The sequence below is a fragment of the Pseudorasbora parva genome, chromosome 9 (assembly GCF_024679245.1).
Source record: "Pseudorasbora parva isolate DD20220531a chromosome 9, ASM2467924v1, whole genome shotgun sequence".
Taxonomy (NCBI): domain Eukaryota; kingdom Metazoa; phylum Chordata; class Actinopteri; order Cypriniformes; family Gobionidae; genus Pseudorasbora; species Pseudorasbora parva.
The window spans coordinates 1,235,574-1,296,521 of NC_090180.1; the positions used below are offsets into that span (position 1 = coordinate 1,235,574).

The 60,948-nt window shown below is 37.4% G+C and overlaps 4 protein-coding genes across 4 annotated transcripts; 1 reads left to right on the plus strand and 3 right to left on the minus strand.

Moving 5' to 3' along the window:
• The first annotated feature begins 20,724 nt into the window (after positions 1 to 20,724).
• LOC137089412 (dynein light chain Tctex-type 5) lies at positions 20,725 to 28,503 on the plus strand. The gene is made up of 2 exons (XM_067452985.1): positions 20,725 to 20,849; positions 26,765 to 28,503. Exon 2 carries the CDS (start codon positions 26,776 to 26,778, stop codon positions 27,448 to 27,450), a length of 675 nt encoding a protein of 224 aa, XP_067309086.1. The 5' UTR covers positions 20,725 to 20,849; positions 26,765 to 26,775; the 3' UTR covers positions 27,451 to 28,503.
• Positions 28,504 to 29,777: 1,274 nt separating this feature from the next.
• plk3 (polo-like kinase 3 (Drosophila)) lies at positions 29,778 to 43,247 on the minus strand. The gene is made up of 15 exons (XM_067453464.1): positions 42,937 to 43,247; positions 39,920 to 40,027; positions 39,444 to 39,560; positions 39,237 to 39,366; positions 38,679 to 38,766; positions 38,505 to 38,600; positions 37,430 to 37,628; positions 37,205 to 37,331; positions 36,611 to 36,723; positions 35,731 to 35,848; positions 34,604 to 34,687; positions 33,962 to 34,124; positions 33,691 to 33,820; positions 32,667 to 32,780; positions 29,778 to 30,943 (listed from the first exon to the last, which is right to left on the minus strand). The coding sequence occupies exons 1-15, from the start codon at positions 43,135 to 43,137 to the stop codon at positions 30,746 to 30,748; spliced, it is 1,986 nt and encodes a 661-aa protein (XP_067309565.1). The 5' UTR covers positions 43,138 to 43,247; the 3' UTR covers positions 29,778 to 30,745.
• A 3,073-nt stretch (positions 43,248 to 46,320) lies between these two features.
• Positions 46,321 to 55,052, minus strand: cacybp (calcyclin binding protein). The gene is made up of 6 exons (XM_067452986.1): positions 54,894 to 55,052; positions 52,708 to 52,921; positions 50,244 to 50,340; positions 48,322 to 48,421; positions 47,746 to 47,840; positions 46,321 to 46,674 (listed from the first exon to the last, which is right to left on the minus strand). Exons 1-6 carry the CDS (start codon positions 54,909 to 54,911, stop codon positions 46,515 to 46,517), a joined length of 684 nt encoding a protein of 227 aa, XP_067309087.1. The 5' UTR covers positions 54,912 to 55,052; the 3' UTR covers positions 46,321 to 46,514.
• A 729-nt stretch (positions 55,053 to 55,781) lies between these two features.
• mrps14 (mitochondrial ribosomal protein S14) lies at positions 55,782 to 58,890 on the minus strand. Its single transcript, XM_067452987.1, has 3 exons — positions 58,752 to 58,890; positions 58,053 to 58,217; positions 55,782 to 56,263 (listed from the first exon to the last, which is right to left on the minus strand). Exons 1-3 carry the CDS (start codon positions 58,818 to 58,820, stop codon positions 56,081 to 56,083), a joined length of 417 nt encoding a protein of 138 aa, XP_067309088.1. The 5' UTR covers positions 58,821 to 58,890; the 3' UTR covers positions 55,782 to 56,080.
• Between the last annotated feature and the right edge of the window lie 2,058 nt (positions 58,891 to 60,948).

Below are 60,948 nucleotides of genomic sequence, written 5' to 3' on the forward strand. Positions count from 1 at the left end.
TATGACTATTCTTTCAAACTAACTTTCATTTTAAAGTGAACTAATCCTTTAAGCATAAAAAAAACCATGTTTGCAAAGATTTCGGAAGCATGCAAATTCTTGCTTCTCTGAAAAAGAAAAAAAAAAACAATTCTACAGCCAGTTATTTTACTTTGAAATTCACGTTCTGTGTCAGAATGTCTGTTGTTGTTTTGGTCTGTGATCCACCCGCTGCCAGTTTACCCAATAGTCCTTCCCCACCCAGGGTTGCCAGTTTACCCAATAGTACTTCCACACACAGGGTTGCCAGTTTACCCAATAGTGCTTCGACTCCCAGGGTTGCCAGTTTAACCAAAAGTGCTTCGACTCCCAGGGTTGCCAGTTTACCCAATAGTACTTCCACACCCAGGGTTGCCAGTTTACCCAATAGTCCTTCCCCACCCAGGGTTGCCAGTTTACCCAATAGTCCTTCCACACCCAGGGTTGCCAGTTTAGCCAATAGTCCTTCCACACCCAGGGTTGCCAGTTCACCCAATAGTACTTCCACACCCAGGGTTGCCAGTTTACCCAATAGTCCTTCCCCACCCAGGGTTGCCAGTTTACCCAATAGTCCTTCCCCACCCAGGGTTGCCAGTTTACCCAAAAGTGCTTCGACTCCCAGGGTTGCCAGTTTACCCAATAGTCCTTCCCCACCCAGGGTTGCCAGTTTACCCAATAGTACTTCCACACCCAGGGTTGCCAGTTTACCCAATAGTGCTTCGACTCCCAGGGTTGCCAGTTTACCCAATAGTGCTTCGACTCCCAGGGTTGCCAGTTTACCCAATAGTACTTCCCCACCCAGGGTTGCCAGTTTACCCAATAGTGCTTCGACTCCCAGGGTTGCCAGTTTACCCAATAGTACTTCCACACCCAGGGTTGCCAGTTTACCCAATAGTGCTTCGACTCCCAGGGTTGCCAGTTTACCCAATAGTGCTTCGACTCCCAGGGTTGCCAGTTTTCTCCATTAGTACTTCCACACCCAGGGTTGCCAGTTTGCCCAATAGTCCTTCCACACCCAGGGTTGCCAGTTTACCCAATAGTCCTTCCACACCCAGGGTTGCCAGTTTACCCAATAGTACTTCGACTCCCAGGGTTGCCAGTTTAGCCAATAGTACTTCGACTCCCAGGGTTGCCAGTTTACCCAATAGTCCTTCCACACCCAGGGTTGCCAGTTTACCCAATAGTCCTTCCACACCCAGGGTTGCCAGTTTACCCAATAGTCCTTCCACACCCAGGGTTGCCAGTTTACCCAATAGTACTTCGACTCCCAGGGTTGCCAGTTTAGCCAATAGTACTTCCACCCCCAGGTTGCCAGTTTACCCAATAGTACTTCCACACCCAGAGTTGCCAGTTGGTGGAAAACAGTGCAGCCATGGAATCCAGCAAAAAAACTGGGTCAGAGATCACAGATTCTACCCGACCGAAAAAGCCTTGGCAATAAAAACATATACATTCCTACAGTAATCTGGCAACCCGCGTGAGCATCGAGTCTGAGGACGAAGGGGCGAAGGAAACGAGTCTCCAATATTTTGAATAATAGTACCCATTACACCTGCCAGCTGGCAATATTACATACTGCAACTTTAATGAAATCGTGAGGAAAACATTCTTAGAACATTTTTGTTCGCTAGGATGACGGTGCAGTCCTTTGACCTGTGTGTTCTTTGACCTATGATACTATTAACCACAAACATATTTTTTTCTCAGGTGTTGTTAAACAAGTATAACAAGAAGAAACGTTCTTGGTATCTCTGGAACTCGCCACTGGGCTGACAGTTCTCTGCCATTTAAATAATTGACCTCACGGCCTAACAGGATAGCAAAGCATCCACTGGTGGCACAACGGAAGGCAGTACATCATCTGTATATTTGTCACTGTATCATAATGAAAATTCATACATACTTCTCATTTGTCCTTTCACATACTGTGTAGCAGGGAGTATGCATACTCACATACAGGGCTTTAAAAACCTGCACATTTGAGATGCTTTGATAATCGTCTAACTCACCTCATTATATTAGCACAGAGTTCTTCAGAGGCTTGAATGTTGTGTTTCAAATAAGAGAGACAACAAGAGCCGAATGCCTGGTGCCCGAGGGCGCTTAACGCTGTGCAATTAATAAAACACATGCAAATTAAGATAACATCATCTGATCACACTCACTCACAACACAACCAAACACACACAACACAACACAACACAACAAATACAGAAACGCACCGGAAAATACTCACAACGCAACCAAATACAGAAACACACCGGAAAATACTCACAACGCAACCAAATACAGAAACGCACCGGAAAATACTCACAACGCAACCAAATACAGAAACACACTGAAAATACTCACAACGCAACCAAATACAGAAACGCACCGGAAAATACTCACAACGCAACCAAATACAGAAACACACTGAAAATACTCACAACGCAACCAAATACAGAAACACACTGAAAATACTCACAACGCAACCAAATGCAGAAACACACTGAAAATACTCACAACGCAACCAAATGCAGAAACACACTGAAAATACTCACAACGCAACCAAATACAGAAACACACTGAAAATACTCACAACGCAACCAAATACAGAAACACACTGGAAATACTCACAACTCACCCAAATACAGAAACACACTGAAAATACTCACAACGCAACCAAATGCAGAAACACACTGAAAATACTCACAACGCAACCAAATGCAGAAACACACTGAAAATACTCACAACGCAACCAAATACAGAAACACACTGAAAATACTCACAACGCAACCAAATGCAGAAACACACTGAAAATACTCACAACGCAACCAAATGCAGAAACACACTGAAAATACTCACAACGCAACCAAATACAGAAACACACTGGAAATACTCACAACGCAACCAAATGCAGAAACACACTGGAAATACTCACAACTCACCCAAATGCAGAAACACACTGAAAATACTCACAACGCAACCAAATGCAGAAACACACTGGAAATACTCACAACTCACCCAAATACAGAAACACACTGAAAATACTCACAACGCAACCAAATGCAGAAACACACTGAAAATACTCACAACGCAACCAAATGCAGAAACACACTGAAAATACTCACAACTCACCCAAATACAGAAACACACTGAAAATACTCACAACGCAACCAAATGCAGAAACACACTGAAAATACTCACAACGCAACCAAATGCAGAAACACACTGAAAATACTCACAACGCAACCAAATACAGAAACACACTGAAAATACTCACAACGCAACCAAATACAGAAACGCACCGGAAAATACTCACAACGCAACCAAATACAGAAACACACTGAAAATACTCACAACGCAACCAAATGCAGAAACACACTGAAAATACTCACAACGCAACCAAATGCAGAAACACACTGAAAATACTCACAACGCAACCAAATGCAGAAACACACTGAAAATACTCACAACGCAACCAAATACAGAAACACACTGAAAATACTCACAACGCAACCAAATGCAGAAACACACTGAAAATACTCACAACTCACCCAAATACAGAAACACACTGAAAATACTCACAACGCAACCAAATGCAGAAACACACTGAAAATACTCACAACGCAACCAAATGCAGAAACACACTGAAAATACTCACAACGCAACCAAATACAGAAACACACTGAAAATACTCACAACACAACCAAATACAGAAACACACTGGAAATACTCACAACGCAACCAAATGCAGAAACACACCGAAAATACTCACAACGCAACCAAATGCAGAAACACACTGGAAATACTCACAACGCAACCAAATACAGAAACGCACCGGAAAATACTCACAACGCAACCAAATACAGAAACACACTGAAAATACTCACAACGCAACCAAATACAGAAACACACTGGAAATACTCACAACGCAACCAAGTACAGAAACACACTGGAAATACTCACATGGATCCCAGCATTAATTGCAGTATTAAGTCTGTCACCATTGTTGAGATTCATATGCTGATTCTTGATATATGTCCAAACTTTCCCCCTTTAGTATATTTTTAAAAAATCAATATTTAAAACGTCTGATCTGTGACAAGCAAGTTTTGTTGGTGAATATTATTTAGTGATGAGTTTAGTCAAACATTATTCTTCCTGATACAGTTTGTTTTGTTTACACTGTAACAAAAAACACAACTTACTTAATATTCCAAGTCAAATTGCCTAGCTAAAGGAAACACTGATCTCCATAATGGTGACCAAACTTTTTCAAAAACATTAAAATCTAAACCTGTTCATTCTCAATAAGAGCTTCTATAGATGTCTTTCAAAATCTGCAAGACAGCGGCTCACTAGGACCGAAATGAGGAAAACAATGGTATGATTGTACCCTAAGGACCAATTGTGTACCTTTAAAGGTACATTTATTTGTTTTGCTGCCCAAAGAACAACATTGTACCTCCACTGTACCTTTTTTTCTAAGAGTGATTAGCACCCTGTCATTTTGAAGCTCACGATAAGCTCTGGTTTGCACAGAGCCATGAATTATCTTGTTGTTGATGATTCCCTGCAAAGACATGACTCAATCTAATCATTCACACGTCATGTGTCTTATGTAGTCTCTGCATTTTGAACCGATAAGATCCTCCTTTTATCAGGGTGCAATCCTAAGGAGGAACGGTGTTAGAAATCTAGCTGGTTTCGACAGCAGAATTTGGGCTGTTTGGCTGGCTCAGATACTCTCTTGAGGGAGTTTGGACTCATTTATTTCCTTCCCATCAGCAGAGGGCTCATACAAATGCTAGATGAATACAATCGCAGCTCACATATCACAGCACGTACCCTGCCTCTCATGGACTAGGCAAAAAAAAGCACACGGTGTACATAATACATTAGCTTTATAAAGGTGCAGTGCAACAATGGAATGGCTCCTAAACGCGGAGACTCCAGACTTATCTGAGCTATTATTCAGATATATTTTGACTGATAAGTTGAATTCCTGCTGTATCTTTCCTCCTATAAAACATTCTCTCGCAAGGCAAGCCGCCAATTTTTATGTTTTTACAACAGACAGACATTAGGGAGTTTCACTTGTCACTCCCATAAAAACTAATTTTATCTTTTGGCCAGATTTAAGAGCTCTTGTATTTCAAAGATAATCCCCTGAAGTTATATCTCTCACTGCACACCGCCTGAGAACTTTGAAAATAACCTAAAAAACACACCAAGAGCATCCTTGTTGTTCAGTTGACCCTTAGTGGTAAGAGTCTATTCTCAACCTCAGAGCATCCTCACGCTGTGTTAATCTACTCAAAAAGGACACGGACACACACACACACACACACCCTGCCTCCTACTCAAATGAACTTAAACCACTAGTGTTATTGTGTAGGCATAGACAGTCACACACTCACTAACATAATCTGTTCCTAAACCTAAAGTCTAGACAGCAAAAAGCATTAGGCAGCAAAATTATGCTTCTTTACAAGATACCTAATTTTCACCTAATAATCACAGACTTATGTTAGATGTGATTAATCGATTTGACAGCACTAATATTTATCATTTATAGTTTAAAAAGTACAGTAGGCCTTTGTAAATATATACTATATTACCAAAAGTATTGGTCCGCTCCTCCAGATCTCTGAGTTCAGGTGTTCAATTTCTTCATGGCCACAGGTGTATAACTCCAGCTCTCGGCCTGCAGACGCTTCTACACACATTAGTGAAAGAATGGGTCGCTCTCAGGAGCTCAGTGAACTCAAGTGTGGGGTTGTTTTTCAGGGCTTGGCTCCTTATTTCCAGTAAAAGGAACTATTAATGCTTCACCAAGACATTTTGGACAATTTCATGCTCCCATCTTTGTGGGATCAGTTTGTGGACGGCCCCTTCCTGTCCCAGCATGACTGCGCTCCAGTGCACAAAGCGTCGGTCCATAAAGACATGGATGAGGAGTTTGGTGTGGAGGAACTGGACTGGCCTGCACAGAGTCCTGAGCTCAACCCGATAGAACAGCTTTGGGATGAATTAGAGCGGAGACTGAGAGCCAGGCCTTCTCGTCCAACATCAGTGCCTGACCTCACAAATGAGCTTCTAGAAGAATGGGCAAAAATCCCCATAAACACACTCCTAAACCTTGAGGAAAGCCTTCCCAGAAGAGCTGGAGCTGTTAGAGAGGGTGGGCCGACTCCAGATTAAACCCCACGGGTTAACACTGGGATGGCATTAAAGTTTATCTGATAAGTTTTGGCAAAGTGTTGTTAGTGTAACAATGCTACCATCAAACTCTGAAGGAAGTAACAGATAAATTATAAGGTCAGGAGACACAAATGTCACAACTCATCTGTAACTGGTGACAGTACGGTTTGTGGATGGACATTTCCACTGTGAAACTGAGGGGTTGTACTCGTTTCAGTATTAGTTTACTGTGGGCATGTTTATTTGTGTTATAAATAACCCTCAGGGTTAGAGTTGTGATTCTTATCAGCTTGATACCATTACGCAGGTCTTTGCACTTACACACACTCGTGAGAAAAACAGCCTATACAAACATTTGTACTCATAATATGGGAGTAGAATTAACAATGGGTAAATAGACACATGGAAAGCCAGATTGAGTACGCTGTGTTCATGGAAAATACATCCAATAATCAGCAAGACTGACAGCACAACAGCAGTATTTTCCTTTTTAAAGCTTTAATGCTATACATGACACAAACAACCGAGCATTGTATTGCTTCATTCATAACAGCAGAAAGTACAAGAAATTCCCCAGTAGATTTCTTGTTCTCTTTTGTTGTTGTTGTTTTTACTCCCCCTTTTTTACTCTAGAAAAATGAGCAGAAGATAGTTGAGAGAGGTCTGGTTTATGAGTCTGAAGAACAGGGGAGTTTTTGGAGAGATGGCACGGGGCTGTCCCGGTCTGACAGACGAACGGAGACGTCTCTTACATTCCATGCTTTTGACAATCTTTATTTGTTAATTTATTTATTTGCATCACTATAAATTATCACTGCTTTTCAAATACATTTTAACCAGACATTATTTTAATTTATTTATTACAAAACATTTTATAGATTGACTGTACTCTTATTAAAGTGCACATTCTCCTTCATCACATCTACAAACAAATGCTCTTCTTCCTCAGTCATTCTGTCTCGTTTCCAGTCTAAATATCTAATAATTCTTAAATCAAGATGCATTTACTAGATCAGTAAAACGACACAAGATATTTTTTCTTGTTTTCCTAAAAATAAAATCAAAATGAAGTGAGTTTTTGCTTAAAACAGGCAAAATGATCTGCCATTGGGGTGAGAAAAATAATCTTATTTCTGATTGAAATCTTGTTTCCGTCCCAATCAGAAATAAGATTATTTCTCTCACCCCATTGGCAGATCATTTTGCCTGTTTTAAGCAAAAACTCTCTCTTCATTTAGATATTTTCCCCCAATGCATTAAAAGATTTTTTTTTCAGCCACTTTGTTTTTATTGTTTATGCCAAAACAGTGATGTTTACAACTTGTTATACAGTAGAAATGGATTCAACACCTAATAATCATATAGAAACAATACCAAGTACTTTTCCTCAAAAATGCCTGCCTCTTATCCAGGGCTATTCATCTATTTTGGGACTCGATTGCCAGAAAACAAGAACAAATATCTTTTGACTCATCGAGTGAATGCTTCTTGATTTAAGAATTTAATTTAAGAACTTAAGAATTTTTTGATATTTGGACTGGGAAAAAAGATTCTTAATAAGAAGAGCATTTTTTGCAGTGTATGTTCTCTTTATTATTATTGTCAGGAAAGGCCCCTGTTGGGTTTTCCTCTGACTGAGTAGAGCTCTTGTCCTCCACCCACAGTCTCGCCTCCTTCATTCTCTTTCTGTTTCAGCTTTTGGCCTGAAGTGTGTGAGGCTCTCGTCTCCCTCGATTACATTATCATCCCTGCTGCACACCTTTAAAACCACAACCACCCACTCTTCTGAATGTCACCTCTGAAATACCCCGTCAACGAGTCAAGCATAAACACCCACATCTCTGTTAAATCAAAAGTTCAGTTCTGGGCATCTCAGCTTTGTGTGAGTGTGTATAGTTAATAACAGTAATGTGTCACTATGGGCCGATCAATGGCCTTCAGAATGAGGAAGAATTTGGGAAACACCTCAGAATCTTTCCTAAACCGGCTGAATTTATTCTGAATACACTTCTCTCTTCTTGTTAGCCAAGAAGGTTCTCAACTTGAAAAATTTGATTATAATTTTTTCGGAAGGGCGATTTTGTTTTTAAATCGTGTGTGTGTGTGTGTGTGAATTCAGCCTTAATAAATAAATAAAAAACATCCATCTGATCCTCTTCATTTAGAGGCGTGATCAACGGGCATAGTTCAAATGAGTCTACGCAACTGGATAGTCCTTCAGCCAATCAGAGCACAAGAGGAGTGATCAACGGGCATAGTTCAAATGACTCTACGCAATTGGATAGTCCTTCAACCAATCAGAGCACAAGAGGAGTGATCAACCCATCGCTTCTCAATCCGTCATAGTGTTAAACCAGCCATTAGCACGTCAGGTGGATGAGCCAATCTGTGATTGGTTCCCACAAATGTGCAACATAAGCAGTAGAAATCAATGTACAGGTTCATGCGCCAAATTAGTTTTACAGAAATCAGCCGATTTAACAGTTCATTATTAAAAATGCATCTGTTAAAATAACTGGAACAATGTTATCATTTCAGACGTCAGTGATTCTGATTAGAGAAATGATGTGATTATTCCCAAAATTTCAATATGATAATCTTGGCTTTGAGACACCTAGTAAAGACATCATTCTTTTTTCTGATAAAATGTGTCAAACAAAAACTTTGTACTTTGAGGGAAAGTACAAAGTGGTGTCTAACAGAAGTAAATCTCTTTGTCTAAACATGTAGGAGAGCCATAAATCCGCTGATGTTTTTATCCTTTAGTGCTGCTGTGAGGTGCATCTGGGACCCAGGCTGCCAGAACCAGCAGGGAATGCTGTGGGAATTCCCCCTATCTGTTACTTTGGAATGTCTTATTGGTCTGGCGTAATATTTGGGCCTGTAAAAAGACAACGTTCAACGAGAGAGAAAGAGAGAAAGAGAGTCAAAGCCAAGGACAGATGGTGTCTGACACCGTTCAAAGCTGTTTGTTTGTCCCCTTTCATTTTTATTAACCCATCTTAGACTTTCGATCGTTTGCGTAGTACACGGAAAAAGCAAACCCATACATTTTTAAAAAGCACTTTGTATGTATTACTTCCATTCTAATTTCCATTTGCATTACAATGACATATTTCCAGTCCAGATGGGGAACGAGCAGGTCATACTGACAATAAGTTATTAATAATACAGTTTGAGCAAAGATCAGCCATCCACGTGTCATGTTACACGTGATTATTAATGGACAGACTGCTTACGAGAAATCAGTTTTCCCTCTATACTGAGCGTTAATAAGTCATGTAAAATAAACAAAAAGGTTGTACAACAACATAGATTAGAAGAAAATGTGTTTTAGTTGCTTTAAATGTTCTTATACTGTATGTATGTTTCGTATAAATGCACACACTGCCGTTCAAAAGTTTGATCAGTAAGATTTCTTCATATTTTTAGAAGAAGCCTCTTATGCTTTGAATAGATTTTAAAATGTAATTTATTTCTGTGATGCAAAGCTGAATTTCCAGCATCACTACTCCTGTCTTCAGTGTCACAATATCCTTTAGAAATCATGCATGTATATAGACCAATCAGGCATTACATTATGACCACAAGAACACGTGACTCCTCAGACCAGGCCACCTTCTTCCATTGCTCCGTGGTCCAGTTCTGAAGCTCACGTGCCACTGTTGGTGCTTTCGGCGGGGTCAGGGGTCAGAGGTCACCCTGACTGGTCCAAACGCCTCAAACTGAGCTGCTCTGTGTATTCTGACAGCTTTCTATCAGAACCAGCATTAACTTCTGGAGCAGTTTGAGCTCCAGTAGCTCGTCTGTTTGATCGGACCCCACGGGCCAGCCTTCGCTCCCCACGGTCATCAATGAGCCTTGGCCGCCCATGACCCTGTGGCCGGTTCTCCACTGGTCCTTCCTTGGAGCACTTTTGATAGATACTGACCACTGCAGACCGGGAACAGCCCACAAGAGCTGCAGTTTTGGAGATGCTCTGACCCAGTCGTCTAGCCGTCACAATCTGGCCAAACTCGCTCAAATCCTTACGCTTGCCCATTTCTCCTGCTTCACACACATCAACTCTGAGGACTAAATGTTCACTTGCTGCCTAATATACCCCACTCACTAACAGGATGAAGAGATCAGTGTTATTCACTTCACATGTCAGTGGTTATAATGTTATGCCCGACTGGTGTTTCATACATTACATTTTTGCTGGAACTAACGCCTTAAATGAACACCAGACATATGACTGATTACTTTTTACCCTTTAGTGTTGAATTGAAAGTGTGGCAAACAACAGAATCTGCTCTGAATACGGCGTAGAGTAAACTCTGGCAGTAACTGACACAGTCCACATCCGGTGCTGCTGTAGAACGAGCTTTCCTGCGATATTGATCCTATTAGTTAATGCTTTCATCAAATGAGCTGCTGACGCATCAGATCTCGAAAGCCGAAGCCAAACGTTGCAGTGAGACAGCGCTCTTTAGGCTGGAAGCATTGACCCACAAACTGAGAAAATGGTGTTAGAAGTCAAACAACCCTCTGACTTACAACAGTGTGACTCTCATCACATGTGCAATAAAGGAAGTTGGTGTTCTACACTTCACCAATCGTGCATGAATCAGTTCATTCAAACGCTGTTCATGTTTCTGGTTTAATGGAAGACTCCTTTCACAAACAAATGCACACTCATTATTTTTTGCTGAGACAAACTAGGGGGCTTTCCCTGGAAATACTTCAACACACAAAGCTGTGCTTATCTAGCCCTGCCCTGGGCCGGTCCAGAGGAAGTCCACAATATTCTCCCATACAATCCCGGCTTTTGTCAGGAAATGTGGAACAAGGCACCAGACAGGGCCTGTCATGAGTCAGGGCCTTCAGAGTTGCCATGTGGTGGACGGAGGAAGTTAATAATTAAATCCAGTCACTAAACATCAGCGATTGCTCTGTTTGACCACTTCCTCTGTGTTGATTACCACCAGACTTTCCTTAAATACAACATAAAATCCCAAATGGAGCCTCAAATCTTATACCAGCGGTTCTCAACCAGGCTTCAGCAAATCTATATTTTAATTGATTGTATTAACATATGATCTTTCAATTCAAATGATAAAAGAACAAAAATAATAAAGATTGCATGCATTTGTTCAAAAATTATCTTAGATTAGTTGCAGTCAAAAAGGAAACCCACTGATTTTTATGCTCCAAAAGCTGCATTTAATATTACAGACCCTATTTTACCGATCAGGTGCTCTCGGGTGTGTCTGAATAAGGGTTGCCAACTTCTGGAAAATAAAATAAAAGGACAATCGTGGTTCTTTAAAAGGAAAATAAGGGACACTCAAAATATTTGTACTTGAACACTAAAATTAAAGATGCTCAACACGTTATACACTGTAAAAAAATATTAAGAAAAAAAGTTACCTGGTTGCCTTAAAATTGAGTTCATTTAAATCAAAATTGAGTTAATACAATAAACATTTTAAGACAGTTGACAACCTTTTTAAAATATTATTAAAAGATTTTGTAAGCATATTGGGTAATTGTGTGTGTGTTTTATTTCTGATGACGCAGTGAAACATGCCAAATTGTGCCATTTTCATGATTTATCCGTTTTTTTACGTGGTTCAGATATAATGATATTTTGAGTTTCTATTTATTCAACTAATTTCCTTCATTGTATCAACTCAAATTTTTAATTTCAATAAACTCAATTTTAAAGCAAGCAGGTTACTTACTTTTTTAAGTTAAACCAACAAAAACCAACAATTTTTTTTTTTACAGTGTACATGCACTTAGTCTTTGGTCTTAGACATTAGTCAAAAAAGAAAACCCCTGATTTTTATGCTCCAAAAGCTGCATTTAATTACAGACATATTACAGACCCGATTTAACCGATCTGAGCTCATTGCCAGGTGCTCTCGGACAGTCGTGGTTCTTTAAAGGAAAATAAAGGGACATCAAATATTTGTACTGTACCACACAGTGTGTCATTTCAGTATCTGCTGTGTATATACTTTAATTCAGTATATTAACATAAGTGTTCTTTTAGAATTTGAATTAAAAGATTAACACAAAGATGCACGACATTTTATACATTTATTAGTTCTAAAATAGTTTTAGACATTAATTGGAGTCAAAAAGGAAAAGCTGTATTTAATATTAGACATATATTACAGACCCTATTTGACTGATCTGAGCTCATTTCAGGTGCTCTCCGGTGTGTCCGAATTAGGGCTGCCAACTTCTGGAATATAATAAAGGACAATTGTGGTTCTCTAAAGGAAAATAAGGACACTCAGAATATTTGTACTGGAACACACAGTGTGTCATTTCAGTATCTGCAGCGGTGTGCATAAAAGGTTCTCAGTTTAAACACATTTGGGTCATTCCGTGTCAAAATCAAAACCAAATTTCAGAAACTTTCCCGGCTAAGTTTTTTGCTCGTTAATTTTGTTTCTGAAGAAAGACAAACGAAGAAAAGACAAAATATTAAATGTGATGGTTGCATATTTACAGAGGAATTCAATATTTTGTAGTGGGGTTTAGAATGACAATTTCCCCAGGGGTGTAGAAAAGGCTTTAGAAAGATGGCAGCATCATTATTGTAGTTTTACACAGAGATTGGCCGGTCTGTTAGGTAAATCAGATGACTTTAGCAATTGACTTGCTTCTTGACTGATCAACAATGGGAAAAAGCACTTGTGTTTTTTTTTAATCAAAGTTTGCACGCCTGTAACTCATTTTTAACCTTCATATCGTGTTCGATTCTAATTCTTAAAACACTTTTTACTTTTGGGTTCTTAAGTAGTAAAACGCATTGCGCCGGGTGTATGATAGGGCCCATTATTTCTCTTATAGGATAAGACCAAAAGTATTGATGACTCATCCTGCACTGCATAGATTTGGTCCAATCAAATGCTCTCCAGCATGAGAATGCCCCGCCCACTGACACAGAGTGCAACAGTAAGCATAAAATCATGGTTAGAGTTAATTCACCCACAAATGGACAATGTTATTGCAAAACTGTATGAATTTGTTCTGACATTTTTAATAATTTAACTAATTCACACATTCTAAGTCAGTGGAGTTTAAAGGTGCAGCATGTAATATTTATGAGGCTCTATTAACAGAAACTATAATATCTATAACCATGTCTTCAGTGGAGTATAAAGACCTCACATAACGAGCCATTCTGTTTTTATTACCTTAGAATGAGCCATTTCTATCGACACACGCCGTGGGTCCCTTACAGTGAAGCCGCCATTTTGTGCTGCCATGTCTCTACGGTGGCCCTAAAGGGACAAACTTCTCTAAAGAGCTCTAACTACTCTGCTTTCTCACACCATATGTGTCCTGTGTGGGCCACCGTAGCTTCTCTGTGCGTCAGAAGGGAGGAGTGAGCGGGTGCAGTTCATAACCTCACCACTAGATGCCGATAAAACTTACACACTGCACCTTTAAAACATTGTTTTTTTATTGTATGAACAAAATGAGGGAAGTCATACAGGTGTGGAACGACTATTTTTATGCTTCGGCTGAACTTTCCCTTTAATAATTTTGCCGTAACTAAAGCAGGTTCAACAATAAGGGATGAGCCCTTGATTCACAAGCAGTGTTTCTATATAAGGGTCTCTGGGTTTATTTACACTGCATATGAGTGATAGCATCTGGCCAACAGGGTCACAGTTTATGTTACTCAGCAGAGGTAGGTGTGTGTGTGGAAAGGAAACGAAACTCCTGTCTGACGCCATTTTTTTGTTGTGGTTCCCAAACGTGATTCACTGGTTCTAAGACTAGCTCTGGAAACACTAAGTGGGTGACTCTGGATTACTTACTCAGAGTGAGAAATGCACCCCAGCTTTTTACTGTTAATTTTTACTCACGCAGGCTTACTCAAAACATCAAACGGTTACACCGTCAGGCTAGGAAAGCTGTGGGATATTTATGAGACAAACTCAGATGTTTACGTTTAAAATTAAACTTTCGTTTCATACTTTCGTCACAGTTAACAAGTTAGTGAAAAGGTGACATTGATTAGAAATTTTTTGATTCATGTTTTTACATTATATACTCACAACGGCTGCATTTATTAAAAAACAAAAAGAAAAAGAAAACAAGTTACACTGGCATCATTGAGTACTTGTGTATATAATTGGACTGTAACACTGATATTGACTACATGTACTTACTATAGGGGTAGGTTGAGGGATAATTGAATTTAATTATGCATAATTTACTGTTATTATTATAGTAAGTACATGTAATATGTAACAAAGACACTGTAAAATAAAGGGTTACCAAAAACTGTAATATTTTGAAATTCTACTACAATTTAGCACAACTGTTTTCTATATTAAAACAGTGCCTGTCAAAAGTTTGGAATCACAATAAAATAAAAAACGTTTTTTGAAAGTGATAACCAAGGCTTTGTTTATTTAATTACAAAAAAAAAAATAACTTCTGTGCGAATATACAATAAAGCGTAATATATTCCTGTGATCAAAGCTGAATTTATCATCATTACTCCAGTCTTCAGTGTCACATGATCCTTCACTAATCACTCATTTGAGACTCAAGAATCTTAATAATTAAATTAATAATTTCTTACCAATGTTGAAAACAGTTGTGCTACCTAAAGGTGCCCTAGAATGAAACTATGTTAAATTGTTTTCCAGGTACATTTACAACCCTATACATTGTGCCTAGGATGTAATGCTCTGTTTTTGCCTTATTTGGAAGAGTCATGAATATTAATGTTGAGCTCTGCTCTGATTGGCTTATTTCAGCAGCTCACAGCAGTTCAGCGAATCAGCTCGTGAGTCCTGACAGAACACAGACTGACTGAACGACACTTTAAGCAGAACATCTCAAATGGAGATTAATCAAATGCAGCTTACTTGTTTATTGGTGTTTTCAGATCATCCGTGCGAGAGAGAGAGAGAGAGAGCTCGCGTTCGTGCGGTTGCCAGATTTCAGTAATTAAATCCCCCAAACAGAGCTTTTCTGTGAAAATAACTTTATTATCCGGTGTTTTAACTAAACATGTCCAATCTGGCAACCATATGCACACGAGCTCTCACTCTTGTGCACGGACGATCTGAAAACACCAAAAAACAAGTACGCTGCATTTCATCAATCGTAATTGACTGTCGGGTGGAAAAGGTGACGTTTGCTAGACGCATCGAGTGAATTATCTAAGCAAAGTATCTACGGTTGTATTTTGTAATACAAAATAATATTACCCTTTGTCATTAGACACACTATTTAGTTTGGTATGGTACTGTGAGTTTCCTATTGTTACTCTACTAGCATCTCGCGTTATCTAGACAATGCGGTCTCTCGAAGAAACTTTCAATTTAATCAGAAATTGTTTAAACAGTCAATAAGTGGATAAATCGCTGCTCACTGCTTGCAGGAATATAGTCGCCCCTTTCTCCAGTGAAGACGCGGAGCGAAGCTTGCTTGAAATGGGCCGAACAAACGAACGATTTGTTGTGTTATCCGATTATATTAAACCTCAACCGTGTGTCCTGAGAGGCGTTTTTGCAATCTTCGAGTGTCTTGTTGACCATCAGTAGATTCGGCTTGTTGGACAGATGCACATGTTGGGGCGTGCATATAAATGATCCCCAACGCTTACGTCACGGTTGGGTTTATGTTGAGGAGCACTTTTTTCCGTGGTGTTCTTGATTTATGAGATTTACATCAGAAGGAGGAGGCGATGGTGTTTGAGACTCACAGTATGTGATGTGTATGTTCTGAACTCTTATTATTTCACCATGGCAAGGTTAATTACATTAACCTTTAATATTTTCTTTATGATTATATGCCTAATTCGTTGATGATTAGAAACTTCAAAAGAGCAATTAAAATACATTTGAAATGTTTTTAGAGTCACTTTTGATCAGTTTAATCTACCTTTACCTAATACAATTAATTTATTTATGCATGCATAAAAAAAAATAAAAAAAAAGTGGCATTTTCGTGCCATGCACACCCACCCGTTCTGTGTATGAAACATGGTGCATTTAACTGTGATTCAGAAAGTTAATCTGATACCATGATTAAAGTCAATGAAAAATGCATCAGCGTAGCTCTCGATGAATAATGCAGAGACACAGAATACTTTGATATGATAATAGTTCAAAATGTCATTTCGGGTATGAATCGGTCCTTTTTAAACTATGGATTAAACTTCAAAGCCTTTCCGATGGAGAACGTTTTGTCTGATGTTTCGTAGTTTTCCCTCTTCTGTGGAACAAAAAAGGTAGACATTTCAATTCAATAGCAGTTTATACTGACGGTGAATATAAAGCTTTAAAAAAGGCAGAAAATTCTCGATTCTGAAAGAAATCGGTCGCAAATCTTTTGTGTTCTGACATTTACATAAGGGTGAATAAATGACGACGTGTCCCTTTAAAACAGCGTATTGTGAAGTAAAAGGTCTGCATTAATAGATTTTCTCAAGACTGACAAGGTTATCTCCGTTCCAGTTTGAGCACAGGCTGATCCCTTGCTCTGCCAAATCTCTCATTAGGCCTGAAGAACATGGCATTTCATTGTGTAACTCTAGAGCCCTCAGGCCCGTCGAGTACAGATACAAGTTAACCTTGGTGTTGAATTACGGATTGATTTGTTAATGAGCGCTTCGAACTCCTCGTGCATCAAAACCACGTTAAACTAGATCAACCACATAGCAACACCCTAGCAACCACCCACACTGCAAAAATGCTCTTCTTACTCAGTATTTGTGTCTTGTTTCTCGTCCAAACATCTAAAAAGTCTTAAAGCAAGAAGTATTTACTAGACAAGCAAAAGTAATTGTCTTGTTTTTGGGGAAAATAACTCAAAATGAAGAGAGTTTTTGCTTAAAATAAGATAAATAATCTGCCAATGGGGTGAGAAAAATAATGACAGATTATTTCTCTCACCCCATTGACAGATTACTTAGCTTATTTTAAGCAAAAACTCATGATTTTGAGTATTTTTGTCCGCAAAACAAGAGAATAATTTTTACTTCTCTAGTAAATGTTTCTTAATGTAAGAATTTTTTGACATTTTGACCAGAAACAAGACAAAAATACTGAGTAAGAAAAGCGTTTTTTTAATGCAAAACACCAGAGTAAAACTTTGGTAATGATCTGATGGTAAACACTGTACTTTTTCTTCAGAAAAATTAAAGTTTTAGTTGTGTACTGTGACAGAGAGCTCTCCATCTCTATGAAACACGGTTTATTTATGCATTCCCATCTCAAAGGTCTTGCCTTTTCTAACTCCACTAGTTTATTGATACATCTCCAGACATGCCCAGGCACGCTTTAACTTGCTGACCTGTACGCGTCTGTCATTTATTTCCTCACAATGTTCCTGTTTCGCATGACTAACAAGAAGATTACAGAGGTAAATTTGGGGTGGAAGGTCTGTTTGACATTAGGCATATGATCATGATTATGACATTAGATGAGTATTTGTCAGTGATGTTCTCTGAGATAAAGCAGGGATGGGTTCAGTGAGTCTGAATGTGACCGCATCCTTCTTTTCCTCTGGATTGCAGTGGAAACAGATGGTTCTGCTGATACCACCCACTGTTAAAGGGATAGTGCACTTTAAAATAAAAATGCGGTCATCCTTTACTCACCCTCAAGTTGTTTCAAACCTGTATGAGTTTCTTTCTTCAGCTGAACACAAGGGAAGATATTTTGAAGAATGTCAGTAACCAAACAGTAAACTGGAGCCATTGACTTCCATAATAGGAAAAAAAAATACTATGGAAGTCAATGGCTCCAGTTTACTGTTTGGTTACTGACATTCTTCAAAATATCTTCCCTTGTGTTCAGCTGAAGAAAGACACTCATACAGGTTTGAAACAACTTGAGGGGGAGTAAAGGATGACCTTACCTCTCTCAAATACAAGAGATTAATCTGGCATTAGTCTCTCTGCCATGCAGCTAAAGCCCTATACTGGAAATACAAAAATATCACTAGCACTTCACAATAAGGTTTTAATACTGTACAGCCAAATCAAATTTTGTTGCAATATTGTCCTGTTTTACACTGAAGCTGCTTTGATACAATCGTCATTGTAAAAGCGCGATATAAAAAAAAAGTTGATTGATAGTTAAAGGGTTAGTTCACCCAAAAAGAAAAATTCTATCAATAATTTCTTACCCTCCTGTGGTTGGCCAGCCGTCAGACCTCCGCTCATCTTCACACACAGATGAAGATATTAGTGTTGAAATCCGATGGCTCAGAAAGGCGTAGAATAGAAAAGACGATAATTGTTGAGCACTAAAAAAAACAACAACTAAATAACGACTTATATAGTGATGGCTGATTTCAAAACAATGCTTCGAACTGTTATGAGTCAGTGAATCGATTCATGATTCGGATCTCGTGTCAAACTGCTGAAATCACGAGACTTTGGCGTTATTTCAGTCGTTATTTAGTTGTTTAGGTCTATTCTGGCCTCTTCATCAATGATTGTAGAGCCGCTGTAGTGAGATGGGCTTTGTAACGACGTCTTTAGTGCCTTTATGGGTCTTGAGAGAGGAAATGACATTGGTGTCAATGAAGGCCTTTCTGAGCCATCGGATTTCAACACTAATATCTTCATCTGTGTGTGAAGATGAGCGGAGGTCTGACGGCTGGACAACCACATTACGGTAAGAAATTATTGATAGAATTTACCTTTTTGGGTGAGCTAACCCTTTAACAGTAGTGAATGCATTATAGTCTAATCTATACTCACACATATGTTGATGCATCAACTCATGCTAAGAGTGCACTTAGTTAATGCATTATTTAACATAACCAATGCCTGTAGCTTTACTGTTTTTGTAAGGTTCTTACTGTACATATTTACATTAGCAGTTGACACTGACTAAAGATGATCATTTCTAACTCACTATAAAAAGGTTAAAAGGCTGTTGTGTGCTTTATTTAATAATAAGGCATTGATTTGGGCTGTTGCTAAACATAACCCTACAGTAGAAACCATCTGATTGTTAATGGATAGGTATCAATAATACGAGTGTGCAATGTCGCGGAACGTATATAGTATGCCGTTTTTCACATGCATATGATACATAGCGTGTAGAAGATATGCTATTGGGTAGGATGGGGGGTTATATAGTTAATATAATGCCAGTTTTGAGGAGAAAAAAAGAGAAAGAAAAAAAATGCACAAGAAATATAAAGTATTGAGAAAAAAAATAAGTTTTCCAAAAGAAGAAAAAAATAAATTTCTCAAAAACAAATATTCTGCTTATGCATCTACACTAAATCATCCATTTTGTGTATTTCCGAGAAATCTGTGTCAACTGTGTTACTCCTATAAAATCCCTAAAAATCCACAATGGTTTGTTCCAAAGTCGCAAGTCCAGCATCACATTTTGAACACAGTGTGGTACTGGTCATAACTTATCCTCTTCAATATATGATCTTTATTATGGTCTGCACAGAGTTGAGAGTAGATTAATTGACTGTCAACTGTGTTATCAACATGTTTTGGTGAACTTGGATCACTTTATAAATGTGTAGAAAGAAAAAAAACACAAGTTAATCAAGGTCAACTACTAAATAGTCCAAGGCCAGCAGTTTACACAAGACCCTAAAATGTCTGAAATGTCAACAGTGTTACCCATCAACTGAAACGGTTGACACGGATTCACATGCTTCACAATGTTGGCAGTTCAATTCAATTAATTGCTTGTACTTACATTTGTTGAATAAAAATAAAGTTATTATTTTAAAGAGTTTCTCTTTTCCTTTTAAGGTGTCCAGTCAGTCAGGTTACTCCGGTGTCAACTGTGTTACTTTGTTAACTGTGTCACGTGTGGTTTTTAGGTCATAAATCTTTTAAATGTGATCTAAACCATCAGGAAAATAGATATCTCTGGAGATTAAATGATGGGGAATAATACTAAATTCAGCACACTGTGGATTTATGTCACAGCATTTGTCCGTAACACAGTTGACAAAATAATGAATCAAAAGTTAAAGTTTCATTAACATATTTAAAAAGTCATTAGCGCTTAAGATTGCCAAATAACTAATGAGCACTTTAGGGCACATATTCAACAACCTAGTTTATTGATCAAGAATGACTTTAATGTTGATAAAGTACACAACAGCACGTGTGTGCGTGCACATGTGTGTGTGTTCATGTAAATGCATACAGTAAGATAACCTTGCAAAAAACAGTGAAGCTACAGGGATTGTTCACGGTTAGTTCATGTTAACTAATGCATTACAATAAGGTTGTATTAGTTAAAGTGTTACCAAAATATCCATAAAGCAAAATCTATACCAAACAAAAGTAATATGCTACTGGTCAAATAAACGTGATTACCCATGACTAGACCGGACCTCAGCCACAGTTGTTGATCAGGCTTCATGGAGGGCTGAAATAAAAGGCTTTCCATGACTACAAGCAGAGATGCAGTTCTTCAGAGCATGGTGTGAATGATTGCCTGGCCGGCTTTGTTTGGCGTGTCTGCCTATGCAGCCCGTTCTGACAATAATTTACAGGATTGCTCTTTACTTAGAGAAGCAGTCGCAGCAGCGAGCTTAGACTGCTTAGTGCCAACATTAGCGGAGAAGAGTCCATCACTGGAATACCACAATAAGCTGATTTTTCTCCAGCTAAACGGGTAAGGACATTTAGTGTAACCCATCATCGTGGCGATACTGAATACTGCTAACATTGGTCATTATTTTTTAGATGGTTTTGCAATCATATTATGACTTGAGAGATTGACTGTTTTTATATGTTGTGGGTCCCTGAGACGCAAAAGTGTTCAATCTGTTTCTCGAACTCATTTTGACATCTGTTTTTGAAGCTTTAACCCTCACGAAGCAGGCATGCACTTATTTAGAAATGGCGTTTCATAGATTGCCATTGTTTCTGTTTGACCAAAACACATACAACTTTATTTTTTATTGTTTTTTTTATTTTTCATGTTTCTTGTCTGGGGTTTCTGAGATCCCAAAGATATGTAATATTTTTCATGGAGAAAGATCAAACTATATTTGTTATCCCTTCTGACAACATTAGAAATGTCAGGAAAATCAACCGAATATACACTAAAAACTGCTGGGTCAAAAACAACCCAAGTTGGTTTCAAGTTGGGTTGAAAATGGACAAACCCAGTGATTGGGTTGTTTTAACCCAGCAGTTGTTAAATGTTTGCCTAATGTGCTGGGCAGTTTTATTTAACCCAACTATTGTTTAATAATGACTACATTGCTGGTTTAAAATGAAGCCAAAATAGGCTGGAAATTAAATCAGACAATAACTAGAAGCAACAATAATCAAAAGGCGAACATTTAATAAAAAGCAATTTATCATCATTTAATTATTAATCATTAAATTTATGAAAAATATCAATTTATTAGACATACTTTACGTTTATTTTAAGCAAGCAGTCGTAATTTCTACACAATAGTAAAAAAAACAAAAACTACCCAGTAGGTTGGGAAAACATTTAACCCAACCACGGAGCCAAAACCACTGCCGTTAAACAACCCAACCGGTGCGTTAAAAACCGCTGGGTTAAGACCACCCAACCTCTGGCTTAAAAACCGCTGGGCTAAAACAACCCAACCGCTGGGTTTAAACTGCTGGGCTAAGACCACCCAACTTCTGGGTTTAAACTGCTGGGCTAAATCAACCACCACTGGGTTAAAACCGCTGGGCTAAAACAACCCAACCGCTGGGTTTAAACTGCTGGGCTAAGACCACCCAACTTCTGGGTTTAAACTGCTGGGCTAAATCAACCACCACTGGGTTAAAACCGCTGGGCTAAAACAACCCAACCGCTGGGTTTAAACTGCTGGGCTAAGACCACCCAACTTCTGGGTTTAAACTGCTGGGCTAAATCAACCACCACTGGGTTAAAACCGCAGAGCTAAAAACCGCTGGGTTTAAAACAACCCAACCTCTGGGTTAAAACCACCAAGCTAAAAACACTGGAATAAAACAACACAATTGCTGGGTTTAAACTGCTGGGCTAAAACCACACACACTAAAAAATGCTGGGTTGTTTTAACACAATGTTGGGTCAAATATGGACTAACCCAGCAATTGGGTTGCTTTAATCCTGCAGTTGGGTTAAATATTAGCTTAAGACAACCCAATCGCTGGGTTAGTCCATATTTGATCCAAGATTGGTTTTTTTTTACCCAGAATTTAAAAGTGCAACCTCTGGGTTAGAACTGCTAGGCTATAACACAACCGTTGGGTTAAAACTGCTGAGCTAAAACAACCCAACCGCTGGGTTTTTCCATCTTGAACCAAACCTTGGTTGTTTTTAAACGCAGCATTTTTCAGAGTGTACGATATTTATATGAATTAACACTGTGTTTGTGGAGCCTCTGACTGGAGTCCCATTGCCTGTTCACTCTTGCGGCGCTGAGTTTGCTCACCGATGCTGATGGTAAAGATGTGCTCATCTCCTGTACTGACTCATTTGTGCTCTCTCCACACCTGTACTTTCACACGTCTCATGCCCGCTCATTATTGTAACTCTTCCACATGAATGTAGAGCGGTAAGCTGTGGAGTATATACTGTAGATTATGATCTAAAAGAGGCCGAAGAGCTCGACTGAACCTGAGGTGTGGTAAAGGTTGACTAACATCAGCTCACGGTGGGACACAGGTGGGAACTTCCCTGACAGCGCTGATCAAAACCGGCCTCTTCGCATTCTCTTAAAGAAGCTCTTCGGGCTGGCTTCCATGAAGCGGATCAAACTGGCACAATTCTAACGGTTTTCAATTATCATCATCCGCATTTGGGCACATGCTGGGTCTCAAACTATTCCTTTGAGTCATGGGCGAAGAAACCCGTCACACTGAAATCTATATCATCATCATCATGATTATAAAATATTACCATAATTATAGAAACCTCAGCAAAGAGGTGTTTGTGTTTTTTTAAATTAACATCTTAAGGGCCTTTTTTCAGTCAGGAAATGTCATATTCGACATAGCTAATATGCCAATGGGGTGACAAAAATTATCTTAAGCAAAAAACTTAATTTTTAGTTATTTTTCCCAAAACAAGACTACTTTAGCTTGTTTCGTAAATTCTTCTCAATGTAAGATTTTTGATGTTTGGACTTAAAACAGGACAGAAATACTTTTTTTTTTTGCAGTGTAGGAGGAAGATGGATAATTTTGACCCCTATAAAAGGTATTGTTGGCTATCGCCACAGATAAAAATAAAAAAACATTTTTTGCCGTGTTGAGCTATTAAAATCTCCATTAAATCTGACCCATGTGAATGTTATGCAGCAAACAAAGTGATTTCCTTCAGAAACTCGTGTCATTGAGAAAGCAATAGTAAACTTTCATTTCGTGTTACTGGGAAAGGCCCTTAGTCTCTCACTGTAAGATTACACCATTTATTTTGCATGACCTCTTTTGCAGAGTTGACCTTCCTGTAAGTTTACAATTTCTCAACAAATACATAATTCTCCAGAACTGATGTCTTTTGTGCCTCAGTGACTCTCGGCAGATATAATGACACACTGAACGTTACACGTCAATGCACGAGAATGCTGGCAGGAAATAATGTGTATGTGTGGGGTGTGCATAGATGTACACACCGAATATATTAATCTTATTTAAATAATAAAAATATTAAATCATATACATACAAATATGTATAAATATTATAATGTGTGCTTTGTTTGTTTAATGGTTTCTTTACAACAATTTAGGTCAAAATAAATGTTTGGCTATCACGGATTCTTGAGAAAGGACAAAACATGTCGTAGATGAAAAAAAAAATTGGTATTTTTTGTAGACAAAAGTCTCAGATTATGAAACAGGCTTATGTCTAAAAATGTACATTCACGCTATAAATTCATTTGTCTCCACTCCAGATGCACTAAAAGCATGCAAATGTCATTTTGTCCATTCAAAAACAGTGTAAAGTCTTCAGTTCTGTAATATTGGTATTCAGTAAAAGGAGTGAAATCATAGAATAATGTCCAAAACATAAGGTACAGCCGAGGCCAAATATAAAGTATGAATATATAAAATCTTGAAATTGCATTAGAAGAATTCCCCATATGGAAAAAAAAGGGTCACATTATACAGATGTTTTGGTTTGTCAACCATCACACATAAAACCTGCTGAAGTTGACAAAATGAAAAAAAAAAAAACATTTGGATTTGTGCATTTGTGTTGTACATTTTTCCTCAGTTGTAGCAGCACACGCGCACACAGAGTTGGAATGGCTGTGAACGCAGAGATTTCAATATTGTTTAAAATATTAAAAATAACAATATAAATAACAGACGTTAGAGCTGCTGTAATGTTAGTCCACAGCAGGCAGGATGACAGAACCCAAGGCAGTTTGTTTACAACGGTTCAGACATGACCAAACATAGATCAGACACTTCTGTGAAGATGACTTAAACTGGACTCACCAACTGCAGTTCACAGGAAACTATCACAATACCAGACAAACACGCAAGCATGAGCTCAAACACACAGAGACTACTGACTAACAAGACACAGCTGTGAACAATCAAAACAATGAACCAATGAGAGAACTGAACTGAGAACCCACATGACTAAATCGGCCAATGACAACATGACATGACGAATGAAACAGAACCTACAGACACTGCCTGATTTATTCAGGATTATTCAAAAAATACACAAGGTGACACAACTTTTATAGCCATTTTTACTTAATGGAAATATAATTCAAGATTTGCTTTTTTTGTATGGTTCGATATCATAAACATCTCCGTCTTTTATTATAACAGTGTGTTTTTATTTATTTGTTGCATTAAACAATTTGTACATTGTGGCGTATGTTAAATTACATGTGTGTATAGAGGGTGCTTTTAAAATAATACTAATGAAGAATAAGCAATGAATGTCCTGAGTATACAAATTTACCTTAGATGTAACTTTTTATGTATTTTTATCGTGTTGATATTCTTACTTTATAACATAAATCGAGCTTTTGTGCTTGGGACAGGTTTTGTCCCACAAGAATCAGTGCTATATATGATTCTTCATGCAAAATGTGACCCTGGAGCCCAAACCCAGTCATAAGGGTCAATGTTGAGATGTGTAGATGATCTGAAAGCTGAATTAATAATCTCTCCATTGATGTATGGTTTGTTAGGATAGGACAATATTTGAAAATCTGGAATCTGAGGGTGCAAAAACATCTAAATATTGAGAAAATCTCCTTTAAAGTTGTCCAAATGAAGTCCTTAGCAATGCATATTACTACTAATAATACATTTATGATATGAACATGTGCTAAATATCTTCATGGAGCATGATCTTAATATCCTGATGATTTTTTGGCATAAAAGAACCCTTATAATGTATTGTTGGCCACAGATATCCCTGTGAGACGCCTGATTTGGGCTCCAGGGTCACAAATGTTTATGAAATAAACATTTTATTTTTCTGCGAATGTGCTAGATTATCAATAAATAACTAACAGAGCGCTCTAAACTGTAAAACAATGTTTAGGATTGAGATAATACACTGCAAAAATGCTCTTCTTCCTCAGTCATTCTGTCTTGTTTCCAGTCTAAATATCTAACAATTCTTAAATCAAGATGCATTTACTAGATCAGTAAAACGACATTAGATATTTTTTCTTGTTTTGTTGAAAAAAAAATCTAAATGAAGAGAGTTTTTGCTTAAAACAGGCAAAATGATCTGCCAATGGGGTGAGAAAAATAATCTTGTTTCTTGTTTCCATCCCAAACAGAAATAAGATTATTTTTATGATTAAGCAAAACATATATTATGTCATTTTACTTATCTAGTAAATGAATCTTGATTTAAGAGTTTTTAGTTTGGGCTGAAAACAAGAAAACAATACTAAATACACTCAAAAAAATGATACGTTGGATTTACTTATTTTACTTATTTCAACTGGTTCCACGTACTTGGGTTATGTTGAATTTAATTAACATTAATTATTTCGATAAACATAATTTTTTATTTTCCCCCAAGCTGACCCCGAGCACACACTCTACACTTCACCACAATGACACTAAAAAACACTAACATAACACACACTTTTAAATACCAACATAACAAAACATTAAACATTAAAAAGTCTCTCCATTCTCTTATCTCATTAGAAATGCATAAAATAGCACTTTATTTAAACATTTACTCTCTAAATTCAGCCCAATTGCAAAGCATGATGGGAAGTGAACGGTCTGTTTGATTGGGTTACTGGATTGAATCATGTTATTTGAAAATAAAAGTTATGTCAAAGCGTAACGGTTTTAAGTCAGTTTAACATGAATCAATTACATTTGAACCAGAAACCTGATATCAAGATGATTTGCTTAAATAAAGTGAACAGCATCATAAGTTCATTTTTTTTGAGTGTAAGAAGAGCATTTTTTTGCAGTGTAAATTAAACGAATATGATAACAATAACCAGTTCGTTATATCAAGTAGCTAAAATAAATGTACGACATGCACATTCACCCACTCTTATATTAGCAATAATGTGGATTGTAAGAAATGATAATAATCACATTCGGATGTGATTTGTCTCCGCACAGATTTCTTCCTGATGGCCAATCAGCCTCTCCCCCTCTCACAGGAGACTTTAGCTCAGTTCAATCGCTCCCTGGCCACAGATCCTGGAGCTCCGAGGCGACGTTTGGGCTCCATTTCCACCCACAGGAGCTCCAAAGACCAATCTAAGGACCATCCGCACCACAGAGCCCTATTCCTCAGGCATCCCTCATCCGAGTCCTCGTTCCTGAGCCCCAACCTCAGCTCTTCCCACATCTCCATCGGGAAACGCTTCTCTTTCGCCGGATGGCATCAGGGAGGAAGAGTGAGCTTTTCGGGACTCTACCTTCCCCAACCCATCCAAGAAGTCTATGTGGAGAACACCTACAGAATCGAACCAGAACCAGAGGCCCGTTTCAGCGCCGGCAGAACCCTGCAGATCCTCCAGGACACTTTGGATAGCTATTTGGAAGGTGTGAGCTACAGTCCTGACGCTTGTAGCCAGCTGTGCCAGATGTTAGCCGATCTCGTTCTCAGTAAGCTGAAAGATGTCACTCCGCCGCGATATAAACTGGTGTGCCAGGTGTTGGTCGGGCAGAATGATAAACAAGGTGTAAAGCTGGCCAGCCGTAGCCTAATCAACCCCAACACTGACATACACACATCTGCTGCTTTCCAGAATCACTCACTGTTTGCTGTGGCTATAGTGCATGCTATCTACTTTGAATGAACATTAAAGAGTGAGTTCACCCAAAAAATAAAAATGTGCCCATGATTTACTCACCCTCAAGTCATCCTAGGGGTGTGTGACATTCTTCTTTCCGATGAATAAAAGTTGAGTTATATAAAAATCCTTGTTAATCGAAGCTTTATACTGGCAGGGATGGTTGCTCTGTCTTTGAAGTCCATAAAAATGCATCTAACCGTCATATAACCGCTCCACACGGCTCCGGGAGGTAAATAAAGGCCTTCTGAAGTGACTGGATGGGTTTGTGTAAGAAAAATATCTATATTTAAAACTTTATAAAGTAATGTTTCAGCCGATCGCCGTCCGTATTCAGTTCATGGGAAAAGTGTTGAAAGTGCCTCTGCAGTTCAATTGCTTACGTACGAATCTTGAACTTCGACAAGGCACTCTCAACACTTTTCCACGGGCAGGGATCAGTCGCAACTTTAATTCAGAAAGTTTTAAATTTGGATATTTTTCTCACACAAACGCAATGATTTGCTTCAGAAGGCATTTTCCCCGGAGCCATGTGGAGCGGTTATATGACAGAGAGATGCATTTTTATGGACTTCAAAAACAGAGAAACAATCCCTGCCATTATAAAGCTTGGATTAACCAGGACTTTTATAATATAAATCAACTTTTATTTGTCTGAAAGAAGAATGTCATACAGACCTAGGATGACTTGTGATTCATTTTTGGGTAAAATATCCCTTTAAATGAACAGCCCTTATTATGTGTGTACAATATTCATATATTAAAAACATCCAGTTATATAAAATACTGGTGAACTGGTTTGGAATATTATGTTTTTGAAAGAAGTCTCTAATGCTCACCAATGCTGCATTCATTTGACCAAAAAACACAGTAAAAACAGTATACTTTGCAATATTACTATAGTTATAGTTTGAAATGTATATTATGTGATGGCACAGGTGGATTTTTAGCCATTTCTTCAGTGTCACATGATCTTTAAGAAATCATTCTAAAATGAGGTTAGTGTAATCTTTACACAAGTTTTTATGCCTTAAGAAAATGAAATACAAAAAACATTTATCTTTTACCTTCAAAAATAGAAATTATATATATATATATATATATATATATATATAGGGTTTAGGGTCAGTGAGATTTGTAAATGTTTTTTAAGCAAGTCTCTTATGCTCACTTGATCAATTTAATGGGACTTGCTGAGGGAACATACACTATATAGCCAAAAGTTGTGTGACAAGTTGTGAGGTCAGGCACTGATGTTGGACGAGAAGGCCTGGCTCTCAGTCTCCGCTCTAATTCATCCCAAAGCTGTTCTATCGGGTTGAGCTCAGGACTCTGTGCAGGCCAGTCCAGTTCCTCCACACCAAACTCCTCATCCATGTCTTTATGGAGCGACGCTTGGACAGGGACGTCATGCTGGGACAGGAAGGGGCCGTCCACAAACTGATCCCACAAAGATGGGAGCATGAAATTGTCCAAAATGTCTTGCGGAAGCATTAAGAGTTCCTTTCACTGGAACTAAGGGGCCAAAACCTGAAAAACAACCCACCCCATAATCCCCCCTCCACCAAACTTTACACCTGGCACACTGCAGTCAGGCAAGTCCGGTTCTCCTGGCGATCGCCAAACCCAGACTCGTCCATGGGATTGTCAGACTGAAGCGTGATTGGTCGCTCAGAGAACACGTCTCACTGCTCTAGAGTCCAGTGGCGGCTGCTTTACTCCACTGCATCCCACGCTTTGCATTGCTCTTGGTGATGTAAGGCTTGGATGAGCTGCTCGGCCATGGAAACCCATTCCATGAAGCTCTCTCCGCTGTTCTTGAGCTCATCTGAAGGCCACAGAAGTCTGGAGGTCTGGAGCTGTTGACTCTGCAGAAAGTTGGTGACTTCTGCGCACTGTGACCCTCAGCATGCGCTGACCCCGCTCTGGGATTGAACACTTCGTGGCTGAGTTGCTGTTGTTCCCAATGGCTTCCACTTTGTTATAATCGCACTAACAGCTGAGATAGAAATGTCAGGAATGGACTTATTGCACAGGTGGCAGCCTATCACGGCCCCACGCTTGAGTTCACTGAGCTCCTGAGAGCGACCCATTCTTTCACTAATGTGTGTAGAAGCGTCTGCAGGCCGAGAGCTGGAGTTATACACCTGTGGCCATGAAGAGACTGAACACCTGAACTCGGAGATCCGGAGGAGCGGCACAATACTTTGCCAATATAGTATAGATATAAACTGCATTTCGTTGCCTTGTACCTGTACTTGTGTAATGACAATAAAGTTGAATCTAATCTAAACATTGTTTTTCAACTAAATCATGAGAGACACTGAACACAGTTATATTTTCAATAAACTTTAATCCCCCCACTCTCCCAATACATAAAAAGTGATCATACTGAACATTTCCCAGTGTTGACACCGTACAATTATGTTACATCAATAAATAAAAAACTATAAATAAAAAAATAAATAGAACACGTGCCACAATTAATTAATAATACTAGTTAGGATTTGTCTGAGAGGGTAATGGCTTTCACAATGTTGGTATTCTAAACACATCACTTACAGCCATGGTCACAGTTTTGAGGACATTATGATTACTTATGATGGTAAACAAAGCTGGAGGCACACTGAATACAGTCTTTTCCCCTCTCAAGTACAGACATTAAGGATATAATAACTTTTAAGAGCAAAAAGCTTATATCAGGTGTGCATTTTGTAGTGTTTCTTCCCCCACTCCTGCCTAATTTGCTTGGAAAACTGAATATGAAGACTCAATATAAAGCCCGTCTCATTCCCTTTGTGACTTAAGCTTGAGATTCAGGGCTATTATTGCACAGAGGAATCCATCAGAAAGGCACTTTAGTCACTCCGAACTGCTCCTCCATGAATTACGGTTCCACCTCAGCCATCTTTAAAACCATCTCTTTAAAAGAATAACCATTTGGTGTGCGTAGCTCTTCTTATTTGTGTACTATTTAGTGAAATAAAAGTCTTCTTTTAAAATAAAAAAAAAAAGTCATCTGCACTTCAGTCCAGCTAAAAATTGAAATAATAAAAAGAACAGGCTCAAATGTTGGTTGTGCACACTGTGAATGAAGCTGGTAGTGTGATACTGTCGGTGTAGGCTCAGTCGCAAGAATAAAAAAAGAAAACGAAACAAAAAAATAGTGCACCATAGTTCAAAGAGGCAATGACCAAAGACAGGAGATCTTCGTGGCAACTTCTCCTGATTTCTCTTCATCATAGTCCTTTGCTTCCCAAATGGAAGCGTAAGCAGCAAACTGAAGCAGAGCATCGGGTCATTAAGCGTTGGTGTAGTGCTGGAGAAGCTGGACCACATAATGAAGCCGATTTTTGAGCTCCGATGAACAGCCCCATTCGGAAAGCACGCTCAGAGGATAGGAGCAGGAAACGCGCTCCTTACTGATGTAGGTCAGGAGATACGACGAGTCTGAGGCCTTGCACAGGATGATCTTTGTGTGGTCTGTGTAAAAGTTAACCTGGGAAAAGAGCAGAGGGAGACGTTACGAAACGGCATTAGGCCTGTCAACAAAACTACTTTTTGTGTTGCGAGAATCGTCCCAGAAATAATTGCGATAAACGATATTATCATTTTATGCCACTGAATATATAATCCTAATATAACAAGTAAGTAGACCTACACACTTTCAAATGACAACCTTTTAATTCTTTAGATCATCAAAATTAAGGGTAAAAAAATATATTATCCTTTTAAAAAAAAATAAAAACGGAATAACTAGAAAATAACCATTTTATCCTCGTGAAAGGGCTTTAAAAGGAACACTCCACTTTTTTTTAAAAAATGGCTCATTTTCCAAGACCCTCAGGGTTAAACATCAACGTTTTTGAATCCATTCAGCCGATCTCTGTATCTGGAGCTTTTAGCAGAGCTTAGCATACATCATTGAATCGGATTAGACCGTTAGCGTCGCACTCCAAAAAATTACCAGAGACTGTCAATATTTTCCTATTTAAAACTTGACTCTTCTGTAGTTACATCGTGTACCAAGACCAACGGAAAATGAAAAGTTGCGTGTTTTTTTTTTTAGACCGATATAACCAGATATTATTTTCTGCGTAATATCACTGCGCCGCTGCACTCATGGTACGGCCGCAAAGTTCCCTGATTATTACGCAGGATTGAGAGAATAGATCCTCTCTATAATCGCTCTAAAAATCTACTTTTCTTTTTCCGTTAGTCTTAGTACACGATGTAACTACAGAATAGTCAAGTTTTAAATAGGACAAATATTATCTTTGCACAAAGTCTTTGGTAATGTTTGAGCCTGATGCTAACGGTCTAATCTGATTCAATGATCTATGCTAAGCTATGCTAAAAGTGCTAACGCCAGATACAGACATCGGCTGTATCCGCGACTGTTTAATGCTAAGGAACTTGGAAAATGAGCCTATTTTCAAAAAGTGGAGCATTCCTTTAAGACTCGTCATTCTGCGGTGACGTTTATCGTGCATCGGAACGAGTCCATTTGGGTTTATTCTTCCAGACTGTCAATTATACACCATAACGCCTCGAATGAGTCTTTTCACCTGTGGATAAACGCTCTGTGTGTGAAGGAAATGAGAACCGCTTTCGCCTCAGTCACGGAAAACATACAGAATGGCCGCACAACCCAGTGAAATGTTGGTGACATTCATTATCATGTAAACTTAATGGCCGATATATTGCATCACAAAAAAATATTGAGGTCATGTACACATATTGTGCGATAAAGCGATTATTGTGATAGGCCTACACTGCAAAAAATGCTTTTCCTACTTAGTATTTTTGTCTTGTTTCTAGTCCAAATACCTAAAAATTCTTACATTAAGAAACATTTACTAGACAAGCACGAATTATTGTCTTGCTTTGGGGGGAAAACACTTAAAACTAAGTTTTTACTTAAAATAAGCAAAAAAATCAGTGGGGCAAGTAAAGTAATCTTGTTTTCTGTTTGAATTAAGATTATTTTTCTCACCCCATTGGCAGATTATTTATCTTATTTTAAGCTAAAACTCTCTTCATTGAGTTATTTTTCCCAAAACAAGACAATTACTTTCGCTTGTCTAGTAAATACTTCTTGTTTTAACAGTTTTTAGATATTTGGACTAGAAACTAGACAAAAATACTGAGGAAGAAGAGCATTTTTTGCGGTGTAAACGGCATCGGCCAAACATGAATCTGTGGTTCCAGGTGAGACGCACCTGTAGGGTCCGGTTGTCGAAGAGCATGAGTAAGGCATGATCTGTTTTAATCCACTGCAGCAGTAATGGAGACGAGCTCGCAGACGGCTGCTTCTCACACTGCACATCTCCACCCTACAACACACAACACAACACAACTTTAGGACAAATGAAAAAACTACACAACCATCTAAACTTACAAAGTAGTTTAATTTTATTCAGATTGGTTATTGAATATTAATCATTTAAATATTAATCTAAAATATTTTTATATAATACAATTTAAAAGACTAGTGCCAAACATCAGTTTAATTTATTTTAGAAAAAGCCATTTCAAATATCATTTAAAAAATATGGTTATAGAAATATTTAAATATATATATATATATATATATATATATATATATATATATATATATATATATATATATATATATATATATATATATATATATATATATATATATATATATATATATATATATATATATATATATATATATATAAAATACAATCTGTAAAAGGTTAGAGCTGTTTAATTTATTTTACAAAACAAACTTCAAATAACATTATCATGCAAAATATGTTATCTTGGATTATCTTCCACTTTAAATGTTTAAATTATCGATTTGAAGCAAAAAAAAAGGTATACAAATTATACTAATATAAATACTATACATTTTTTTAGAACTAGTTGTATTTTATAAACTTAAACATGCTTGTATAAATATTACATTTATTAGATTTGAGGACCAAAAAAATAATAATCATGTAATATTATAAATATAATATTATAAAATAAATGTATACATCTACATATTTAGAAAGAGTTGTATTTTACAATTTATTTATAAATTATGGTTATGTAAATATTTATATTTAATTATTTAAATACTATTTTAAAATATTATAATACAATTTAAAAGGTTAGTGCCAAACTTAAGTTTAAATTATTTTAGAAAAGCTATTTAATATGATCATTTTTAAATGTTATCTTTGATGTTCCACTTTAAGTGTTTAAATTATGGCCAGTTTGGGGACTCGCCTCCATCAGATTTTGCTCCATATAATTGGCCATCAGATCCACGATGTGTTTCTGATTCTGCAGCTTTTCTGGTAAAGCGTCCGCCGGAAAGCTAAAGTGCTTGTTGTTTGTCAGACAGTAATGTACAGTCCTGCGGAAAAACAGGAATAAAGGACAGTTAGCATTTCACAAATAAAGCATTGTGGGGACTTTATAAAGGGTAAAGCACTCTGCGGGTCAATCAGAGCTCAAAGCGGAGGCGAATTAGAGGACAGAAAGCAGGCGGACGAACCTCCTCTGGTCAGACAGGCTCAGATGAGTTCCTTCATTGAAGAGGACACCAACATTATGATTGGACAGCTGGTAACCAAAGCCGTATTTGTTGGAGTAGTCGACCCACTTGGTTACCCAGATAAAAGGCTTGGTTTTAGAAAGGCAGGGCGGGTTTCGTGAAGCTGGAAGAGGGAAGCACAATATTTGAGCACATGATCAATGGCTTTAGAGTAAACCTTAAACGGCCAAAAAATGCTTTTCTTACTTCCTATTTTTGTCTTGCTTCTAGTCTAAATATCTAAAAATGATTACATTAGGAAACTTTACTAGACAAGTAAAAAATGACATCTTGTTTTGGGGAAAAATAACTCAAAATGAAGAGTTTTTGCTTAAAATAAGCTAAATAATCTGCCGATGGGGTGAGAAAAATAATGTTGTTTTAAGATTATTTTTCTCACCCCATTGGCAGATTATTTATCTTATTTTAAGCAAAAACTCTCTTCATTTTGAGTTATTTTTTCCAAAACAAGACAATTACTTTTGCTTGTCTAGTAAATACTTCTTGTTTTAAGAATTTTTAGATGTTTGGACTAGAAACAAGACAAAAATACTGAGGAAGAAGAGCATTTTTAGCAGTGTGAACACCTCGGTGTGAACAAACCTGTTGGCATGGAAGACAAGCATCCGTTCAGAACCTTCATGGCCGATTCGGCTACAGCCGCAGGGGTCGGGATATCATCACAAGCTGAGGGGAAATGGGAAGAAGAAATCAATTATTAATGGCCAGAAATGCAATCTTATGGCAAAACTAAATTCAGCATTGTTACTGTGTGACAATCCTTCAGAAATCCTTTCACAGGTCATATTGCATGGATTTTTTTATTTTATTATTTCATAATGTTTCCTGAGGTGTACTTTTATAGTTAGTATGGTTTTTACATCAAATTTTATTTCATAATTTAGAAATAAAAGGCTTTTTTTCTATACTGATATTAGCCCTCTGGCTGGAATGCTCTGCTAAAGGGGCGTGTCTGCTGCGAGTCTCCAGTGAAAACACCCACTGTTGTGATTGGCTGACATATTTGAATTTGAAATGAGATTATGTGGCGGAGGGGGCGTGGCTTAGTGAGGGGGCGTGACTTAGTGAGGCATTTTCTCAAAGGCAGACAAAGACAGCCAGAACTCTCTTTACGCCAATCAACATTTCTAGCCGCTTGGTGACAATATTCAGGCACGGAGAACTCATAATAATGTTGAAAACCCTCATAAGATTAAAATGTCATGCCAACCTTTAATATGCTAACTCGATGCATTCATTATCAATGGGGGCACTAAAATTATGATCCAAGTTATTCAACTAAATATACAAATAAAATTAATTCATTTGGTCATATTTAATATAATAAACTATAATATTGATCTGCCATCATTGTCTCTCTATGATAAATTAAAATAAGCTGATAACATCACTGTTTACTCCAGAACGACTGTACAGCCAAATCTAATTCTGCTGCAGTATTGTCCTGTTTAACACTGAAGCTGCTCTGACACAATCGGCACTGGAGAAGAGCGATAGAAATAAAGATGATTGATTGAATGTTGAAAACTATTTTGCTAAATTTTTTTAAATACTGAACTTTAGGTAACTAGACAAGTGTAAAAATGACACATTGCTACTAAAAATTGAATTAGGCCAGGATGTTTTTGGACAAACTTCTTTTGGAAAGCTGGCTCTGAAAACCCGAGGGGTCGAGTCTGAAATAGACCCAAAGCTGGGACTGAGCTTACCATCAGTGCTGCTGGCCACGGTGCCTTTAAAGGAGCGCGATGCAGACTTCCGGGACTCCTCCTCAGCCGGAGTATCCAGAGGACCAGAACTCGCCAGCTGAACCGTGGGAGAAGTGGCCTAAATATACCAAAGAGGAAAACCACAATCATAAGGGCTTCCTTTATCCTCGGTTATAGCGTTAGATCAGCCAAAAGTGTACATTGTGTGATTAATTCCTCCTGTGGTTGGCCAGCCGTCAGACCTCCGTTCATCTACACACACAGATGAAGATGTTAGTGTTGAAATCCGATTCAAGACAAAGCTTCAAACCGTTATGAGTCAGTGAATCGATTCACTGACTCATAACGGTTCGAAGCGTTGTTCTGAAATCGGCCATCACTATATAAGTCGTTATTTAGTTGTTTAGGGCTATTCTGGCGTCTTCATCAATGATTGTAGAGCCGCTGTAGTGAGATGGGCTTTGTAACGACGTCTTTAGTGCCTTTATGGGTCTTGAGAGAGGAAATGACATTGGTGTCAATGAAGGCCTTTCTGAGCCATCGGATTTCAACACTAATATCTTCATCTGTGTGTGAAGATGAGCGGAGGGCTGACGGCTGGCCAACCACAGGAGGAATTAATCACACAATGTACACTTTTGGCTGATCTAACCCTTCACAGTGGACAATCGTCTGTTTGTCATGCGATTCATGTGCGAGGTATTATAAGACATTCAGCACAATAGCTGGACAACTGCACTGCATTATTCATCCCCGCCTTTTCAAAACACGTCCCCAGAGCCTATTTTTTCTATACTGCATGCACAGTGACGCAGCGACCATCATGAGTCACACACACTATTAATACACACCAATGCATATATAACTGTAAATGCATTACCTCATTGACTCCCATTGTCTTGTAGCTCATCTGCCGACCGATGGAGTGCTTCACCATGCCCGAAACCAGTTTGGAAATGTCATCTTTCTCCTCACAAGGGGTCTTCTCAACCGCTGCAATGATAGGCGTGGGTCAATAACAGTAGTGTTAACTTAGCTCACACTTGTCATGTCTGGTTGGATTAAAACGATTGCTCTGTTAGTGCGTCACAAAACGCGACGCTACAAGTCAGCTGATCTGATGACGCGGAAAGATCGGTGTATCCAAAACGAGTAGAGGGCAAAAGTGAAGCAACGAGGAGGTAAAGTGCCTCATCAATATTTGGTCCAAACACTACATGTTTCCAAAATGCTAGACCAAATGCACCAAACAAACTAAACTACAAGTGTGAACCCTAAAACTGATGTTTTAATTACTGATAAAGCGGAAATTAAAGTATTTGATGACACACTTACACCTCAATTAGAAAGGTGGCTTGGTAACTAGATTACTTTTAATGAAATACAAATAAATGAATGCTATATAGAAAATAACATTGAAATAACATTGTTCCAAACATCTCAAATAGAAAGAGTGGTTTGAATGGGTACATACCTTTAGATTTCTTCTTGCCAAAGAAGCTTTTAGCCATCTTGGTGAAGAACTTCTTGGCAGGGCTGGGAGGATTGAGCTCCGGCACCATCACACAGCTGCTGGGAGGGAGTTTCTCTGGAGTGAAGCCCTGAGGATTAGACGACTGGTTAAACAACAAACCAAGCGGCTCTTCATAATTCAGCTAAAAGTTTCACTGCATTTGGACACCGATTAAGGATGACCAACCTTTGTGAAGTACTCGTGGGCCAGGATCTGGTCCAGTGTAAGGCGGTCACAGGGGTTCTTCTGGAGGACTGCAGAGATCAGCTTCTGGGCCGCTGGAGCGAGGGATGGAGGAAGGCTGTAGCGCACTTCCTTAATACACTTGTAGGTTTCTTTCAAGTCTAAGGTTTCAAAGGGTGGATTCCCACATAGGAGTGTGTACCTAAATAGACAAGAAAAGAGCTTGTCATTAGTACTGTCACATCTGATGCAACATAAATCAAGCAGGGATTTTCCACTATAGAAATAAAGTCACTACAGAGAATTCCAATCTTTTTGGACAGACCTAAAACATGTATTCATTCATGCGTGCATGCATGCATTTATTTATTCATGCGTGCATGCATGCATTTATTTATTCATGCGTGCATGCGTGCATTTATTTATTCATGCGTGCATGCATGCATGTATGTATTTATTTATGAGTGCATGCATGCATGTATGTATTTATTTATGCGTGCATGCATGCATGCATGTATTTATTTATGCGTGCATGCATGCATGCATGCATGCATTTATGCATGCATGTATTTATTTACTTATGCGTGCATGCATGTATTTATTTCAAATTATTAGTAAAAATCCTTAAGGCTATTTCTGGTGAAGCAGTTTTACAAACATCCATTAAAGAACTTAAATGTTGCTCAGTGAAAAATATATTCCAAGAGAATCTGTTTTATAGACTAAGGGGTTTGACAAATTACATATTAGTTGAACATAATCGTTCAATAAAAACGAGTTAGTCTGGAATGAGCGATTCGGCATCTCGTGTGAACAGTCTGATCATGTCTACGCTCAAATATAAAATTCGCAAAACTTTATGGATTGGATTAACTTTGCATGCACGCTTTAAGAACATATTCAGATGTTCAAGGATCTCTGATCACAGTTAATAGTCATGTGACATGCAAGTAAACAAATACAAATTTGTATTTTTTGTAAGCGTTTTATTTAAGATCACAAACCCGCTGCAATAAAAGATAGGAAAACCCTAAGATAGGAAAACGCTAAGCAACAAAATAGTGTAGAGTAGACTTACATCACACAACCTAGCGACCAAACGTCCGACTCAGTGCCGTGTCCCTGTCGGTTTAAGACCTCTGGGGCCAGATAGTTCGGAGTGCCACAGATGGTCCTACAAAAAAAAGAGCATTTTACGTCAATCATCTGCATTTCTACAAAAGTTATTGAGGATAAAGGCAAGCAAACTCACTTCTTCCTCTGCTCGACGGTCTCCAGCTTTGCTGCCAGCCCGAAATCTCCTAATCTCAAATCCATGTTTTCATTCACAAAAAAGTTACCTGCCAAAATAAATTAAAGTATTGTTAAAATGAGCTTCATGGGCGTCATGACACACTACAAAAAAAATGCATTTCTTACTTAGTATTTTTGTTGTTTCTAGGGTAAATATCTAAAAATTCTTACATTAAGAAACATTTACTAGACAAGTTAAAACTATTGTCTTGTTTTGGGAAAAATTTACTCAAATTAAGAGAGTTTTTGCTTAAATTAGGCAGGAAGTAAAATAATCTTGTTTTCTGGTTGAATTAAGAATATTTTTCTCACCCCATTGGCAGATTATTCATCTTATTTTAAGCAAAATCTCTTAATTTAGATTTATTTTTTCCTAAAACAAGACAACTACTTTTGCTTGTCTAGTAAATACTTCTTGTTTTAAGACTTTTTAGATGTTTGTACTAGAAACAAGACAAAAATACTGAGTAAGAAGAGCATTTTTAAAGAGTAGGATTCAAGCGGTCAAACACAATACCTAGTTTGAGGTCTCTGTGGAGGATGCCTTTATTATGGAGGTATTTGAGCGCAGATATGATCTGTCTGAGGTAGTAACGTACTTCTGGATCCGTCAACGTATGTCTGGCTTTCCAAATGTGTGCCAGAGACTGAAAACACAGAGCATGGGATTAGAAGCACAGCCAAATGTGACCATTAGAGGTTCGTTCTTGGTAAAGCAACGCACCTTTCTGCTGCAGAGCTCAAGGAAGATGTAAATGTTGTCTTGGTCCTCAAAATGATGGGAGAACTTCACCACGTGCTTGTGTTGGAGGCTTTTGTGGAGCTCGATTTCATTAGTGATCTGTGGGACAGAAACGAGTAAACATTAGAGAGGAAGCTAGAGATGCACTGCAAAAAATGCGCGCGCACACACACACACACACACACACACACACACACACACACACACACACACACACACACACACACACACACACACACACACACACACACACACACACACACACACACACACACACACACACACACACACACACACACACACACACACACACACACACACACACACACACACACACACACACACACACACACACACACACACACACACACACACACACACACACACACACACACACACACACACACACACACACACACACACACACACACACACACACACACACACGGTATCTTTACCTTCTCTCTCTGGTGTGGCTTCGAGACTCTGCTTTGAGGAATGACTTTTACTGCATACATCTTGTTGTTGGCAAGATCCGTCATCTCATAACATCGTGCAAATCCACCCTAAAAACACAAAGCAAAGCCATCATATACACGCGAGCTCAACCTCCACATGATGATTATCTTCAGTGTTTGGTCTCAAAACTCAACGACTGTTGGAAAAACAACCGAGACAACATCTTTTGGAGATAACCAGCGTGTTTGATTCATATTTTCCACATGACTGATGTCAGCCATCTTATATATGGAGTTTAATTTGGTATTTTCAACCTGGAACTGATTTTAATTTAATTTAAAATACATTTCTACCAACCTCCTGGATATTCAGAGAAAATAAAATAAATACATTTCACTTTGGGAATTAAAAGAACAGGTCTTAATGATAGTGTAGCCAATGATGTGCCGTTTTTAAGTCACATGACATTTGAACGTCTCTTTCCCACCGTCCAGACGTTGCTCTAATAAACTCATCTCATCTCAAGAGGGATTTATTGCAGCATCTTTGATAAGTACATTACATATTTTAAATCACAAATCAACTTTGTCGAACATAGTTTTCCTGTAAATTGAGAAAATATCAATGTTTCTATATGGCGACGATGTGTACGCTAAAAATGCTGGGTTAAAAACAACCCAAGTTGGGTTGAAAATGGACAAACCCAGCGATTGGGTTATTTTAGCCTAGCAGGTTGGGTTAAATGTTTGACCCAACCTGCAGGAAGTTTTATTTATCCCAACTATTGTTTAAAAGTTACTGTATGGCTGGCTTAAAATGAACCCAAAATATGTTGGAAATTAAACGTCAGACAATTATAGAGGGTATACATATATTAATAAGCAATTTAATAAATGTTTATTGTTTAATTATTATTCATTTATCTTATTAATAATGTTCATTTGTTAAACATATGTTAATTCCCAACATACTTAATATCAAGCCAGCCAAACAGTAACTTCTAAACATTAGTTGGGTTAAATTAAACCACCCAGCAGGTTGGGTAAAACATTTAACCCAACTGTTGGGCTAAAACAACCCAATTGCTGGGTTTGTCCAGTTTCAACCCAACTTGGGTTGTTTTTAACCCAGCATTTTTTTTGCATTAAGTGGAACTGCAGTCATGTGTTCTCCATTGTGGTCTCCAGTTATTAATTTAAGGTGGATTTTTTTAATAAGATCTTGGGTAATTAATTTCTTCTTTTCAGAAGATGAAGTGATATTTTACAGAAAGGGCGATGAGTGATGAGAGTAAGGATGAGTTAGCCAAATTATAGGGATTCAAATCATAGGAATCTATTTATTTGTGGTTTCCAAGAGTCCTGAGTATATAAATATATCAATTTCTAAAAGAAACGTGCATTTAAATAAAAAAGAAAATCATAATTTTATAGAAAAACAACTTTTAACCATTTCCCATTGTGGTATAGCATAGACATTTGGCAACTTTTCCCTACGTGTTTTTCAGTTTGCATTTTAATGTAATAAAACCTAATTTGAACAAGTGTCTTTAATGGCCATCTTTACCCTTGGCACCACATATAAACGGTCATCCATTGTGCAAATGCTTTAATCAGAACAGAATTATGGCTGTTACCAAAAAAAGCAACATTCTTTGCTAGATAAATGTAAAACGAGCTGGTTTAGGTTACACACACCTCTCTCCTATCAAGGTCAACAAGTGCAGAAGCTGCTTTTCCATTTATCAGGAGACCAATAATGTAGGAAGGCAAAAAGGTTCATCAAAAATCTGCGTTATCGTTTACAATTATCTAACATGCAAAAAGGGCTTCTCCTCCACATATCTCAGGTCATTTTTGTCCCAATCTCTAGTCATTTCTGACCCTGGTCCAAACACATGTACAAAGGAATGACGCATTCTTTTCCCACTCGACCGACCCCTCCTTCCTTACAGCATCGCACAATGATGCGGCACTTTATGAACCGGGACTGATGAGGAGACTCCTAATCATTCATCTGATTAAACCAGCGGAAGGAAACCGTGCTCATTGGTTCCAGTGATCATGAGCAACGCAGCATCATTTCCACAGATGCCATGGCTCAGTCATTCCCCTTTTCCTGATCAATCGTGTTACACATCTAGTCTATCACAAAAATCCCAAAGATTGTCTTTGCATACAATCATAGTGACGACAACACTATGGGTTCTGGAAACGCAGACAGGGCGGACTGCGGTCTGGTGCACCCATGCATATCTCACAGCACTATGGCAAGCCAAACCTCACCGTTATCCACAAATTCTTGATATTAACAAGTAAATACTTGATATCTGTAAATACATTTTCACTAGTGAAATGTCACCATAGGCTGGCATTCAAATTCACTTCTTGAGATCAACAATTCAATTTTTACTGGTTAAAATATTAATTATTGATAACAATTGAATTGCTACTAGCAAAACAAATCTCATTTTTGATAACATGAATGTGATTGCTACTAGAAAGAAAGCAGTTCTAGATATCAGAAGTTATATTAATATCAGAAATGCTCATTTTTAATTTGAATGGCAGACTATGGAGAAATGTCATTAGTTGAAATGCAATTGTTGATATCAAGAAGTAGTATTTAACTAGTAAAAATGCCATTGTTGATATCACAAATTAAATTCTTAACATCAGAAATGCTATTTTTTTATTTGAATGGCAGACTATGGAGACATTCCACAAGTTGATAATAATAAATACATTTTATTTATTATGAACTTTATATTAAACAAAATCTCAATGTGCTAGTTGAAAGAATTCATTTTTTTACTTGTAAAAGTGTAATTATTGATATCAAGAATTCATATTTTAACTTGTAAAAGCGTAATTTTTACATCAAGAATTCGTAAACCGAATTAGTGATTGTGAAGCCGGCTTGCCATCGCGCAAGCCCCGATTCGATCCACGTTTGAGCCGCACATCAGGAAACAAATGCCATGATTCATTCAAACGTACACCTAAAAGAGTGTTACCTTTCCCAAAAGCTTTCCTTTACAGTACGACCTGCCCGTCTTTGCGTCCACCACCACCGGCGCGACCTCCGTCTTAACGTGCTCTGCTTTACTCCGGTTCGGTTTGGCGGCCGGTTGGACCGCTTGAGACGGTTTGAACAAATCCGGATTCATCGCTTCACAGCAAAGACGTTGCGCTGTGGTGAAACAAGCAGGATCCATTCATCAATATAGATCCTTTGCCCTAGAAAATAACCTCCGTATGTTAAGTCCCAAAGTCTGGCCAAGTTCTCTAACGGTAGTCCTGTGAATCAAACATACCCGCAGACCGGAGACCGACGGTATATAAACGGTTCGTGACGTCATGGGCAAAGGCGGGGCGAACGGCGGCGACGAATATGGCAAGCCCAAATCACATTTAATCCTTAAAACGAACTAGTGTCTGTTTTCATGCTACTAGTAGGCTACTTTTTTTTTTTTTAAATAGATCTTTTCTTTAGATACTAGTACATTTTTAAAAGATAATACCCAGCTAACACACGACGTAACAATTACGTAATTTATTCATACTTTTTGGTAATTTCATGACTTACCAACTGACAACGTAGTCTCAACGTCGCATGCCTGTAATTTCCTTACCATAAAATTACCTTCTCACAGCGTTGTCAGTACGATCTCTGAACTTCACAATATTACCAACAACGTTCCAGATACATACTCTACACGTAATATTTTGGTAATTTTATGACTACGTAACTACGTTGCATGCCTGTAATATTATTACCATTAAATTACCAAAACACAACATCGCCAGTAGTTATTCATTAGACACTAGTTCTTATTTTTTTAGACACTGGTACTTATTCAATAGACACCAGTAGCTACTTATTAATTAACTACGTATTATTAGAAAAATAGACACTATTAGGCCTACTTATCAATCAACGACTAGTACTTATTAGATAGACACTAGTACTTATTCAGTTGATACCTATTTATTAGATGCTAGTATTTATTCCTAATGTTACTAGTAATATATTCATAACATAAGATGAGTAAAAAAGCAGTTGCAACTAGTAAGATAAGAAATGTTACTATGGTTACAATTAAAAAATGAATGAGTACTAGTATCTAATAACTACTATCTAATTAATATGTACTATAGTCACCATTGGAATACATACTGATCAGAACTGAATAGTTGATATCTGAGTGACAGATCCCCATAGAAGTCATTGGCAAAACTTTAAAATGTATTACTAGTAACAAAAGAATAGTTAATAGTCACTATCGAAATAAGTAGTAAATAATGAATGAGTATTAGTATCTAAAAAATGTGTAAACTAGTGTCTAATGAATAAGTACTAGCCTTTTTCAAAAAGCTACTATCTAAAGAATAGGCACTACACTGTAAACAATATTATTGGTTTAACTTAAAAAAGTGTGTAGCCTGGTTGCCTGAAATTTAACTTAAAAATTTACCCTAAAGTTTATTGAACTTAAAAATTTGGGTTGATACAATGAAGGAAATTGGTTTGATAAATATAAACTCAAAATATTATTGTATCTGAACGACTAAAAAAATGATAAATCATTTGGCCTGTTTCGCTGAGTCATCACAAATAAAACACACAATTACCCAATATGCTTACAAAATCTTTTAATAATATTTCAATACAGGTTGTTGATTCTTAAAAATGTTCATTGTATTAACTCAAATTCTTAATTTCAATGAACTCAAAATTTTAAGGCAACCAGGTAACTTATACACACACACACACACACACACACACACACACACACACACACACACACACACACACACACACACACACACACACACACACACACACACACACACACACAATGTAGTAAGTACTTAGCATGAAAATAGATTAAAAAAATTTTAAGGATTAAATGTGAATACGGCTTGCCATAGACGTCTGGACAAACTCTACATCATTGGCTGGTGGAGATTCAATCAGAGATCAGAGACATGCGAAAGTGCTGAGGAAAAGTGAATGAAAGCCCACACGATCATCCAATCAAGGCGGACGCGATTATGCATCTCAGGATGACTTGCACTGGATGGGCTATTGACAGTTTCTGTTGTCCTCGCTTTAGGGGTTTTGTGCAAAACGACATGAAGTTTTCATATATGAACACGTATTTAGCATTATCAATTCAGCTTTGCATAATTTAACACTGGTCAAGTGTAAAATCATGCAATTCTGTGAGAGGTTTATTTCATAATTTCGTGTTATACTGCGTGCAAACAAAAAAAGAGTGTTTTACATTGTATCGTATTGCATCATAATGTGACATTCAGAGTTGAAAGCAGACATAGTAAAAATTGTATTGCATCTACACAGACTGTATTTACCATAGACTGTAATATATATATCTTAAGGAAGGTAGCCAAATTACGTCATTGTGGAATATACTGGAGTTAACTTTATAAAAACTCTTGGTTTCATGCGCCCCCTTGTGTCTTGATGAGTAAACTACAATGTTTTTTGCACATTATGTTCTCTAGAAAAGCTCCAGTGTCTGCCTTTTATTCAGGGACAGTCATAGATGAATGCCTTTGTCCATATAAGGGAGTTCCTGTAACGTCATAAATCATAAGGGGACTAATTTGGAAGCAAATTCCAGGTTTGGGCCCAAACACACAAACTATGTGCTCTTTTACTCTTTTAATCCTTATTTACCGTCTCATAGTTTGGAGTTTATTTAACATATGAGACCCTGGACCAAAATATAAGGGTCAATGTTGTGAAATTGAGATGTGTAGATGATCTGAAAGCTGAATTAATAATCTCTCCATTGATGTATGGTTTGTTAGGATAGGACAATATTTGAAAATCTGGAATCTGAGGGTGCAAAAACATCTAAATATTGAGAAAATCTCCTTTAAAGTTGTCCAAATGAAGTCCTTAGCAATGCATATTACTACTAATAATACATTTATGATATGAACATGTGCTAAATATCTTCATGGAGCATGATCTTAATATCCTGATGATTTTTTTTATAATAGAAAATTGAATACTTTTGGTTATTGCCACAAATGTACTCATGAGTTATGACTGGTTTTGTGCTCCAGGGTCATAACTTTCAATTTCTTAATGGAATTTATAGCCGAAAGCATCAGAACTGGACCACGGAGCAATGGAAGAAGGTGGCCTGGTCTGAGGAATCACGTGGTTCTTTTACATCACGTGGATGGCCGGGTGTGTGTGTGTGTATGTTTATAAATTCATTTACATTGTGTTTTACTATCCTTATGGGGACATTTGGCCCCCACAATGTAATATAAACAAGGACACACACACTGCCACTAAACCTACCCATCTCACACACACACACACACACGCGCGCGCACGCACACACACACGACAGAAGTGATAAATTATAGTTTTTATTTGATTTTCCACTTTTAGGCACAAGTGCATGAATAACATGGAATGAAAATCCGCTGAACATTTGCTGACATGGATTTCAGCGAGGAGGAAAACAGCTTCCTTTAACATTTGCTGCATTCAACTTAAACTTAAAGAATAAGCCTAAAGTGTGCAGTAAGGGCCAGTGTGAGCGCGTCAGAAGTGGAGCGGGTCGGCTGTGGTCTTCTTGTCCTGAGACTCGGCCCAGGCCTTGTTGATGGTGCGCTTCATCTCATCGTCTCCATCAGAATAGATCTTCTTCAGGACGCTCATCAGGCCCTCACTCGGGTCAGCGCTCTCACTCACGCCGGGTTTGCTGGAACACATTCATCATAAACATAATGTGCAGAACCGAACGTTTGATGATAACTTTGATAATAGTGCAGACTGCAAAAAAGCTCTTCTTAGTCATTTTGTCTTGTTTCCAGTCTAAATATCTAAATATTCTTAAATCAAGATGCACTAGATCAGTAAAACGACAGAAGATATTTTTTCTTGTTTTCTTGAAAATGAAATCTAAATGAAGTGAGTTTTTGCTTAAAACGATCTGCCAATGGGGTGAGGAGAAAAATAATATAATTTTTATATAATAAAATAATCTATACCTTAGCAGGTTGCTTAAGGTAACCCTTCTGAAGTGTGATGTTAGCGGGTGCTGTTTGTGGCGGTGATGCTGAATTGGCTTACATCGATGGCAGGTGTTTAGAGTTCATTAGTTGATTCAGATGATTAGGTTAATAGCTCGTTTAGAGAACCGCTTCATGATATGCTCATTTTTTGAGATAGGAATTTTGGGTTTTCATGAGCTGTATGCCAAAATCATCATTATTAAAACAATAAAAGACCTGAAATATTTCAGTTACTGTGCAATGAATCTAAAATATATGAAAGTTTAATTTTTATCATTACATTATGGAAAATAATGAACTTTATCACAATATGCTATTTTTTTTTGAAGGACCTGTTTATAAATATGTGAAGTGTTTCATTCAACAAAAGTCATTCATCAAGTGTATTTTATCTGGTAATTATGACATGTAACCGATATTTGAGATGTGTGAAACACTATTTGCCTGAAATGGTATTAGAAATAATCTCAGAAATAATTCATGTAAAAAAAGACTAAAATGTTTTAACTAAAACTTGACTAAGATACCTTGAGTTGTCTTTTGACTAAAACTTGACTAAATAAAAAAGATACGTGAATGACTAAATATGACTAAAACTAACAAGGACATTTAGCTCAAGACTAAGACAAAATTAAAAATAGGTGACAAAATTAACACACACACGCACGCACTCACACACACATTCTGAAGCCCATGTATTTACATTATAATATGCATTAATCTGCACCTGAACATTTAAAAGGAAATGAAGGACTCACTCTTTCTCCTTCGTCTGTTTTTCTGTTTGTGTCAAGCATTCCCATTTTTTAGCTGACTTCTTCTTGCACATTATAAGGACCATATCTGTTTTTATCTGTGAACAAACATTTCACAACAGCCTTTTAATCTATTCAACTATAACTTTATATATAACTCTATTAAGAAAGTGCACAGCAAAAATGCTCTTCTTACTTAGTATTTTTGTCTTGTTTCTAGTCTAAGCATCTAAAAATTCTTACATTAAGAAACATTTACTAGACAAGTCTTGTTTTGGGAAAAAATAACTCTAAATGAAGAGAGTTTTTGCTTAAAATAAGATAAATAATCTGCCAATGGGGTGAGAAAAATAATCTTGTTTTCTGTTTGAATTAAGATTATTTTTCTCACCCCATTGGCAGATTATTTATCTTATTTTAAGCAAAAACTCTCTTCATTTTGAGTTATTTTCCCCAAAACAAGACAATTACTTTTGCTTGTCTAGTAAATACTTCTTGTTTTAAGAATTTTTAGATGTTTGGACTCGAAACAAGACAAAAATACTGAGTAAGAAGAGCATTTTCTGCAGTGTAACAAACCTTTTTAGTACTCTCTGCTACAACAATAGGGAACAGAAGGCTGTTGACTGTCATCTGATGGTTCTTCCCATCCAGATCTCTGACTAGAACATGAAACCCTCTGCAAAACACACACTTATTGATCATCCTATAGAGCACTGGTCACACATATTGATCATCATATAGAGCACCACGATCACCCCTTAAGCCGGTAAATCATTTTAGTGTCATACATGTTTAATATAATATCAGGGATTCTGCAGGATATATGAAGGTACATTTAAGACCTTTTAACTTTAAATTGAAGGAAAAACACGTAGGGACCACTCTAATGTAAATATCTAAGCACACAATGAGCATTAGTGACATTTCAGAGTTTGAAAATACAATTTCCAATACATTTCATTACTTAATTTGACAAAAAATAGCTTAAAGTTTAAGATAAGGATTATTGTGAAAGTGATTTTGTAATTAAAACAAAAGTAAATATCTACTGACGTGTTCATAAAGATGAACTTTATTCAAAAGCAAGTCATGTTCATCCCAAATGACAGATATTTGCTCATTTTAATCATAAACTCACTTAATGTTCAGTTTCTCAGAAAATAAGACTTGATTTCTTCATTGTGCGGTCATTAATGTCTCCTGATTTGAGGATGTTTAGAGTTTGTGCTGGAGAACAGAAATCCTGAGGAAGAACATCAGTTATGCAGCGCATGTGATTTATTTTGCTGTATAAATGAGGGTGATTTGACTTAATTTTGCAATTAAGGCCTTATGAAATCTGTTTTATATATGTATTAATGTCTCTGGCCTCTGCTTTAACGGTCAGATTAAATGTTCTGACTCTCGCTGATCTTCTGAACTCAAATGAAGATGTTTGTAATGAAATGAACAGATTTCTGTCCTCCATTGACAGGCTAAGCAACTTCCACCGCCGCTTCAGAAAGCTCATAAAGAGATCCTAAAGCTGCTCCATACGGATCGAGCGGATTATGCCAAGAGACTCGATGGCTTTATATGAGGAAGGAACGTCTGACGGGTTTGAGCGACATTAGGGAGGAAATGACCCCAGGATTCTCATTAATGGGTGAACTGGCCCTTTAAGAGTCCGACCGACTGTTGATTTATTCAGACGAAACCTGACCAATCCTGTGTCGTTCTGCATTATACAGTAAATTACAGTTTTATCAATGGATTCTGCAATTCTGTCCACATTTTCTGCATCATTGGGCGCTAATTTAATGCCACAATCAAATTTAAGGCAAATTCTTAAATTGTGGAAGGTCAAATTAAGACAAGTGGAAACCCTGATAATAAACGTCGCCCTGTGCCACAGACACACTCTCCCATAATGTACATTTTGAATTAATAAATAAATAAAGAACACAATAATAAAGACGAAATATGGGTAACACTGCACAAATAAGGTTTCATTTGTTAGTTAACATGAACAACAAACAATACTTCAACAGCCTCAATAAACTCCTAATTTACTGCTTATTAATAGTTAGTAAGGTAGTTTTTGTAGCGTTTAAGTTTAGGTATTGGGTCGGATTAAGGGATGTAGAATAAGCTCATGCAGAATAAGGCATTAATATGAGCTTTATAAGTGCTAATAAACAGACAATATACTAATAATATGCATGATAATAAGCAACTAGTTAATAGTTAATAACTGAACCCTAAAATAAAGTGTTACCAAATATATATATATTTCATAATTTATTAATACAATTATAAAATCAAACACGAACAAACCATGACTAATATTAGTAAAAATTAATCACTGCTTTAAAAAATATTCCTCATTGTTAGTTCATCTTAGGTAATGCATTTACTAACCTGAGACCGTATTGTACAGCGTTACTAAAATATACGTCCATGTTATTATTTGACCATAATAACAATAACTCATAAATACGTAATGGAGCGCACCACACCTCTCTGTGAAGTTGGCCTCCACATTCTCAGCTGGGATCGTATGAACTCCTTTCAGTGTGATGTAGATTTTGACAAACTTCTCAGACTGGTCCCATCCTAAAATACAGATAAACACACATGTATTAGACCAGGGTGTTTTCAAACCGGGGTCCGGGGCCCCCAGGGGTCCTCCAGAAGGGTCTAACGGGTCCCCAGAACATTTAGGAGAATAAAAAGACAAAGCAAAAATGCATAAAGTCTTTTCTAAATGTTTAGCCCCGTTTCCACCACAGGAACTTTACCCAGGAACCAGGAACTTTGGGGTGGTACTCGGTGTGTTTTGACCGCAGGAACCAGGAGCTTTGGGTGGTACTCGGTGTGTTTCGACCGCAGGAACCAGGAGCTTTGGGTGGTACTCGGTGTGTTTCGACCGCAGGAACCAGGAGCTTTGGGTGGTACTCGGTGTGTTTTGACCGCAGGAACCAGGAGCTTTGGGTGGTACTCGGTGTGTTTCGACCGCAGGAACCAGGAGCTTTGGGTGGTACTCGGTGTGTTTTGACCGCAGGAACCAGGAGCTTTGGGTGGTACTCGGTGTGTTTTGACCGCAGGAACCAGGAACTTTGGGGTGGTACTCGGTGTGTTTTGACCGCAGGAACCAGGAACTTTGGGGTGGTACTCGGTGTGTTTTGACCGCAGGAACCAGGAGCTTTGGGTGGTACTCGGTGTGTTTCGACCGCAGGAACCAGGGTCTAAATGAAGTTCTGGGTAAATATTTCCCCCTCCAAACGGCCCTGCTCGCGGGGTAGTACTTTTTCAAAGTTCAGGAACTTTCGAGGGCGGGACTTGCGCGCTGAACATGCTGATTGGCTTAGCTCACGCAGCATTTTAGTTCAACCGGCATTTTTAAAAGTCTTTTGCGAGGTTTGTTCTGCGTTCAGTAATATCAGTCTTGCTCTCTGTCTGATGGCGTGCGTTCGTCTCAGCCATCTCACGGTCAATGTCCGTAATAGCTGATAATAATATACATTGTCATTTTAAATCTAGCTTTACAAGCTTTCTGAATATGCTGCTGAATCTGCATATTAGTGCTCTTTTCTGTCGTTGTTAATTCCCTCTTTAGTAAACCGATACATAACCAGCAAAAGCAGCACAGCGTGAATCTCTTCCATACTCGTTTTTAAAGTTTTCACCATGTAAACGACCTGACCGATTACTTTTAAGTGTGTGTCCTTACGTGACGTGACGGCGCGCGCCGCGCTCATGTTGACAAGAGAGGAGAGCTCATTTTTCTGAGGGGTAAACTTTTTATTTCGTGAGTTATGAAGATAATGTTGGAGTAATGACACAGCGTATATTGCCCCAGGCAGTTTTTACTTTAACTGCGCCTGACAGAAGAATTTTTTTCTTTCTGAGATGATTATTACACTTTACAACAAATAAATAGCTTATATAATGCCGTTAAGAGTTGCTATGGCTACAGTAAACACACTCCAGCTGCTGGAGAAAACAGCGTTGACATTTTTGATGCGGCAGACAAACTGCATGTGACAAAATGATTGCGATTGAAAGTCATCACATGTAAACACCAGATCGGTTTAGATAACGTCTCAGTCGCGCGCAGTCCTACATCACCGGACTAATCTGCCTAATCTTCTCGGAACTTTAGATCGCGGTGGAAACGCAGACAGCTGCAGGTCTGGGGGGAGAAAAGTTCCTGTAAAAAAGTTCCTGGTACAAATTGTTCCGGGTAATTTTGGTGGAAACGGGGCTTAAGTCACCTTTCTTGCTGTACTTTCCAGAATTGTATATGTTTGCTTTGTGTCTTTCTAGTGCGTTGTTCTTACTATAGTCTCCTTTATCTCACTCACTGGGGTTCTTAACGCAGGACGTAAGCTTAAGTATAGCTGATTTAAGTTTGGAAACAATATGTTGTATTTATAATGTCACACTTACTATTTTTCTAGGAGTTTAAATGCTTTTTTCATACAACAAATAGATGGATTTTGGGAAGGGGGTCCCTCATAAAAGGCTCATCATTTTTGGGGGTCCTTGGCATCATAAAGTTTTAAAAAATCCTGTATTAGACTACGCCTGCCCATACATGTGGGATATCTGTGGCCATAGCCAACAAAACATTAAGGGTCAAAATTATCCATTTATCATTTTTCTTATATGCCAAAAATCATCAGGATATTAAGATCATGCTCCATGAAGATATTTAGCACATGTTCATATCATAAATGTATTATTAGTAGTAATATGCATTGCTAAGGACTTCATTTGGACAACTTTAAAGGAGATTTTCTCAATATTTAGATGTTTTTGCACCCTCAGATTCCAGATTTTCAAATATTGTCCTATCCTAACAAACCATACATCAATGGAGAGATTATTAATTCAGCTTTCAGATCATCTACACATCTCAACATTGACCCTTATGACTGGGTTTGGGCTTCAGGGTCACATTATCATGAATGAACGCACCATAATTGTTAATTTTGACCGTGTATGGTTTGAGTGCGGTGTGAGTTTTGTCTCCGGTCTCCTTTTTGGCTTGCTGCAGTTTTTGCTGTCGTTTCTGCTCCAGCTCTCTCTCCATCTTCTTCTGCTCTTGCTTCAGGACGTTCTGCACGCGCTGAGATTCACATTTCTCCAGCAGACTCGAGATCTCCGTCAAATCCCTCTCAAGACCGGCGATCTACAGACACAGAGTCAGGAGACACACTGACACGCTTAATTCTCCCAGTGTGTGTGTGTGTGTGAGCATGTTTTTGTGACATATGAGGACACAAATGTGTATAATGCCATGGGTATGACACAGGTATTACAGGAGAGGGTGAAATATGAGGACATTACCCATGGCCCCACTTTACAAAAGGCTTATAAATCACACAGGAGGAGTTTTTATGAGAAAGTAAAAATGCAGTGTGTGTGTGTGTGTGTGTGTGTGTGTGTGATGGGTAGGTTTAGGGGCTCTGTGTGTGTGTGTGTGTGTGTGTGTGATGGGTAGGTTTAGGGGCTCTGTGTGTGTGTGTGTGTGTGTGTGATGGGTAGGTTTAGGGGCTCTGTGTGTGTGTGTGTGTGTGTGTGTGTGTGTGTGTGTGTGTGATGGGTAGGTTTAGGGGCTCTGTGTGTGTGTGTGTGTGTGTGTGTGTGTGTGTGTGTGTGTGTGATGGGTAGGTTTAGGGGCAGAGGCAGTGTAAGGGGATAGAAAATACGATTTGTACAGTATAAAAACCATAACGCTTGTGTGTATGTATGCGTGTGTGTGTGTGTGTGTGTGTGTGTTATCCCATAAGTAAGGGGTTTTCAAACTGGGTTCTGGGACCCCCATTTGTCGTAAGAGAAGGACAGGGTTCAGGGAAAAGTCTAGAAAAAAATAAAACAAAAATAATTTGATTAAAATAGTAAATGAGTAAAGCAATAAATTAGATCTAAAAAAAGCAACAAAAAAAAACACTGGTTTGGTAACACTTTATTTTAAGGTTCAGTTATTAACTATTAACTAGTGTCTTATGATCATGCATATTACTATGATATTGTCTGTGTATTAGCACTTATAAAGCTCATATTAATGCCTTATTCTGCATGAGCTTATTCTACATCCCTTAATCCGACCCAATACCTAAACTTAAACGCTACAAAAACTACCTTACTAACTATTAATAAGCAGTAAATTAGGAGTTTATTGAGGCAGAAGTCGGAGTTAATATTGAATATGTGTTTCCCAAACTAAAGTGTTAATAACAATATATTACTACAAAAAACTAATAATAAAAATAATTTAAAAAAAATATTTGATTAAAATAAATGATTAAAGCAATAAACTAGATCTAAATAAATAAATTTTTTAAAAAGTAGTTATTAATCTCTATTCAATAAAAAATGATTAATATAAATAAATAAAAACAGGATACAAGAAAGAAAGAAATAATACATATAACAATATATTGCTACAAAAAACTGTAAAAATAGTAATAACTAATAATTAGACTAAAATAAATGAGTAAAGCAATAAATTAGATCAAAATAAATAAAAGATACAAGCAAGAATAATTATATATATATATATATATATATATATATATATATATATATGTATGATTAAAATAAAATATATTAGCTACTATTAAATATCTCAAATATCTATTAAATAAGTATGTTTTAATATAAATAAAAATGTGATTAAAATTAAACAAATAAGCCAGAAATAAATACATATAACAATATATTACTAAGAGAGTAGAACAAAATATATAACTAATTTTGGATTTATAATATTAATTTTCTTATGTATAAATTGAGTGTTTATAACGACAAATGCCTTCTAATTTAGGGTGACCATGTAAAGTAAATTTAAAGTATTCTACTCTTTATAGATAGAAGCTTTTATATTACAAAATACTAACCAAAATGTCTATATCCTGGGAAAACAGGACGTTTGGTCACCCTGTTATAAATGTTAGGATGGGGTCCCTCACAAACACAAAATATATCATATTTGTGGCATCTAACAGATTGAAAACCCCCGCCATAAGATATCATAGTAAAACATAAGTTTGACATTTATGAGCAGCTTCTTCATGCCATGCATGAGGCAGTAAAACAACAAATACACCTGTGTGTACTCACTACATGCTATTACAAACCCCGAAAACAGCACACTATACCAGTTCATTGATGTCCATCGCAGTCCTGGAGAAAGTGGCCTCAACAATTTTATTGAAGTTATGAAAATTATCTTTGCTTCAATCCTTCGCCGCATCCACTGCTTCTAGAAAGAGAAAGAGTGCTTCGTGCTTCCGGGTTATGTAACGTCAAAATAAAAGTCCTTAAAATTATTCTTACAAAACGAAATACGAATACGCCAGACCCTGGACACAAAACCAGTCATATGGGTTAATTAATTGTTTTAATGTGAGATGTATACATCACATAAAAAAATCTGAATTAATAATCTCTCCATTGATGTATGGTTTGTTAGGATAGGACAATATTTGAAAATCTGGAATCTGAGGGTGCAAAAACATCTAAATATTGAGAAAATCTCCTTTAAAGTTGTCCAAATGAAGTCCTTAGCAGTGCATATTACTACTAATAATACATTTATGATATGAACATGTGCTAAATATCTTCATGGAGCATGATCTTAATATCCTGATGATTTTTGGCAATAAAGACAAAGGTATATTTGTGACCCTTATAGTGTATTGTTGGCTATCGCCACAGATATATACGAGTGATGCAAATTAAATAAGTACTACTTGATAATAATAATAATGTAATAATTTATTTAGTCTATTTATAACTCATTTCCTCTTATTTAGCTCAAATGCGTTTATCTGTAAATGCACAAAATAGCGAATACATTTTCATAAAAACATGCTCTGTAAAGCTCTGTCTTGTTAGTGGAGGTGGTTTAAAATAATATCTTGCTCTTTTTGTATGTTAACTTAGTCACAATTTGTTTAATGCATGACGCCAAAGCAATGAGATAAAGTAATCTATAATAAGGTTAATTCCTAAAACCGCAAATAAATTCACAAAAAACAAAAGAGGCATATTACAGCTTTTTATTGCATTTACAATAACATAACTTATATTAGATTTGCCATGAGTCGAAGACAAAAAATGTGACTGAAATATGAATCAATTTGTAAATTGTTTGTGTAAAGTGTTTGTTTTCCAGCTGTCTTTGCATTTTCGTAAGAATATCTTCTCTTCTAATGGAATAAGAAGCTGAAGTTCATCCATAGGTTGTAAAGCTTCTCTTCTCTTCTCTTCTCTTCTCTTCTCTTCTCTTCTCTTCTCTTCTCTTCTCTTCTCTTCTCTTCTCTTCTCTTCTCTTCTCTTCTCTTCACCACATTGATCTCTGTATTCCAGACATCTGGTTGTGGTCCGCTAAATGCCGAAACACGATCCGGCTGAGACGCCACCTGCGCTTTACGCCTCGAGGACGGGACGTCATCACACACCTGTTGCGAATGCGAACGGGACAGCTGTCTCGAGGAAGTGCGGCTATTTCTTTATCAGCCGTTTCCTGAATACAGAAGCATCAAGACATGGCCCGCATTGTTAATAGATTCAGAGCAAATCTCTTGACAGTTCATTCAGTCATTGCATTAGTTCACCCATAAATGAACATTAGCCTGTGATTTCCTCTGTCTCTCAGCTCATCCTAGGTGTGTGTGACATTCTTCTGTCAGACGAACACAATCAGAGTTATATTAATACATGTACTGACTCTTCCCAGCTTCCAAAAAGTGCATCTATCCATCATAAAGTGCATCTATCCATCATAAAAGTGCATCTATCCATCATAAAAGTGCATCCATCCATCATAAAAGTGCATCCATCCATCATAAAAGTGCATCTATCCATCATTAAAGTGCATCTATCCATCATTAAAGTGCATCTATCATCATAAAAGTGCATCTATCCATCATAAAAGTGCATCTATCCATCATTAAAGTGCATCTATCCATCATAAAAGTGCATCTATCATCATAAAAGTGCATCTATCCATCATAAAAGTGCATCTATCATCATAAAAGTGCATCTATCCATCATAAAAGTGCATCTATCCATCATAAAGTGCATCTATCCATCATAAAAGTGCATCTATCCATCATAAAAGTGCATCCATCCATCATAAAAGTGCATCCATCCATCATAAAAGTGCATCTATCCATCATTAAAGTGCATCTATCCATCATTAAAGTGCATCCATCCATCATAAAAGTGCATCTATCCATCATAAAAGTGCATCTATCCATCATTAAAGTGCATCTATCCATCATAAAAGTGCATCTATTCATCATAAAAGTGCATCTATCCATCATAAAAGTGCATCTATCATAATAAAAGTGCATCTATCCATCATAGAGCATCTATCCATCATTTAAGTGCATTCATCCATCCATCATAAAAGTGCATCCATTCATCCATCATAAAAGTGCATCCATCCATCCATCATAAAAGTGCATCCATCCATCCATCATAAAAGTGCATCTATCATCATAAAAGTGCATCTATCATCATAAAAGTGCATCTATCATCATAAAAGAAAAGAGCATCTATCCATCATTTAAGTGCATTCATCCATCCATCATAAAAGTGCATCCATTCATCCATCATAAAAGTGCATCCATCCATCCATCCATCCATCATAAAAGTGCATCCATCCATCCATCATAAAAGTGCATCCATCCATCCATCATAAAAGTGCATCCATCCATCCATCATAAAAGTGCATCCATCCATCCATCATAAAAGTGCATCCATCCATCCATCATAAAAGTGCATCTATCATCATAAAAGTGCATCTATCATCATAAAAGTGCATCTATCATCATAAAAGAAAAGAGCATCCATCCATCATAAAAGTGCTCCCCATGGCTCTTGGGGTTAATAAAGGCCTTCTGAAGCGAAGCGATGCGTATTGTGTGAGAAAAATAGCCATATTTAAATCTTTAAAAACTGTAATCTCTGACTTCCGCTAACTGTAGTCTGCGCGTTCACGAGAGACTGGCGCTCTGGAGTAAGATTTAGGATGCAGAAACAGTTGTTCACTGCTATTATAAAGCCTGGTAGAGTCAGGGCATTTATTAAAAAACTCTGATTGTGTTCGTCTGACAGAAGACAGTCATACACACCTAGGATGAGCTGAGGGAGAGAAAATCATCGGCTCATGTTCATTTATGGGTGAACTATCCCTTTAAGTGAATTGGGTTTACTAATATGCCATTTAAAGTCTGTATGGCAATCATGTACATGGAAAACAGAGTATAAACTAAAACTGAAGTGAAACCCCAAGACTTTGAATGTACCTGTAGCTCTTTTGGCAAAATAGTATTCTTCCTAATGGCATTGATGCGAAGTCTCGTATCTGCATATTCAAATGCCATTTGTCTCCTTTTCACATCCCGTACCATCCTCCAGTCAACATAGTAGCTTCTGACCTGCTCCATCACTCCAAGTGAACTTCTGTAGGCCTGAGGAACAGCAGATGAGATATTATACAGGTTCATTTTTTAGGTTTAAATAACAAATTACTACATTCAATCTGTCTGACAGACGTAAACTACAAATGTCACCAGTATCTCTTATTGTAACTTTTAAAAATCTCAAGTAGATTATAAAAATACAAAAGACTAAATTTAATATTTCTGACAGATGAAACTCTTACGAAAATTGAACCATACTAAACCATAAATTAAAACCAAAACACATGGTTATTAGCCTAGTTAAACCATGAGTAATGCTACTCTAACCATAGTTTAACCATGGTATGTGTGTTAAAACTGTGGTTTTATAAATTTTAATCAATTAGCTCCCCCCAAAAAACATATTACTACATTTTAACTGTAAAAAAACCATGGTTAATTTTCGTAAGGGTCACCAGTATCTCTTATTCTAACATTACAGTGTTCACGGCATCTCAATTTAAATATAACACAATCGAAACACAAATACAATGCATTAAAAGTCCTAAATGGCTTTTAATTTACACATTTTAGTAAATTTACCTGTCGACAAACAGGCAAGGACGACTGTAGAAGCCCCATTCCCACGCCGAGGAGCCGCGCCGCCGCCATCTTGATCCCGCAGTCTGACCTCACCTCGATGGCGGATTGTCTCTTGAGAACTGAATTTAGTTTATCATTACTGCCATCTATTGGGCATATTATTGTCCATCCAATCATTATAAGACTGTTGTCAACAGCTGAAAATATAGTCAAGATGTCATGCGAATCATATTTACAGACCGCGGATTATTGTTGTAAAGGATTGTATATATTACCAGCCATTTTAATAGTAGGCCTAGTGCAGGAAAACAGAAGTGTTCTTGGTTGGAGCGATTTGTCTCTCTGGTCGAGTTTTATTATCAGATCTCTTTTCAGTTCCCTATTAGATTATTAGGCTATCATTTCATATGGAAAAATAAATCAATTAAAATGAGGTTCTAGGAAATAAGATTAGGGATGGAGGTCTTAGAGTGGTTGACTTTACCGTTTGTTTAGTAAATTGGTTTAATAGATTTGTACGCGAAGTATTTGAACGTATTTCCTAATTTAGATTTTTAAAAGAATTGGAAGTATTGAAATTTTGTTAGTGTCTATTTTTCAAGTAGCCTAGACTATAATAATGGGCATAAAAACCTAAAAATCTTTGAAAAGTCATAGATTGCTTGTTAACCTTGTATATTTTTTCCCCTTTCCTCTGGCACTCTGTTTTATTCGTATCATTTTCATGATCTCTGTCTTGTTTTTTATTGTTCCTGTTGTTATGCACTTGTTGCATTTTTTGAGTATTTGGAAAATTACACATTTTTGTAATAGGGGAGACCGAGTAGGAGTTGTAACACGGAGACAGTTGAAACACTACCATTTCCATGAATCAGGGATAAGATAGGAGTCATCTGACAGTTTCAGTTTTTTCAGACTTCCTTTATGATCTCACATGGAGGTTTTGCTGTCTGTGTTGCCATCTCTCCTGAAGCTACAGCTAAAAATCTAATTCTGAGGTACAAAAGTAAAAAAAACAAAAAACAAGATAATATATTTTTTAGTACTTCTACTGTTGTAGATAATGTTGTATGAGTTATATCAGGTCAGTCTTTAGTTTACTTTGCCTAAAAATTTGAGACGTGTAGCCATACCATACCATACCCGGGCTCCTCTACAATAGTCTGTATGTAATTGCGGTCCACAACCAGACAGTGGCAGAATGCAGCTACTACTCCAACAGCGCTGAAGTCCTCTACAGTCCGGAGATTTATTTATCATTTAGATGCCATGCCACTGACCTCTGAATATAATCATCATCATGCCAATGATTCTAAAATATTAAAGGCATTTATGTAGTTTCTGGTTCTGGTTTCTTCACTTTACAATTAATAATACATTATGCATTATTCATATTAATGAACCTCTATAGTAGCTTTCTGGGAGTTATGAAAACAATAGTAGTTATTGATTAGAGTGTTATTACTTACTAATTCATTAATTTATTGTTATGCATTATTTATTGGGATGCACACTGTGTGCATTGTTTTTATATTTGTTATCATGTATTTGTGTGTTCGGAGTATAAAAATAATATTTTCAAATATTTTACACCACTCAATATGATGAATGGAGAAGACGTATTTTACATCGAGCACATCAGTGTTACACTGCTTCTTATAAACAGTCATATCATGGTGTGTGTGTGTGTGTGTGTGTGTGTGTGTGTGTGTGTGTGTGTGTGTGTGTGTGTGTGTGTGTGTGTGTGTGTGTGTGTGTGTGTGATTTGAAACAATTTGAGTTCATTTTAAGCCAGCCATATAGTCATTATTAAACAATAGTTATAGAAAACTACCCAGCACGGTTGGCATTAACCCAACCGCTGGGCTAAAATAAACCAATTGCTAAGTTTGTCCATTTTCAACCCAACTTAGGTCGTGTTTTACCCAGCATTTTTTAGATTGTAAGACAAGCATTGTTTGCATAAACTCTGCAATTCCACCACTCTAAAGTCAAGTCACGTTCATTATAGTACCTTATATTACAGATTGCATAAAATCAAGCAGCTTTAGGTCAGCAGTTCAATGCAAGAGAAACAAGCTCTCTGACAGACAAGTGTCTGATTATAATGCAGACTGGCTGTACAAATAGGAAATCTGGGCACGCTTAGACAGCACATTTGTTGTGCGTATTATAGTCCTACAAACTTCTGATTTAA

What these genes read in the sequence shown, in the direction of transcription:
- LOC137089412 (XM_067452985.1), top strand. Translation starts at nt 26,776, where the DNA reads ATGGCCAATCAGCCTCTCCCCCTCTCACAGGAGACTTTAGCTCAGTTC.
- plk3 (XM_067453464.1), bottom strand. Translation starts at nt 43,137, where the DNA reads ATGGATCCTGCTTGTTTCACCACAGCGCAACGTCTTTGCTGTGAAGCG. An exon ending in TTGAGCTCTGCAGCAGAAAG is followed by an intron (nt 39,367 to 39,443) that starts GTGCGTTGCTTT and finishes CTGTGTTTTCAG; the next exon opens with TCTCTGGCACACATTTGGAA. An exon ending in CCACAGAGACCTCAAACTAG is followed by an intron (nt 38,767 to 39,236) that starts GTATTGTGTTTG and finishes TTATTTTGGCAG; the next exon opens with GTAACTTTTTTGTGAATGAA.
- cacybp (XM_067452986.1), bottom strand. An exon ending in GAGGCCAACTTCACAGAGAG is followed by an intron (nt 48,422 to 50,243) that starts GTGTGGTGCGCT and finishes TGTGTTTTGCAG; the next exon opens with AGGGTTTCATGTTCTAGTCA. An exon ending in AAACAGACGAAGGAGAAAGA is followed by an intron (nt 46,675 to 47,745) that starts GTGAGTCCTTCA and finishes AATGTGTTCCAG; the next exon opens with CAAACCCGGCGTGAGTGAGA.
- mrps14 (XM_067452987.1), bottom strand. Translation starts at nt 58,820, where the DNA reads ATGGCGGCGGCGCGGCTCCTCGGCGTGGGAATGGGGCTTCTACAGTCG. An exon ending in CCTTGCCTGTTTGTCGACAG is followed by an intron (nt 58,218 to 58,751) that starts GTAAATTTACTA and finishes GCTGTTCCTCAG; the next exon opens with GCCTACAGAAGTTCACTTGG. An exon ending in TTTTGCCAAAAGAGCTACAG is followed by an intron (nt 56,264 to 58,052) that starts GTACATTCAAAG and finishes TTCTGTATTCAG; the next exon opens with GAAACGGCTGATAAAGAAAT.